Source organism: Eptatretus burgeri, chromosome 5 (assembly GCF_056783735.1).
Source record: "Eptatretus burgeri isolate ZD-2024b chromosome 5, Ebu_testis_v1, whole genome shotgun sequence".
In the NCBI taxonomy this organism is placed as follows: Eukaryota; Metazoa; Chordata; class Myxini; order Myxiniformes; family Myxinidae; genus Eptatretus; species Eptatretus burgeri.
Window position 1 is genome coordinate 34,107,910 of NC_140965.1, and position 72,089 is coordinate 34,179,998.

Here is a 72,089-nt window from a genome sequence, read left to right on the forward strand (position 1 = left end):
CTTATAGGGGAATCCATGCATTGCATTCCTCCAAGCCCGTCCCTCGGTGTACTGCAGTGAGAGCAAAAGGTGATGGGCTCTTGACAGAGGAGACCGAAGTGAAGGCCTGCTGGGCTGGTTACTTTGAGCAGCTGTACCAGGTTGATCCACCAGCTGTCAAATTGGATGTCAGGGGTGTTACTATCCTTATTGCTGACCCTCCAATCAACTGTGGACCACCTTCGTTTGTGGAGAAACATATTGCGGTGAACCGGTTTAAATGGGGTGAAGCTCCTGGGATCTGTGGCATCCATGCTGAACTTCTCAAGGCTGGTGGAAATGTTGAACTCATGTTGTTGCATGCAGTTATGTGCTCTGCATGGAACACAGGCATCATCCCAACTGAATGGAAGAGGGGCCTTGTTGTCCCCTCTCAAGAAAGGGAAGGGTGATCGCCAAGACCTTACCAACTACCGAGGGGTGACGCTGCTCTCAGTGCCGGACAAGGTTTTGGCTCAGATAATTATTGATATGGTTCACCACGATCTTCTTGAGCACCAGCATCCCCAGCAGTCAGGCTTTACACCAAGGAGGTCAACGATTAACCGTATCCTTGGTTTTTGGGTCCTCACCAAACGCAGATAAGAGTTTTGGCAGGTGCTGCTTGCAGCCCATGTCGATCTCTGTAAAGCATTTGATTCAGTGAATTGGGATGCCTTCTGGAGGATTCTTGGTCTTTGTGGGGTGCCACCAAAACTGATCAATCTGATGTCTGAACTATACTCTGGTGCTGAGAGTGCTGTGAGATGTGGTGATACCATCTCCGACTTATTTCCAGTTATTACTTGAGTTCTTCAGGGGTGTGTACTGACCCCCACACTTTTCAGCACTTGTATGGACTGGATTCTGGGGAGGATGTGGAAGAGATCAAGCTGCAGTGCATCATTTGGGAATGTTAAGATCTCTGACCTCAATTTCTTAGATGATGCAATTATCTTTGCAGAGACTCTAGATGTCCTTTTGGTGGCCCTCGAGATGCTGAATGAGGAGTCGGAGCCACTGGGATTATGGGTTTCCTGGGTCAAAACTAAGATCCAGGTTTTCAATGACATCTTGGATGCTGCTATCCTGTCTGTACCTGTTTGTGGCGAGGATGGTGAGGTCATGGAGAGATTTACTTACCTTGGCAGTGATATTCATGTCTCTGCTTGCTGTGAGCCAGAGGTCTACAGATGTCTGGGTCGGGCCTGGGGAGTCATGGATTCACTGGATCATGGGGTGTGGCGCTGCCGGTATCTGTGTGGGAGGATGAAATTCCAAGTCTTCAGGTCCTTGCTGCTTCGTCTTGCTCTATGGATTTGAGACTTGGACTCTGACCAGAAATCTGAGACAGAGATTTAATTTCTTTGCTTCCAGGGATCTGAGATGGAGATTTAATTCCTTTGGCTAAAATAAAGAGTAACCCCATACATATAGGTTTGTGGCATAAAATGAAAAAAATATTTATTACATGTGTCACGAAATGCTGTTCACAGTGGTCGCCATAGCATCTATAATAAGTATTTTAACGTTACTTCTTCAAATAACACTTGTCGAACACACTTTAAAGGATTTTACCACCTCTGCTGTCATGACTCCAGAAAGTGTCACCTAAAGAGGCTGGATGACTTAAATGAACCAGCTGCACACCTTAGAATATATTGTGGAACTTGGGGCTATGCTATAGTTTTGCTTTTGAAAATGTTTCCCATGGTTTTAAGTCCCTCAATGGATTCGCTTCTGCTTATATTCTTCAATTATTTTCTGAGAACGCTTCTTGAGCATGGCACGGCTCTTGTTAAATTTTGCAATTTCTTGGTTCACTGCAGGAAAGAATACATCACAATATGTAGTCAAGAATAACAGAGGCAGCAAAAAGACAGGTCAAATTTTTCATGATCACCAAACATACACACCATATAATGAATCCACTTGTTGTTTTGACGAGGCAGACTGAAATTGTGCATTGTTGAAAGGCTGCTTTCCTTCAAGAGTAGTATGGAACTAAAAGGAAAGTTGAGAAAAAAAAAAAGACATTCAAATTATGAATGTTATGGATTTCATCCAACTTTGTGCTTCAAAATTGGATTTATAAAGAAGTTTCTAAAGTGATAAATGTCTATATTTTGAATTCAAAATACAGTTGGCTTTGCTCATGTGATTGTGTGTGGGCACCTTGCTTCTTGAGATTTCTCAGGGGATAAAAGCGATATTACAATTAGCTGCAAATGTTCTCAGTAATGAGGGAGTTTCAATGAGATGCATAAATGTGTGTAAGTGCTCCAAAATCATGAAGCCATTTGCTTGGTTAGATCCAAGAGTTAGCAGAATATGATGCCATACAGAAGCTATCCTAGGGTGTTGCCAACTGAGGCCAAAGAAACATTTATCAGTTGTGCTATGGCAGGCAATCAATGGAAACACGAGTTGAATAGTATTCTCTGGTATCACACAAACCCTTCTATTGGAGTGTTAAGATAGAATAATTTTAGCTGCAAGAGACATCTTTTGCATCAAGGACAAATATCTGCTGAAGAGAGACTGAGAGACTATTGTATATAATTATTGACCAGCTATTAATATTATTCCTGCTATTATTTTCTACAGGGGCTTGGGTCAAGGAGAGAGCTGCAACACAAATCTGTCACACACATGTAGACAGATACATGAGACAACACTCGACTCGAATTCCGACAAACAGTCACTGAGCATGGGGTCAGTGACATCACTTCCCAGAAGTACTCTGGATACCAGCATACCAACTACATGATGTCACTTTTCTCTCCACACTCATTGCGTTATATTTATATATATATATTAGGTACACAAAAACTTTAAAAATCCCCATGAAAAGACCATATCAAGATTACCTCATCCTCCTCAATCAGCATTGATATTTCCTCAAAGTCCTTCTCTTGCACACCCTCCAGCAAACACTTGAGCTTGCTCTCGACCAAACTGAACAATTCCAACACAGATTCATCAGATGTGGAATCGAGGTTCTCCAGCAAATCTACGTCTTCACCCTGCAGTCACAGATAGGATAAAATACTTGTGAAGTTATCAATTGCAATTAATTTGGAAAGTTTGGAACACATGAGAGATTGGCAGAGATGTAACGCAAAAGGAAAATAATCTTCAAAGTAAAAGCATCTTAAAAATACCGTACAGTGTACAACGTGTGTACTTAAACGATATTCCAACAAACCAAAGCTATAAACTCAATAGGACAGGGAAAGAGCAGCAGTAAACCAAGAACGTGAAATCGACATGTGGCAAACATAAGGCAGTTAAAAAATCCCAAACATCTCATAAGTGGTGAAAAGCTGTTTTCCTGAATGCAGTTCAAAAGTGCTTATGAAAGGACAATAATGTAAGAACCTAAAACAAATATCTTAATAAAAAAAAAAACGACGAAGCATGAGGTTAGTTCAAAGTATGTGTGTTCCCCAATAAGCTCTGTGGGTTTGCATAAAATATCCTTCTTCTTTGTAATGACGTGTCCCATTGTTGATGGTGTTTTGTATGCAGCCTGTGGCTGCTGGTTGCATCATTTCTGGAAGTGCTGCTGTGCTGCTGATGCAGTGCCCCTGTTACCAGAAAGCTGGCACTTATTTTATGCCAACCACAGAAGGATGACAGGCTGAGTCAACCCACCTGGTGATATTTCAATGAAACGACAGGGGCTCAAACTCAAAATCCTAAGATCTTAAGCCAACCTCCTTAACCATTAAGCCAACACCAGGCTTCATGTCCCATTGAGATTGTGTTAGTAGCTCGTAAAGGATGTTTTGTTGTCCCAAGTCTTTTACAAAATAGCTGGCCAGGCCTGATGTTTAACTGGAGCTGACTAATCAGGAATTGTTTATGCTGCTGGCAATAACTCATATACTCTTCTTTGAAACACATGGTGGGATTTTTAACATCCACGAGCAATCAATGCAAACAGGTCAATCATCAAATGCAGACAAGACAACTCAAAAGTAGGTGCATGACCTCTGCACCATTTTATTTGACATTTGGCACAATCCTTTGCAGAGTCAAATTAAGAAAGAGTGGTAAATCTGTGCTAGTGACCTGTCGGCTTCTCAAATTCCTGCCCTGACAATCACTGGGGAGGTAATGGCATTAACTAGTATTCTTTACAATGAGACTACTTCAGAAGCATCTAACATCATGCCAAAGATGTTTTGTGTAAAAAAAAAAGCAATACTTTTGTAAAATGTGAGGATTAAATGTTTATTTCTACTTAATGAAAAAAATTCCACTTTGATGATAAAAATAAGGCCAATACCTCTGGGAGCTCATCTTGTGGTGGCTGGATAAGAAAACCAGGGAACCACTGGTAGGTGTAGACAATCCACAAAATATTTAATGGAGAAGAAAGTAAATACCAATGGATTTTTTTTAATGCAGTGAACAAACTTTGGTACAACAAGGGTGATGAAGGTTGTGGTCAAGTTTAATCAAAATTGTATGCATAGTTTCTGAAAAGAGAGAAAATACCTATTTTGGGGAGCAACCCCCACCAAAAACTCCTGAGACCCCACTTTTTCTAATGCTGTAAACAAACTTTAGTACATCATGGGTGATGAAGGTTGTGGTCAAATTTCATTGAAATTGTGTTTGTCGTTTCTGAGAAGAAAGCAGATACTTCTTTGGGGGGGGGGGGGCAACCTCCACTTAAACTCCCTCCATAGACCCTTTCAGACCCCAATTTTTGTAAGGCCATGAACAAACTATGGTACATCACGGGTGATGAAGGTTGTACTCAAGTTTCATCGGAAATGCATGTGTAGTTTCTGAAAAGAAAGTAATTACCTATTTTGGGGGGCAACTCCCCCCATACACCCCCCTTAAACCATGATTTTTTTTTAATGGTGTGAACAAACATTGGTACATCATGAGTGATGAAGGTTGTGGTCAAGATTCATCGAAATTGTGTGGGTGGTTTCGGAGAAGAAAGCAACTCCGTCTTTTTGGGGGGCATCCCCCACCCCCTAAACTCCCTCCTTGACCCCTTCAGACCCCAATTTTTTTAATGCAGTGAACAAACTTTTGTTCATTGTGGGTGTTGAAGGTTGTGGTAAAGTTTCATCGAAATCATGAGTGTAGTTCCAGAACAAGAAGTTGCAAATGTTTGTAAATGGATGGATGGACTGACGACGCACCATTCCATAAGCTCCGCGGATCTATGTTCCAGGTCAGCTAAAAAGCTGGTGATTAGTTAAAAGACCATTGTGTGTATCGTAGGAATAACATATAACGTTTCTTATTTATGACTAGCAAATACAACCAGTTGCTTCACTGACAGTGGGAATATTATGTGGGGGTGGGGGGGGAGAAAGAGGGAGAGAGAGTACAGAGAGGAGGGTGGGAAGGAGAGGAGGGTGATAATGAGAGGAGGGTGGAAAGGAGAGGAGGGTGATAATGAGAGGAGGAATGGAAGAGAGAGAGAGAGAGAGAGAGAGAGAGAGAGAGAGAGAGAGAGAGAGAGAGAGAGAGAGAGAGAGAGAGAGAGAGAGAGAGAGAGAGAGAGAGAGAGAGAGAGAGAGAGAGAGAGAGAGAGAGAGAGAGAGAGAGAGAGAGAGAGAGAGAGAGAGAGAGAGAGAGATAGATAGGAATAGGAGGGGGCAAGGAATGGGGGAGCTGGGCTTGGGGAAAGAGGGGGAGGGGGTGGGGAGAGCAATGACTCACCAAACGTCGTTATGCATTTCGGGAGGAGACGGTTCGAATGAGGAGGATGGAGGAGAGAGAGGAGGGGGGAAAGGGGATGGGGTTTTGGAGGAGTTAAGCATGAGGGGAGGGGGTTCTGGACTTGCATTTGGAAGGGGGACTTGTGAAGAAAGGTGTATGTGTGTGGGGGGAGGGGTGGTGGGGGGATGTGGGTGGGTAGTACACGATTGAACAAAATGGGGTATGTTAGGATGGCACGTTAATACAGCATGCGGAGGCCGCCCGGAAATGTCCGGGGTCTGGGAGGAGGTATGTATAAGGGGAAGATGAGGGAAGGCAGCGTGAAGGGAAGGGAAGGCAGCATGAGGGGAAGGGATAGCAGCGTGAGGGGAAGGGATGGCAGCATGAGGGGAAGGGAGGTGGCATAAGGGGAGGAGAAGGGGAAGGCAGCGTGAGGGAAGGGGAAGGCAGCGTGAGGGAAGGGGAAGGCAGCATGAGGGAAGGGGAAGGCAGCACGAGGTAAGGGGAAGGCAGTGTGAGGGTAAGCGATGGCAGTGTGAGGGGAAGGGAAGACAGCGTGAGCAGAAGGGAAGGCAGCGTGAGGGTAAGGGATGGCAGCATGAGGGGAAGGGATGGCAGCATGAGGGAAGGGGAAGGCAGCACGAGGTAAGGGGAAGGCAGTGTGAGGGTAAGGGATGGCAGTGTGAGGGGAAAGGAAGACAGCGTGAGCAGAAGGGAAGGCAGCGTGAGGGTAAGGGAAAGCAGCGTGAGGGGAAGGGATGGCAGCATGAGGGGAAGGGAAGGCAGCGTGAGGGGATGAGATGGCAGCGTGAGGGGAAAGCAGCGTGAGGGGAAGGGAAAGCAGCATGAGGGGAAGGGATGGCAGCGTGAGGGAAGAGGAAGGCAGCATGAGAGAAGGGGAAGGCAGCGTGAGGGAAGGGGAAGGCAGCATGAGGGAAGGGAAAGGCAGCGTGAGGGAAGGGGAAGGCAGCGTGAGGGACGGGGAAGGCAGCGTGAGGGACGGGGAAGGCAGCGTGAGGGAAGGGGAAGGCAGCGTGAGGGAAGGGGAAGGCAGCATGAGGGAAGGGGAAGGCAGCGTGAGGGAAGGGGAAGGCAGCGTGAGGGAAGGGGAAGGCAGCATGAGGGAAGAGGAGGGCAGCGTGAGGGAAGGGGAAGGCAGCGTGAGGGAAGAGGAGGGCAGCGTGAGGGAAGGTTCCGACACAACATAATGCGGTTTCTGAGAGATAGTTTTTTAAATTATTACTTGTTTCAGATAGTCCTCCCCTTTTGTTTAATGGGTTTTATGGGTCAATTGAATAAAGTGCCATAACCCAGTTTGAATTGCACACCAGAATCAATCTACCACAGTACTTTAACTTCCACCACACTCTTCCTACAAACACTACAATGATCACACCACATTAAGACACATTTATTATCACTCCACATTATTAGAACATTATACAAGCTCACTATACACATTCTTCATTGCTCTACAACCACACCACCTGAACCACAGCTCACTCACCACACCACCTTGACCACAATTACCACACAGTCACAACAGATGCCTGCTGCTATGCTAAGCAATGGTGAGCAGTGCGAGCAATGGTGCAATGCGCAGACAGCAGACACTTCAGATCAAGACGTTCAGAGGTTGATAGTACGTACAAAGTGAAAAAGTGTGCTAATAGCCCATTATCACCTAATAAATAGTTAAATGATGCTCCACTTGCTTGTAATGCCAATTAGGCTTCCAGCGCACGTTCGCACTCGGAGAGCGCAGCCAAAAACGCCAGATCCATGCTAAGTGCAGAACTCCGGTGCGGGTTGTCCGGGAGGTAATGCCGGCATCCTCATGAGACTGCAAACTTGCATGGGCAGTGCTGGCATTGGCGGAATAGGGTATGCACCAATGAACATGCCGCAAATAATGATCACCACGCCTTGCGACTCATTTGATCCACACCAAAGTTCCGCCCATGCCAAGTGGCTACTTAAGCTATGCGTTCCAGACGTGAGATCTCTTTTGCCTTGGTCGGCGGTACATCGCAAAAGGTGGGTCAGTGATGGTGGGTCAGAACTGGAGCTGGAACTGGTGGTATGGAGCTTATGGGATGGAGTGCTGGGTGAGCAAGCGATCCAGGTGCCATGCAAGGCGCATTCATTAAGGCCAGGCTAATTATCACCTCGCACATTAAGTTAACCTGTCTTCTCACATGTTCTTTCTCTTTTCTGTATCATCTACTGTGGATGCAAAAGGAACTCAGTGAGGGCAAGTCCCGAAGAACCATTCATCTCAGAGCAACCTCACTCATATGCACCTCTTTCCAGTGCCCTCCTCGCACCTGCACCCCCCATTCGCACCTCTTCAATACCCACCTGAGACACCAACCAGTATTCCTCCTTTTTACCACTCCCTCAGTGAATGGGCGGCGCAGGCTCCTTAGCCCATTCGGTGAGCCAAAGAAGTTGCAACCACCTCACACTGCTCTATTTTGCTATTCTACCCTTCTGCAAAATGATCCTGATGGCACCTGTATTGTTGGTGTAAGAGTGTTTAAGATAGATAGTATCAGTGTAGTTTTGCTCTTTGTCACTTTGCTTGAATGTATCACTGTATCTCTTTTGCCACACCACACAAATATTACATGTCCCTGCTGTACGTCTATTCCTTGTAAATAAACCCCTTGTCTTCACTGTGCCATATACCATTCCTCGTGCTTTCTATATAAATCAACCTTGTGTTAATTGAAGTTCAACCAGCTCATAGTGCATCCTTTCTTCCATTGGTCCAACATAGGCTGCATTAGTCGAGAAGTTTTCCCCCACTGATTGGCTCTACACGTTTGCCGGTACGTACTTGCCACATTCGATATTTGATAAGATAAGGCAAGTGCATGTTGAGGGAACGAGTACCCCCTTGATACTGCCAATCCACCGGAAAGCGGTACCAATCAACATTCATGGTTGACTAGCAACCTGCCAGACCACAGAATTATCCGAGGCTGGTGGCCTCAGGACTGGGCGTTCGAGATGAACCCGAGTGCTTCCCATCGTGGCGAACCTCAAACCCTCAAATGCAATACAGGCCCATAACAATGCAATACAGTAAACCCTCAAATGTAGCGGGGGTTATGTTCTGAAAAATGCCACGATAGTTAAAACCGCAACAGTGGAAACCAAGGGCCAATGGGAAAATGGAGATTTTGGTTCCTAGGCTTCGAGAAAATATTGAGGAAGGTGGGAAAATATTGAAGGAAAATATTGAAAATATTGAGGCTACTAAAAATATACACATTACAAGAAGCGCATTACAAATTAGAAGGGCAATCAGCAGAGCGCATACTTCCACCACGTAATGCCTGATCCACGACAAAATATCAGGCCCAATACATTTTTGAAATATCATGCTTTACAGTGCTATATAGTTTTTGGCCCTATCTCTCAATTAGACCATGTGGAGGTACTTGCTATTACCTTCAGAAAATGATTTTCGTTGTGCAGATCACCAATCTGGATGAAATTTGGCATACTTAAAGAATTTTAGACGGAGTCCAAATCCACTTGTTTCCACGTCGAGGATGTGACACAATTGGTCATTTTTGGCAATTAAAGATAAACCGATCATTAAAGCACGATTTTGATACAGAAATGAAGAATCAAGGTTAGACTGATATGTACGTCAAAGAAAACTCTTGTGAGGTCTTAAAATGATACAATATGTTTATTCAGAGCCCTATTCACTGTTATTAAAGATGTTTATAATTAAAGGTCGTAAACCGAAGCAGTTACATATTTTTACCGGCCGAAAACGTCTGGACCGACCAGACAGGCCTTCGAGTTGACCAAGGCAACTTTTTGCTTAAAAGGCAGCCACACTGGCTATTAAAGGTAGTTACATTGACTATTAAAGACAGTTACAGCGCCTATTAAAGACAGTTACATTGGCTCTTACGGATTAAATCAAAGACAAAGACACTGCGTGACTCAGCCTTATGAAAAGTAGAACCACCACAAGAAGATTACTGTCTTAGAACTCCAGTATTTCTTGCTCTGAAGCAGTTACTGAACTAGGCTCTTGATTGCTGCTATTACAAAACTCAAGTCCACTATTACATGCTAACCAACCTGAATACTACTGTGTAGTAGATTACCACAGCAAAAGCAGTGTGACATCCGCATTCACAGTTCGTCGTCGGAATCATCGTCAGTTCTGCTTTGATCATCCATAAGTTCCATTTCTGCACGGGTCTGTTCATCGTTGGCGCAGTTTTGACACCCACAGCACTCTGCGCAGGACAGTCCTTTTGACCGGCAAAAACACTGGTTGGTCTCGCATTTCGTCTTCTTGCAATTACATTTCGTCGCCTCTAACAGTTCCTTCGGTGTTGGTGGTTTGTTCAACCAGTGAACAATCAGTGCTCCGTTGCGTTCCATCCATCCATGAAATGTAGGAGAAGGGGCTTCTATAAACCTCTCAGTCACGCGGTGGTGGATCGCAGACTGATAGTTCACTCTTTTGCAATGCAGCATCAGAGCGTCGCTTGTAGGCGGCAACTTCTGTTCTCCCAGCAACTGGCTGCAGAATAGCTTGTAGCGAGCCTCATTCACACTCTTCATGGTCGGCTGATTGTACATGGCGCAGACGAATTGTTCCAGGTCGTGAATGATATTCTGATCTAGCGTGAATTCTCGACCAATGCTCCCGAAACAGGTGATGAGATGGGGACCCTTCATCATCAAGTCAAATGGCCTTGTTTTGCCCTTACCATGGAATGCACTGGTGGTATCACTTCCCATGAAATTGTGCAAACCTATCAATGCATCGCAGACAGAACTTTCCAGGGCATTACTCAGCTTCCTAATGTCAACGACGATAATGACCTTGGGACTTCCTGTGACCAGATGGAAATTTCACGCCTGAATCGACTTCGAGTGAGCCAATGCCAACACAAACACATCGGTGTCGAAACTCTCTATGCGCACTGACTCTCCATTCTGTTCTGTGTGAGCGGCATGTAGCGGGAGCTTTGTGTCAGCTTCCTCATGGTCACATTCAAGTTCAGGTACTGACGACACAGTCATGACACCATTCGACGCCTTGATTTTCTCACATTTGCCGGCATGACTGACGTACAACAGCATGTCACCCAGTTTTCATGGAGAGATGTTTCTCGTCCACGATTCGACGATGAACTCTATCAACGCCTCCTTGTTGGCTCCGCTCAGGAGATAATTGGCCCACTGTTTTGGAAGGGCTTGATCACATCTGTAGATGGTTCGTACCTGAAGATCGCCTGCCCTGCCCACTCGTCTGGCGTGCTCCAGGCACTTGATGCTGATACTTGGGTAAGTATCAAACACCACGTCCAGTCTCGAAGATTGGTTATGTCGTGCTTTGGCCACTACAATGTTCAGCTCCATCTCTTCCAGTTTGCCGAAAGTATTATGTAGTGAACCAGCCTTTATCGCCTGAATAACGGCCATTCCATCCACAATTGTTGCACCTTGGATAGGCCGAGCGTCCACACAGCAATCGGGCCACAGTTACAGTACATGGTTGGGGAGTTTGGCTTTGTCCGTCTTAGCAATCGAACCATCACCGGATGCCAGCGGGAAAGATATGTTCGCCAGTGGGTACGCGAGCAGATCGTGGAGTGTTACATTGCTTTACTCGCCAATCAACAGCAGTCGTGTGAAAAGACGACGTTCATTCGCAATTTCAACCTTCAGCGTCTGCTGGTGGGGAGTCGCCGACTTGCCTTGCGCCTTCGAGAAAGTTGCCAATTTGGCTTTCAAAATCTGAGTGAAGAATGGGACCTCACCCGAGAGAAGCCGATCACGCAAGAATTGTACGACAGCATTCTCTCCCTTGACATATGCGTTCATCAAGTCCGCAGAAGTGGCTGGCAGTGCGATGACACCTGAACTAATATTGACAAGTTCAAGGTGAGCGCCGGAGAAAGGGTTAATCATTTGAAGTACTGTGTCCATCATTTGTACCACCACTGCTTCGTTCTTCTTCGAGCTCGACACATCCAAATCCTTTCTCGTTCGGGGCTCATTGTGGATACCCGCCATGGACTCACATTTCCTTGCGATTTCCGCATGTGCTGGTTGGGACAGGATCCACTTCTTCACAGCTGTGCTTTTCTGAGTGTAACCAATGATGCCTCCACTGGTCTTGCTGTCCCTATTTAAAGTCTGCTCTATGATCTGATCACACGCAACACTACTAAATCCATAACGAGTATGCCGTAGGGCAGTCCATTTGCCATCCATGAACGCTTGATAGGTGTCTGGGTGGGAGTGCTCTAGCCCGGCCATTTCCAGCCAGGAAACGGGTAAGTACCTTGCATAGTTTAGGTGATCGTACGCAAAGTACCAGGGCATTGATGCTCTCGTGATCGCAAGGTGTTTCGGCCAGTTCGAAGTACGAGTTGCCCGTATAAGCTCTAGTGCTAGCTCCACCATTTCCAAGTAGGGCCATGTAATGTCCACACTATGGTGTTTGTTCAGGTCATCCCTCACCATGAGTGCTCCCGAGTATAGAACATGTAAATTGAGGTCTGAGTCACCCTGCTGTGGACCCTGGCTGGCTTCATCCTCTGTAGTTGACTCTGTTTCTGTTGTAGAGCTACTGTCTACAACAGCAGCCTGAGCAATGGAACCAATATCAATGTCCATGTACACCACTTCGCTCTCAGACATTTTTGGTGGACGATAGAAAATCATGTCTGGGTTCCGTTCCTGCAGTCTTTTCTTCAGTCTTGTTGTCTGGTAGTTGGCCTTATCCTGACCTTCGCAAACTCTGAGTAGGTCATTGAACATCTCACACAACTTCTTCATATGTATAGATTGCTTTCCATCAATGAGTCTTACCTGGATTACTTTATCATGGAAAATGTCAAATGTTGAGTCATAGTTCACTTTCTGAGTTTGGAGTTTACTTTCACTCTGTCTGTGGTATGTGTCATTCACATACTCATAATAATATTTATGGTGATAACAAACTGCCAGCGCCACACAGTCTTTATCCTTTATAGTTGTCATTATTCTCACATCACGTTCATCTCTCCTCTGCTCAGCAGTTTCCCTCAGCTTTCCTCCATCCTGTTTATGCCAGGGACAACTGTACACGTTGAGATTTTCCTTTGACACGGATGAATTTGTCTTTTTCTGGCATATCACACAAATTCTTGGCAGTACACCAGCTGATTTGCCAGCCACCATTTCTACAGAGGTTCTGAGGGATTTTCTACGTATTTTGTGATATGAGTGCCCCTCTTCTTCTAGTCCGCCCACCACCTCACTGGCTCTAGCAGAAACTGCAGTAGTGCTGGCTTCTGATTTCCTTTTCCTGGCTTCAGTACGTTTTATATGATCCTTGTTACAAAACGACGCATAGCAGAACCGGTGACAGCCTGCATCCGTAGGAGAATCAGTCATTGGCAGCAGTTTCATAATTTGATCAGCCAGCAAACGGCATTTGTTGATAGTTTCACTATCTGTGGCGTCGTACCAAGCCTTCACACACTCACATACCTTAAGCCAGCTCTTATCCGTGAATTGCGTCACTTTCTCATCTTCCTCCCCACCCAAGTGTGAAACAACGCATATTTGGTTGTTGAAAGACCAAAAATCACTCAATCACCAGACAACCATGGGCGCCGCCATCTTGATTTGTTGTTTCCTGGTCGTTTCCTCCACGATTATAAGCTCGCCACGCCCACTTCACGGCGGTAATTTCAAATGGTAATAACTGTCGGTGTGTCAACTTGTGCATATGGAAACAAGTAGGAATTTCAATGGTGTGTTCTCATGAATGCACAGGGTGAATTTCGTTTAGATTGGTGATCTGCACAACGAAACTGAACGAACCGACCCACCTCCACATGACCTAAATGGTGAAGAGTCACTTAAAAAAACAAATAATTCTCGCATCCAGATCGGGATCCGGATTCGGATCTTCACCAAAATTGAATCAATTCTTCCTTGTGATACACCCAACATGTCCACCAAGTTTCATCTGAATCCGTCCACAACCTTTTGAGATATCATGCTATATATCGTTTTTGGCCCGATCTCTCAATGGTGAAGAATCACTTAAAACATTATAGTAGCCGGATCCGGCTTCAGATCTTCACCAAAATCTAATCAGTTCGTCCTTGTTACACACCGAACCTGTCTACAAAATTTCATACGGATCTGTTCACAACTTTTTGAGATAACCTGCACACACACAAACAAGAAAAACAAAGCCAAACAGACAGAAAGGGGTGAAAATATAACCTCCTTCACCTTCGGTGGTGGAGGTAATAAACATTTAAAATAAATATAAAGTATGCCAACATTGTATTTATTTCTATTTACATGTTTATTTCAGTGTAAAACTAGAAGGGCACTCGATAGAGTGCATACCTCCACAAAATTGACTAATTTATGTTTTGTATACCACTGATAAGCCGGATCTGGATTCGAACCTGAACTAAAATTTAATTGGCTTGTTATTGTCACCTAACCACCAATGTGATAAGGTTGGTTAGAAAGTTGTGGGTGTAGAACTTGCGATGGCTGTTTGATCATCAGGAGCATGATGAAGTCGCCTGCTGCATTGCCACATCGAAGAAGGGTAAAACGATCATTAGCCACCTTGACCCACAGCAGATCTTTGCTGCTTGGATAGGAAGGTATCGGATGGCATCCTCTCTCAAAATAATCCCGTCTCGTCGGCATCCGCCATGGTTGAACTGGAGCCTTCGGCCCCGGGTGCCCCGTGGAAACATTGGTAAATCCGCAATCATTTCTCCCGTATTACCGGTCCACTCAAATAGGTAAATCTGCCATGGTTTCTCCCATATTACCGGTCCACTCCAAAAGGTATATCTGTAATGGTTTCTCTCGCATTACCGGTCCAATCAAATTGAGAAATCCACAATGATTTATCCCATATTACCGCATTTGACTCACATGCACTGCACAGTAGATTCATTGATTTCCGTAATGGCAGCCCACAGATGTCACACTTTGACCTCTTGCCAACGTATCTAACAACTCAATTCTTTTGCAAAATGTCATCACCTTTCTCTACCTTTTGGTACAACTAAATTTGTCCATAGTTTTACATTTGGGCACCACTATTTACTGTTGTGTGTTCACTATATCTTGGAGATCTCGTATTACCAGATCTCCACATGTCATTTCCTGCTTGATGATGATTCATTCTTAAATTTAGCTTCGTTTGTGTATGCTGGGTTGATAACTATAATTAACGGAGCATGAGAAACAACAAAAGACTCAAAATGGGAGGTAATCGTACACACTAACGTAAACAGCGATTCTTCTCAGCTCAAAAACCCTGATTGGTGGCCAAAATGGAAGACCACGGTAACTAAATCGGAACACAATAGGTTGCCCGCGATTGGTTGAAACCTGTAATATTAGAACCTGCAATATTTGAGGGTTTACTGTAGTCATAAAATGTATCGAACAGGTAAAATGTATCAAACAGGATAGCTCAATGGGATGTGCACTGTCTCACCAGGACTCGTTTCCCAAGCAAAGTACAAATTGCCAGATTGGTGCATTCCAAAGTGCACCCTTCTTCTGATGGACATTTAGCTGAATTGTACCATTGATAGCTCCAGTTTGGGGATGTTAAAGATCCCACGGTGTAATTTGCAAAGAAGAGGCGAGTTACTGCTGGCACTCTGAATTCATTATAAAATCACCTGCAGCCTAGCCAAACTGTTCGTGAAGATTTAAGTCAAAAACCTTTCGCTGGCCAACTCCACAAGAACGTGGGAATAATTGTGACTGTTGAATAATTAAAAGTAGTAGTAGATAATTAATATAAAGCATCATAACATTTCCAAAAAAGGGGTTTTCATCCTATACGTTTACATTAATGTTTTATGAAAAAGTCTCGTGGATTTTCAACACACGGATCATTATGTCTTACAAAGTGTCTCCTGAGCACCATGGTACAATCAGCAAAGGATGTTTCATCCGAATGCCATTGCGTCTCATGCCCATACCATTGTTTCCTATCCAAACTGCATGTTGTCTTATGCAAATCCCATGGGAATCCATCGAGATATTTCTCTTGGAATTGGTACAACAACATTTTATGATTTTTTATAGGTATTTGGATTCCATAATGAAGCACTGACCAAACTGATGCTGTTTAGCTTGTCCTTGAGATGTTCAATTCCAGTCTTGATGGAGTCCAGCAGAGTTCTAGATTTCGCCATGGCTTCTTTTCTGCAGACCAAACGTTTCTGTACATTTTCCAGCTGCGTCTTCATGTCACCAAGACTTTCATTGTCACTGGTCACAAATAATTTTTTTGCCACAAACCAAATGTAGTTACAGAAATATAACTTAAAAGCTAGACTGGTCATTCATCAAATTAAATGGCAATTCCATTGCAGTATATATTAGTAACAAAGGGAATGCAGCACCTTGTTGTAGATTTATGTGTTGAATGGTAGTTGCACTTTAAGCAATTGTAATATTTTGATGAGAAATTAGTTGGGAGAAGGACAAGCAACAAGGTGTGTTAGAAGCTCCCAATTGATAGTGGAGCATACAAAGATCAGAAAAGATACATTTTGACATTTTATGTGAAGAAGAACTTGTCACTGAAAATAGGACAGAAGTAAAAATTTACAAAAAAACACAATACTGTTGCAAAATTATTGAGCAATAGAGAATGATTAAGTTTAAAAAAAAAAAACTGAAGAGAAGCATTGAGGGTGAAATTTCTCTTTTTCAAATAACAATGCCAGTTGGTATTACAGCATCTGTAGTATCTCACATACTTCACTTCCCTTGAGTATTTCAGTTGATCAAATGTCTTCTGCAGATACTCTCTCTGTTGTATGACACACTGAAGCTCTTCATCATTTTTTTGCCTGATTTTCTCCAAATTTGAATTTGTTTCCTCTTGGATCAGGGTTCTCTGAAGTATATCCTGCAAATGAGTGAAATCATAAAAACTGTGTTAGGAAAGGTAATGAGTTGAGTCAGATAGGGAAACTCAGTGATAGAGGTGTGAGATAGGGGGAAGAGAGAAAGCTTTGCTTTGCATTGATTGATTCTCTCCTTTTGTCAGGTCAGGCTAGATCAGATCTCTGACTTGCCACAGGTACCATGTAAACCTGTACTAACCTGTTTCATGGTCGGATTGTCGGTGACTAACCCGTCTCCCCACTAGTTTTCCTGGTGAGGAGGGTGTATGGATATGAACACCCAGCAGGATTAAAAACAAAACTTGTCAAAGTGTGGAGAAGTTCCTTGTGAACCAAGGGCCATCCATATCTCACACCTAACTATGTCTGTGGACGTCATCCTGCAGTTGGGTTACCTTTTTCTTGGAGGTTAGTGGCAGGATTTGCACTCCAGCCACCACAAAACACGACATTCCACAAAATACACACAAAAAAACCCCCCCAAAAAACTGAAAACCTACTCAGTGGGAGTACATCCTGTGCTACCACACTTCACAGGGCAGCTCACCGGATGACAGTTTTGGGGAAAAGTCTTCGGGCCACCAATACTTTGATCGGAGGAAAAGCACAGGGTAACCTTTCTGGGTCGGGTTGCGGTGGTGTGTCAGGGTGGTGCAGAGGTGTTGTCCACCAGACAGTAATCTGCTCGGGTTAACTTGAGGCGGTCCCTTTGGGTGGGTGCCTGGAATGTCCTATCCCTAAGAGAGGATGATCACCTGTCTTTGCTGTCATCTGAGCTCCAGCAATGTAAAATTAGTATTGCTGCACTCTTTGAGGTTCAGAGACGGGATAGTGGTGACATCATGGCAGGTGGTCATACCTTCCACTGGTATGGTCGCTCTAATGGTTATCATGCCAAAGGATTTGCTGTAGCTGTGTCCAATAAACTGACTCGCAATATAATTGAGGTAACACTGGTCAAGGAGCGAATGATGAGACTGAGGATTCGTCACTCTTTGGGTGTCATTTCTCTGATCTTTGTATATGCTCTGAATGAGGCAAGTGATCTCACTGTGAAGGATGCATTCTATGCCACACTCGAGTCTGTGGTTGATCAGTGCCCCAGGCGAGATACTCTTCATGTCTTGGGAGATTTCAATGGATTGACTGGCACTGATGTGGATGGTTTTGAGACATGTGTTCATCCCCATGGGTCTGGCACTGTGAATCAGAATATCACTCAGTTCCTTGACTTTGCAAGAAGTCGTGGACTTCGGGTGGCTGATTCATGGTTTCAGCACCCACAGCCTCCTTGTTGGACTTGGTAATTCAACGCTGGTGGTGTGGCAAAGGAGATTGACTATGTGCTTGTTGATGGTCGCTGGAGGATGCCCCATAAGTGCAGGGTCTATCGGAGTGCTCAGTTCCTCAATACCGACCACAGGCTTGTTGTAGCAACTCTGAAGTTGCAGCTCAAATCCAGGAGAATGGTACCATCCCAGCCTAGGCTGGATGTTGGCAATCTCAAGGATGAGAGGTAGTTGGGGAGTATGCAAACAGGCTGAGTGGGGATTTGGGGGGCCTGGGTATTTTGGGGAATCCTGAAGAGCTGTGGAATGCCTTCAAGACCACCATCCTTGATGTTGTCGCTGGATGTCTTAAAACCCACCATCAGGTGAAGAAGAACTTTGCCTCCCAAAAAACACTGGATGCCATTGACCAGAGGCGCAGGGCCAGACTTAATGGCAGAGGTGAGCTTTTCAGGGAGCTGAGGAGGAAAACTGTACATGCGCTGAGGGTGGACAAGGGGTCATATGTGCCAGGAATCTGTGAAGGAGTAGAGTATCACCTATAGTCAAGTGATTCTCATCCTGCTTACAAAAGAATTTGTGCATTGTGTTCCTCCAAGCCCATCCCTGAGTGCACTGCAGTTAGAGTAGGGGAGGGGTGAGCTCTTGAAAGAGGAGTCCGAAGTGAAGGTCTGCTGGGCCGGTTACTTTAAAAGGCTGTACCAAACTGAGACAACAGCTGTTGAGTTGGATGTCAGGGGTGTTACTATCCCTATTGCTCACCCTCCAATCAACTGTGATCCACCTTCGTTTGTGGAAACAGGCTGCGGTGAACCGGTTGAAATGGGGTGAAGCTCCTGGGATCTGTAGCAACTATGCTGAACTTCTCAAGGCTGGTGGAAATGCTGTGCACATGTCGTTACACACAGTTCTGTGCTCTGCCTGGAACACAGGCATCATCCCAACTGACTGGAAGAGGGGCCTTGTTGTCCCTCTCTGGAAAGGGAAGGGTGATCGCCAAGACTGCAACAACTACTGAGGGGTGACGCTGCTCTCAGTGCCGGGCAAGGTCTTTACTCAGATAATTCTTGATAGAGCTCGCCACCATCTGCTTGAGCACCAGCGCCCAGAGCAGTCGGGCTTTACACCAAAAAGGTCAACGATTGACCGGGTTCTGGCTGTCAGGTCCTCAGTGAAAGCAGACGAGAGTTTCAGCAGGGGTTGCTCACAACTTTTGTTGATCTCCACAAAGCATTCATTTTTGTAAATCAGGATACCCTCTGGAGGATTGTCGGTCTTCATGGATTGCCACTAAAACTGATCAATCTGATTTCTGAACTATACTTTGGTGCTGAGAGTGCTGTGAGGATTGGTGGTTCCATCTCTGACTTATTTCCAGTTGTTATCGGAGTTTGACAGGGGTATGCACTGGCCCCCACACTTTTAAGTGCTTGTGTGGGCTGGATTCTGTGAGGGGTGGGGGGAGGGTATTCGATATATCAAGCTGCGGTGCATCGTTTGGGAATGTCTAGATCTCTGACCTTGATTTCGCAGATTATGCAGTCATCTTTATGGAGATGCTCAATATCCTTATGGGGCCCATCGAGGCGCTGAATGAGGAGTTGGAGCCACTGCCATTATGGGTTTCCTGGGACAAAACTGAGATCCAGGCTTTCAATGACATCTTGGATGCTGCTATATTGTCTGTACCTGTTTGTGGTGAGGATGTTGAGGTCACGGCGAGATTCACTTACTTTGGCAGTGATATTCATGTCGCCATATGTTGTGAGCCAGAGGTCGATAGACATCTGGGTAGAGCATGGGGAGCCAAGGATTCACTGAATCATGGGGTGTAGTATTGTCAGTACCTATGCAGGATGACGAAAGTTCAAGTCTAATTCCTTCCTTCCAGTCTTGCAGTCTTGGACTATTGGACAAAGGTCCTTCCAGTCTTGGACTCTGGCCAAGGATCTGAGATGGAAACTTAACTCTTTCAGTACCAGGTCTCTTCGGAGAATCCTTGACTATTGCTGGTCAGACTGTGTCCAACAAGCTGTTGCTGAGGGAGACTCAGATGAGATATGTTACCTGTATAATCTGTGAGCATCAGCTGCAGCTGTAGGGACGTGTGGCTCATTTTATTGACGCTGATCCTGCTCACCAGATTCTCTCAGCAAGGGAGCCTCGTGAGTGGAGCAGGACAACAGGCCGACCACATGCCTCGTGGTTGTAGCAGGTTGATTGGCATTTCAAGGAGATGAGGATGAGACTGGCATCTTCCTGGGGGATGGCCAGATGGAGGTGTCTGGAATACCGGCGTAAAGTGGACGTAGCGACATATCTCACATGGTAAAACTGCACAATCAACAAAGAACAACCATCCCTCTGCCACCCAGACGATTGTTCCCCCAAATGCAAACCATTTAACCAGAAGGCATGTGGTGCGATCGGCAAGTAAATCAACATATGTGGAGTGTGTCAAGCACTCCCCCAATCTCCAATGGACATAAAGTCCTTCACCAAAGTGTCACCTCCAATCCAGAGGTCTCAGCCCAGAGACTATCAGACAAAGATTACATAGTCAACATTAGTTAAACATCAAACGGAGATGCCTATCCTTATTTCGGGCTTATTTTCCTCTTTTGAAGGTGCCTTTTTATGCAAAAAAAAGGTAAAGAAAAAATCAAACCATTTAAATAACTTGGGATGTGCACCTTGTCCCCATGGCCAAAGTACAGTCCAGCAAGACTGTCCTGTTGGCATACACATGCCCCTCAGCCCAAAGGGTTAAGTATATGGTCAAACAAACACACATCCTAACCCCAAAGGGCCAGAATGTGTGGTCATACAATGAGACCACTCTATAGGAGTAAGTCCCCATAACTTCAACGGCATGCTGTCCTGAATTTGAGCTTGTTTGCCCTCATCAGGACAGTATACTGATAAATATATTACCATATTACCAATGATAGCCACATTCGTCATTCAAAAATCAATCATACCTCCTGGCTGTTATGGTGAGCATTGCCGTGGATTATGTCACGCACTTCTTCTTATTATTATTCTTGCGTATGGCAACTTAGCTGCTGGGGTAGCTATCATTTCTTGGAAGCGCGACTGTGTCGCTGATGCAGTGCCCCTCTGTCAGTACACATTGGTACTCATTTCGCTGACCTCGGAAGGATGACAGGCTGAGTCAACCCCCTGGTGTATTAGTTCAGTGGCCAACGAGGCTTGAACTCAGGACCCTAGGATCCCAAGCTGCCAACCTAACCACTAAGTCAACACCAGGCTCTATGTCTCGCACGGTAAAACCTCATAATCAGCAAAGAACAACCATCCGCTGCCACCCAGACAATTGTTCCCGCTAATGCAAACCATTCAACCAGAAGGCACGTGGTGCAATTTGCTAATATTGTCAAGTGCAGGACTTTATGTCCATTGCAGATCGGGGGAGTGCTCGTCACACTCCACACATTTCGATTTACCCACCGATCGCACCATGTGCCTTCTGGTAAAATAGTTTGCATTTGTGTGCACAATCGTCTGGGTGGCAGACTGATAGTTGTTCTTTGTGGATTATGTGGTTTTACAGTGTGAGAGTGAGACATAATCTGCGGCAATGCTCACCATAACAGCCAGGAGGTGCAATTGATTAATTATATATCGCACACACGCATACCCAACCCACCCACCACTACCCCCCCCCCACTTGATACTTTTACTTTTGATTCTTTTTTTTTTACAAAGATAAACCATAAAACTATATATACTGCTTCTTGTGATAATGTTTTTTACCTATTCTGGTATTTTTTGATTGGTTTATAAGTACAGGTACTTCCTTCAATGACCTCAATCTCGGCCTTCAGTATTATTCATTTGTGCCAGTGAGATAGTTCCCACCAGATACTAAATCAGTATTTTGGAATCAGTATTTTGAGCCAATATTAGTCCTAATCAACAATTATGGAGTGTAAACAATTCGCGCAGTTACATCAAAGGTGAATGAAGGATACTAGTCACAGTAACTGGGATAAAAAGATGTTCCCGATAACCAACATTTTACAAATGCACTGAGCTGATATATTATTTTGTTTCTCGTATTGAATTATATAATTCTGAATAATTACCTGTACATTGGAAACACCAGTGGCTTTCGTAATGCACCCAGTAGCCTCATCAAGAGTGCATTTCTTCTTCTCTTGCTCGACAGTGAAAGGACTTGATTGATAATCGTCTAACATTGCCAAGTTTCTCTGACTCTGCATTTCAATGCGTTGCAGGAACTGCGTGCAAAATGATTATGTCCTTTCATCTCTGTCCCCACCATAATTAATGTGCAGGATTTAAAGTACTACATTGTAAATTAAAGTATCAACATCGAGCTGACGATAATTCTGTCCAATTCCAATTCAAATACTGTTCAAGGAAGGATTAAAAATGTGTTAAACTTATGCAAAAATGAGAGTCCTCAACAACAACTCATCATTGGAAATCTCGGCCAAATCCTGCAAGTTTAACCATCACTAGATGTGAATTCCATCAAAATCATAAACTTTACCTGTTTGTCCAGATGCTCAAATATAATTCTCTCTTTCTTTATCTGGTCTCTGAAGGACATCTGGACCTTAACTCTCTCCTGTTTCGCTTTTCCCACTTTCTCCTGGAGATGTTGAAGCCGTGTCTGTTTTAAAACATATGATGGTTATCCATTTGAATGTGATAAGGTATCACTAAGATGCACATAAACATTAACAGGAGCTGATACTCTTCCCCCCCCCACCTTTTGAGTGGTATGAGGAATAGATAGATCTGTGTAATATGAAAACGAAATCTTAAAACTTTTTTGAAATATCGCACGCACGAGCCAAGTTATTGAGAAGGTTGCCGTGGCAACAAAATTCAGCCAATCACAGAAGTGGTCTATTCAGGTTGAGATAATGTCATGAGGAATAGATATCTGCGATATGAAAGCTAAATGCACAATCGTTTTTGAAATATCACGAACACAAAAGTTCATGGACGGATGATCGGTGGGTCGGTTGGTTGGAGGGAGCTCATCTATATGTCCCTCCCCCTCGCTCCCCCCCATCCCCCATCCAGTCTCTGACCTTGTTGGAGGGGCAGGGTACAAAAAGTAAATGACTAACTTGAAGCTGATTCAGGTAAAAGTTTCAGAGGTGAAACTTTTTTATATATTGGGGAGTCGATCCAGTCGAAAAAAAAAAAAAATTAAAATTTTTTTTGAAATTTATTCTACCCTTATTATCAGTTTTTCCGTCGATATGTTTGTCTATCTGTCTGTTGGGTAGTCGATCTTGTCGAAAAAAAATGTTTTAATTTTTTTTTTTTGAGATTTGTTCTACCCTTATTATCAGTATTTAAAATGGCGATTTCAGTTAATACAATGGCGATTTTGATGAAACTTGGTTGGTAGGTTCATACCATGACCTAGTTGTGTGCAAATGAGAACCGTTGCTATCGACACCACCGTTGCCTAGCAACGGGACTGAAATTTTTGAAAAAATCATAAAAAATGTATTTTTTTGAAAATCAAAAATCGGGCCACGAGCGACTGTGGGCAGTACATTCAGCCATATTGTCAAAAATTTCCAGCCGGATCCTATGACAACTGTTGGAGAAGATAGACTTTGAATGAACCCTGGTCGAAAAGAATTAAAAAACGAAGTTCGTTATATCTCAGAGACTATGGGTCAGATATACATGAAACTGGTATGGTAGGTTCATGGTATGTCCGAGTTATGTGTGAGAAAGAACCGTTGCTATGGACCTCTCCGTTGCCTAGCAACGGCCGAAAAACCTCTAAATGTGGGGGTATTTTAACGAAAAAACAATCTGCAGCATTAACCCTTGAAGCTAGAATCATGAATTTTCTTATGCTTAATCCTCGGGTCATTCCCCATCGAACGGGCCCATTGCGTTAGGATCTATTGGGTAGGCGACTACCCATGTCCGCCTACCGACTTGTCTGTCTGTCTGTCTGTTCGGTCCAGTGCTCCGTTAATACAATGGCGATTTCAATGAAATTTGGTGGGTAGGTTCATACCATGACATAGTTGTGTACGAATGAGAACCGTTGCTCTGGACACCACCGTTGCCTGGCAACGGGACTTTGAAATTTTTGAAAAATCATAAAAAAATTATTTTTTCGAAAATCAAAAATCGGGCCACGAGCGACTGTGGGCAGTACATTCAGCCATATTGTCAAAAATTTCCAGCCGAATCCTATGAAAACTGTCGGAGAAGATAGACTGAATGAACCCTGGTCGAAAACAATAAAAAAACGAAGTTTGTTATATCTCAGAGATTATGAGTCAGATATACATAAAACTAGTATGGTAGGTTCATGGTATGTCTTAGTTATGAGTGAGAAAGAACTGTTGCTATGCACCCCTCCGTTGCCCAGAAAGGGCCGAAAAACCTCTAAATGTGGGGGTATTTTAACGAAAAAACAATCTGCAGCATTAACCCTTGAAGCTAGAATCATGAATTTTCTTGTGCTTAATCCTCAGGTCATTCCCCATCGAACGGGCCCATCGCGTCAGGTTCTGTTGGGTAGGCGACTACCCATGTCCGCCTACCGGCTTGTTATCATTAGAAGTATGTATTGCATTATAGAGAAACAAAGCAAGTTTTATTGAGAATATGCGAAGCAAAATATATTTGCTGGGTTTCAAAGAGACAATTCTTCTATCGGATGCAGCACAAGGCTCCAGAGTAGCATCATTGGCTGAAGCATCATTGGCTGTGCCGCTGATGCATTGCCCTCTCGATGTTCAGACAGGAATTTGGGATTTGTTCAGGATGCTGGCGATAGCTTACCCACTCTTTGCATAGGAAACCATTGGATTTTTAACGTCCACCAGCTTATGCCAGCAGATGGGACACCCATTTTACGTCCATCCGACGGACGGCACACACAATGATGAATCATTCTGCCTGTGAAATACAGGTCAGGTCAGGTATGGGAGCATGTGCCAGAGCAGCGCATCGCTGCGTCCACTTTCCGCCGGTTCTCCAGGGGCCTCCGTCTGGCCATCCCCCAGGCAGATGCCTGGTCCATCCCCATCTCCTTGAGATGCCGATCAACCTGCTGCAACCACGAGGCACGTGGTCAGCCCATTGGCCTCCTCCACTCATGAGACTCCCTCGCTGAGAGAATCTGGTGAGCAGGATCAGCGTCAGAAAAATGAGCCACATGTCCATACAGCCGCAGCTGACGCTCACTGACTATGCAGGTAACAAATCTCATTTGAGTCTCTCTCAGCAACTGCTCGTTGGAGACAAAGTCTGACCAGTGATAGCCAAGGATTCCCCGAAGAGACCTGGTACCAAAGGAATATTTTTAAAATCCCATTTTGCAATGCATGTTCGTCTTCTATCAATCGTCCTTTTTTCCAACTTCAGTGCCAATTCACCCCACCAACTTAAATCTACTTCCTCCAAACTCCTTACCTGGTGTATGCTCTCCACCTCCTCCAATCTTCAACTGTCCTCTGCCCCCCTCTCTTATTACTCCGCAATGTACCTCAACCCATCACCACCGAGCCTTTTCTCCTCCTCATCCGGCCCTCTCCCCTAACTTTTCTGCAATCCCCCACACTCTTTCAACAACTCTCCTAACCTCCCCCTCCTCCTTCATCCTTCCCCCCTCCCCTCCCCTACACCCAAAGCCTCCTCCCCTCTCTTCCTCAACGGTGTGGACCTCAAGCATCTGGGGCCTTCGCTCAAACCTGACAGATCTTTCCATCCAAGTTGCCACTGACAAACCAGACATAATCTGCTTAACATAAACTTTCCTCCTTCAGGACGTTGAGACTCCCTAGTGTCTTTCTCTAGTTACTCCCTCCTCTGGTATGACAGATCTGAGTCTCGTACTGGCGGCAGAGTTGCTCTCTTCATTAAAGACAAGATTCCTCATTCTCCATGCACTGCCCTCACTCCCCCACACACCCAGGAATACCTTGGGCTATGGCTTCCCTCCACTCCACCTCATGTTTATACATGTGTTGTACTATCCACCAAACAGTGATGACTCCATTTACATATCACTCTCCGAAAACATGGACGAACTTCTATCCTCTCATTACAACTTTCTCTTACTCAAGTGGGGTGACTTCAATTGTCATCATGCCAGTTGGCTGGGTGTGGGTACCTCCCTCACCTGCCACGGCACTTCAGCAAAAGATTTCTGCAACTCATTAGCACTGACACAATCTGTCAACTTCATGACTAGGATCTCAACCAACAGTACTCCATTTCTTCTGGATCTGATTTGACCAATTTCCCTGAGAATATCCGCTGTTCTTCCTCTGCTTCAATCGGTTCATCTGACCATATGCTTGTCAAAATAGGCATCTCTCTGGCTGTTATTAGAGAACCACCTCATCACCGTCGAGTCTGGCATTTCACTTAGCCGACTGGCAGGGACTTCAGGCAGTCATCAAACATCTAGACTGGTCTCCCATCTATACTTTCTCTGACACAATTCATCCTGGGAATTCTTCCAAAGAAACTTGCTCTATCTCATGCACAGATTTATCCCATCTCGTCCTCAGTTGTCACACTCTTCCTCCCACCCTTGGTACACTGAAGCTGGTGGTGAAGCAGTTGTCCTGAAAGAACTTACCTTCGCCTCAAGGAAGGCTAATCAAACTGAAGGCAATCTCAGTTCCTTCCACAAAGCTCGGAGAAAGTGTGTGTCTACCCTCAGGAAAGCCAAAAAACAACATCTTTCTAATCTCAAGTCGGAGCTCGCAAACCTGCCTCCCTCCTCCAAATCTTGGTGGTATCTCATCAAGTCTGTTTCTGGTGTATGTTCCCCCTTCATCCCCTCCTTTACCTCAAACGGCCACACAGCTGACACTGCACATGAAAAGGCTAAATGCCGAAACTCCGTATTTGCTTCTAAATCTTGTGTCCCACACCCATCGCTTTCTGAACCCACCTTACCCAGGTGCACCCAGCTGTTCCTGGACTATGTGTCCTTTTCTCCTGACAAGGTGGAGAGCTTGCTGTCAAACCTCGACTCAGATTCTGCAACCGGTCCAGAGGGCATCAACCCACGTGTCCTAAAAACCTGCTCTGCTGCTCTTGTTCATCCTCTCTCTGTTGTTTTCACCCTCTCATTCACTCAAGGTCATCTGCCATCTGCTTGGAAATCAGCAAACATTACTGCCCTGCATAAAAAGGTGCAAAAACAGATCCTGCAATGACAGACAAATCAGCCTCCTCCGAATCATCAGCAAGGTAATGGAATCCATCATTGCTTCAGAGATTAAATCTTTCCTCTTCTCCAATGGTATAATTGCCAATCATCAATTCGGATTCAGAGCAGGTCACTCTACCTTGGACATGCTGCTTCTGCTCTCCCAACAATGAATAGAGATCCTCAATGTCAGACATGAAATCAGAGCCATCTCCCGAGATGTATCGCGTTCTTTTGATTCGGTCTGGTACCCTGCCCTGCTCACCAAATTCTCTTCCTGTGGTATCCAAGGCCATTTCCACTCATGTCTCACAGACTTCCTCTCCTGTCACAGCCAACTTGTGGCCCTTGATGGAGTTATCTCATTCCCCCTTCCTGTCCAGGCTGGAGTTCCTCAATGCAGTGTTCTGGACCGTGGTTTTCATCAATGATCTCTCGGACTCTGGAAAATCCTCTATCAGTTCGCTGATGACTCCACCTTCTGCCATACCATCCGTCATCTCTCATATTGGCAAGTAGCAGCCTCTTCACTTTCTGCAGATCTGGGTAAAATCACAAACTGGTCCAACACTTGGAACATGTCTTTCAATCCGAACAAATCTCACACTCTCACTTTGTCTCTCCGAAAGGACCGTCTGGAACCCCACCCCCCATCTACTTTCACAACAATCCTCTTGAAAAAGTCCTTTCATTCAAGCTTCTGGGTCTCACTATCTGTCATGACATTTCTCGGGAAAGCCGCATTTCCAGGCTGGCCTCCAAAGCCAGTCATCGACTGGACATCCTCCATCGTGCAAAGCCCTTCTTTGGTGCACCTGAGCTCTTGACCACATACAAAGCATTTGTCCACAGCCTGATGGAGTACTGCTCTCCCCTCTGGGCTGTTGCTCCCTCCTCTCTCTTTTCTCAGCTTCACGCTGTGGAAACCAAGGCATTTCGGATCATTGGTATCTCCCGTGATGAGGCTGAGTCTTTGGGTCTCTCACTCTCTCACGGCAGGCAGGTCGGTGGTCAATCTGTCTTCTACCGTCTCCTCTTCAGCCTCCCCCCCTGCTCTGTCTGAGATATGTCCCCCCCCTTATTTTGGCAGGGTGCTCAAGGTTCACCAGCAACCACCTTCTGGTAAAGCGACCAAAATCATGAATCACTGCTCACCTTCACTCTTTCATTCCTCTTTATTCCCACCTTTGGAACAAACTCTCACACTCTCTTCAATCCCACTCTTCCCCCCAGGCCTTCAAAACAGCTGTTCACCACCATTTCTTATCTTCCACCATCCAAATCCACGATCTTTTCCACCCCCATTAATCCACCTCAAACCCAAATCCTTCAAATTCCCTGCTTTCCTTCCTGAAAGTCCCTGTAGTGTCCATCTTGTTTACCCCATGTATCCCACCCCATCCTTCTCCCTTCCACAGATCTCCTCATTTATCTGTTCCCCACTGTTTTTTCCTTCCCTCTCCCACCCCTATTGTCTCCTGCTCCCCTTGTTGTCCATTCTGTGTGTTTGCTCTTGTATGAGTCTTGACATTGTATACAAAAAAATTTAAAAAGTTGAGAATCAAACCCAGACTCGAAAGCTCAAAGGTAAATGTGCTCCCTGTGCACTATGCTGTCAGACCTGCTCAATATCCTATTTCTTCAGTTAATAGAATTCTTCAAATATAAAACTAATGATTGAGTGAATGAATAAATTAATGCCACTGGTTGAAACCATATTGAATGATTGTTTGCTTGATAGGATGATTGTGTCACATGAGCCAAATGGCATGATGACACCACATTTTTCTTAAAGCATACTAGTACAAGTATATTGAGTTCCACAAGGAACTTAAATTCAGGAGGCCATTAGGCCATTAAAGACTGCATTCGTGTTCCCAACTTAGGTTTTTATCTATGGTTTATCCTTTTAAAAATTTCAGCAAAAAAACGAGGCTGCAGCACGTTCCATTTTTAAACTCCTTGGCATTAAATTGGACAGGGTTTGAAATGCTGACCTCCCAGATTAACTTTTATGCCAATGAGTCTGGTTACATTGTACTGACACCTGCTGGAATACTCTTCTCAGCAATGCAGTGTATGCAGATTGTTTTGCTGTCAGGGGTACTTGGGGTGCCGACCCATCGCTTTGACAGATTTAATCAAAAGACTGCATGATGTATTTCACAAACATATGCTGTCGACCTGTGAGTCTCATTGAGGATGTAAAATGAAGTGAAACATGTGAAAAAAAGGATCTTTTACAACACATAGTTGTTGATGTTGCTGCTGTCATGGTGGCTGTGGTTGTTTGTACTCCTTTTGTGGACTTTATAAGCCTGGTGTTGGCTTAGTGGTTAGGGTGAGTGGTTAGGGTGGCTGGCTTAGGATCCTAGGGTCCTGAGTTTGATCCCTGTTGGCTGCTGAATTAACACCATATGTGGTTGTCTCTGCCTGTCATCCTTCCGAGAATGGCAAAATGAGTGCCAGCTTGCTGATATCCTGTGTCGGAGTGGTGACACATCCAGGGTTGTGCCTATGAAGGTAAGCCGCATTTCCCGGGAAAGCCGCATTTCCAAGCTGGCCTCCAAAGCCAGTCGCCGACTGGACATCCTCCATCATGCAAAGTCCTTCGTTGGCGCACCTGAGCTCCTGACCACATACAAAGCATTTGTCCACAGCCACAATAGCCAAGGAGTGCAATGGTACAATAGCCAAGGGACTTCATGGTACAATAGCCAGGGAGACTGCTGAGGCAGCACCAATGCTCTGCACAGAGTATGGTCCTAATGGATGAATGGATCCATTGTTGGGAGAGTCGAAGCCACATGTTCAAGGTGAAGTGACCTGGTCTGAAACCAAATTGGTGATTTGAGATGAGATTGTTGGAGGAAAGTACTTAATATAATCTGCGATGATGGACTCCATGAGCTTGCTGATGATTGAAAGTAAGCTGATCGGTGTGTAATTGAGGGAATCAGTTTTTGCTTCTTTTTTATGTGGTGCAGTAATGTTGGTGGATTTCTAAGCAGATGGAAGATGACCTCATGCAAAAGGAGATTGGACATTGGGACCATACTCTGTGCAGAGCATTGGTGCTGCTAAAGCAGTCTCCTTGGCTATTGAGCACAATCCTGGAGGGGTCGCCACTTCGACACAGTATACCAGCATGGTGGCACTCATTTTGCCGACCTCGGAAGGATGACAGACCGAGTTAACGCCACCTGGTATTAATTCAACAGCTGAGCAGGATTTGAACTCAGGACGCTCGGATCCAAAGCCTGCCACCCTAACCATTAAGCCAACACCAGGCATAAAAGCGCAGAGAAAAGATGTGAAAGAGTAGCAGAGCAGGTGTTTAGGAAACCTTCTCTGCTGTTGAATTCATCCTTGTCATACATCCAACCTGTCCACCAAGTTTTGTCCGAATCCATCGATAACTTTTTAAGATATGTGATATATAGTTTTTCGCCCTATCACTAAGCCTGGTGTTGGCTTCATGGTTAAGGTAGCTGGCTTAAGATATTAGTGTCTTGAGTTTGAGCCCCTGTTCGCCATTGAAATAACACCAGGTGGGATGACTCTGCCTGTCATCGTTCCGAGATCAGCAAAATGAGTACCAGCTTACTGCTAACAGGGGCACTGCATCAGCAGCACAGCCGTGCTTCCAGAAAATGATACAACCAGCACCCACAGGCTGCATATGAAACAACAACAGCAGCAGCCCTATCACTCAATGGTGAAGAATTGCTGAAAAAAATTATCGGATCTGCTTCTGAATTTGGATCTTCATCAAAATCAAATCATTTCCTCCTTGTCACCCCCAAACTATCCACCAAATTTTGGCCGAATCCATCCACAATGTTTTGAGATATCCTGCTCACAGACAAACAAACAAAGAAGAAAGATGTGTATAGCACAATACTTGTGAAATCCAAATACACAATAGTTGCCATGGAAACAGCAATTTGGTAATTTGGAAAATTTTACCTATCAAGTGTTTTATATGATGGAATGTTGTGCATAACAAATTTGGTTGATACATTTCCTTTTCTAATAATCTACGATTTTGCAAGTAACAACAGACAGACAGGGGTGAAAACATAACCTCCGCCCACCTTAGGTGGAGGAGGTATTTAAGTGTGACACACACTTGGACAGACGATTTTCCTATTAGTAATAGATGCTTTGGGGCAAGAAAATTAGCAAATAGTTCCTTTAGTGATTCCAACAATAATGTTATTCCATCTCATGGATGAAATTTAGCTACAGTTTTACTGCTCACCTCGGCCAAATTGCGTTTCTGGATTGCATCGGCAGTCTGAGCCTGCAGTTGTACAAGCTCTGCATGCTGTTGGAGTAAATGAGCCTCAAGAGAGTTCAGCAGCACTGGAAATGTGAGTCTTTCTTTCTGCAGATGCACTCGCTTTTTCAAGTACAGCTTAGACATATGCTCTGCCTGTTGCCTTTTAATGCTGGACTTGTCCAAACGGTTTTCTAGTATCCGCAGCATCTGTGTGGCAGGGTGTTTAGGCACAAACAAAGAGAAAAATAGGAAGTGGAATCATATCATACTCAGATCCCCTGTTATAAGCACACTCAGAGAAGCTGAAGCGTTGTGCTAGTACAAGTCAAGATAGTCAATCCTACATTCATGCAAATCATATATTTGGCCACATAGAAGTTGAATTTGGCCTTAGGGTTACTCTTATGAAATAATACACATGCACACACACACAGTGCAACTACCATGACAGTGTGTTGTGCTTTTGCACTAGTGTAACCAACTTTGGTTATTTGTCCAAGCTCTGTCCTTCATAAATGCTTTGCTTTAAGCAAGGAAGCCACGTATACTATTTTAAAGGTCTTTGGCATGAACTCGATCAGGATGCGAACTGCCAATCACCCAGACTCAGAACGTATGCTCGAACTATTATACCATTGAGTCTGGTTACAAGGATTGTACTGACACCTACTCGGACATTGATCTCAGTAATTCAGTGCATGCAGCTTGTTTTTAAGTTTTGTTTTCAGAGTTACTAACCATACCTACAAGCTGACCCAGACTACAAATTTCTGACCCAAACTAAAAGGAGCACTACATCATTGGTTGAGTCTCAGGGTTTCCAACTTGGGAGTAATTATCCCCAAAGGGTAATTTGGCTTCTCCCTGGGGATAATGAGCATTCCTGACAATCATATTTAAAAAATCAGTCATTTCCATTACCATGCATAATCTTGGGAAGGATAAACCTCCAAACACTTCACAAGTCATTTTTCACCCTTGTCTCCAGTGTTTCTGGGGACAGGACTGGTGTTTCGATCACAGTTCTCAGAATCAGAAGCAGCTAGTTTCCCGGAAAATGACGCAATCGTCAGGTGCACACGTGACATAAGACACGCCCCATGACAACCTTGGCCCTAGGATATCACCGCAGGGGGATACCCTGGTACGAGGTGATTGAAATCCGCATTTAGCGCAGATTCTCACAGCCATGAGATTTGACAACGAGATCATATTTAGAGGCCTGAAATTTCACAGAAAACGGTAGGAACTTGTTGCATTTTTGATTTACATGCTAATTGGTGATTGCTATGAAAGAAATTTGGCCTTTGTGAAAATTAGGTGTAATTTTCAGGGCTCTTCTGGGTTTGAATTCCAATAGACGGGCAGCTTCTATCGGTCAATCAGAGCCGTGTTTTCAACACATGGGACCAGGGCCTACGCGGAGCGCATGGCCTGGGATTGAGGGTACGCCCCATGACTACAAGCCAACATCACAGTTAATGACTACAAGCCACAGTGCTAAGACGATCCAGGAATGGCAAGTGGGGGGGGGGGGGACGTGGATTTCTTGACAGTTACGTTGACTATGGATTCACGAATATTGCAGAGAAGGGAATTAGGAAACCACAATGTTTGATCTGTTTGAAAGTCTTAACTGCTGAGTTGTTAAAGCCGAGTAAATTGAAACAATATCTCAAGTCTCAGCACTCAGACTACGTTGGTCGGGACTGATCATTTTTCGAAAGGCAGCAAGAAAGGTTGAAGCGCCAACGCCTTGATTCAGGTGGATCATTCCAGCAACAAAATGCAGCCACTGTCGAAGCATCCTACCTCGTATCCCTCGAGATTGCATGGAAAAAGAAGCCACATACCATCGGTGAAGTATTGATACTGCCATGTGCGAAGACAATGGTGAGACTGATGCTCGGTGAGAAGAGTGTCGAGGTCCAATATCGTTGTCTAGAAACACAGTGAAGCGTGGGATATGTGATATGTTGACTGACATTAAAGATCAAGTAGAAGAGGAGATGAATAACGCCAGGGTTTTTCAGCATCCAGCTTGATGAGTTGACTGAAGTTTCGTCCTGCTCGCAGCTCATGGTTTTTGTTAGTTATGTTAAGGGTCAAGGTTTGAAAGAAGTTTATTTTCAGCCATAAACTGGAAGAGACAATAAAAGGTGAAGATGTCATAGAAAAAGTGTTGTGCTTTCTTGAAGAGGAAGGATTGAGCTGGGCAGGAGTGTGTGGCATGTGTACGGATGGTGTGCCTGCCATGCTCGGCTCAAAGTTAAGGATTTCACATCTTAGTGAAGGCAAAAGCTCCCGATGCAATGTTTGTACATTGTGCGATTCACCAACAGGCTTTAGCTTCAAAAACTCTTCCCCAGCCACTGCTTGAGACGATGAATACAATCATCAAAATGGTCAACTATGTCAAGGCGAGTGCTTTGAACACTCGGTTGTTCAAGAAACTATGTCAAGATATGGACTCTGAACACGAAAGTCTACTGTTCTAAACACAGGTTGACTGGCTGTCCCGAAGTAATGTTGCTCGCCAAGTCTTTGAGCTCAGAGATGAGATCCAGCTATTCCTTGACATTCAAGGGAAATAGGATTTGCTGTCTGAATGGAATCAGCTTCAGCCAGAATGGAATGTGAAACGAGCCTACCTAGTTGATATGTTTGGGCAGTTGAACGAACTGATCACCACACTACACGGCAAGGATAAGTTGGCGATTTACTTCGCCGATAAGCTCCGGGCATTTGTTGGAAAGCTGAAGAACTGGCATCGTATAATTGAGGCGGGAAACACGGAAATGCTGTAGCATATGACTGGTGTCGATGAAGTGTGTACTGAAAACATGAGACACTTAATTTCTCAGCATCTGGCAGCCCTACAAACTGAATTTGAAAGATACTTCCCGGATATGGATACGGACATTGCAGGCATCGTGCGGGGTCCTTTCTGATCGCCAGTAACGGCAATACCCGATGACGACGACCAGATGCAGATTGAACTTGTAACTCTGAAAGAAGATTTGGGTGCAAAGCTCAAATTCCAGACAGAATCACTACCAGTGTTTTGGGTAGCAATGACTGAATCGTACCCAAGACTTTTCGACATCGCTATTTGTAATATATTACCATTTGGATCCACATACAGGTGTGAGAGCACATTTTCAGTGCTAGTGCATAAGAAAATGAAGTCAAGAAACCGACTGGACGGAGAAGACGAACTGCGATGCGCACTCAGTGTGACAGCCCAGAATTCATAAATTGGTATCATATGTTCAGCATCAACCTTCTCATTTAACTTTTTGAACGCATTGCCAGATTTATTTGGCTGGGGATTTTATGCTCTGCAATGAATGTGTATATGATATAAATATGCAATAATCTGCAATAAATATGCAATGATTTGGAAAAAAATCCTTCTCTTGGGAGGGTCAAGGGGGTAATAGGTGAATTTTGATGTCTAAAATGGGTAATGAGCCAAAAAGGTTGGGAACCACTGGTACAGTTACAAACCCAGAAACAATGCAAACCATCAGCCAGGTACTGCTGGTAACACAACAAAGCAAAGGATGTTGCTTTGTCATGGCTGATTCCATTCATAAAATCTGCCTCATTTCACCATGAACTATGAATAGATCATACCCGGCCTTTCAATGTATCTGTTTGTATCTCCTTAAAACACTCTGTCCTTCTCAGCCTTTCAAACTTTTTCTGCAGATTCTGCATGCTGTAAGCTGTGTGGGGGTAAGATTAATACCTTCATATTTTGCTGCAGAAATCACTGTGAAAATAAAATAACTCCCAAATACTACTTGAGGAATCAGCATGAGGCATTTGAATTATTTCTGAGCCTCACGTTGCAATTTCATGGCAACACTGCTGACGTGACATGCAAGGAGTAGTGAAAGACTATTAAAAGTGATACTTTTTTCATATAATGTAATTTTAACTATATTTAGTAAATAAATGCAAGTGCATCGAGATAAAAGAAGCTGTTTGGCCCCGCATCCCACTACTCTTCACAAAATCCTATTCATAATCTTCATCAACAAACTCTCTGACTCTCTGGAAAATCCCCTTTATGTATTTGTTGATGACTCCACCCTCTGCCATGACATTCCTCATCTTTCAGAGAGGCAAGTAGAAGCTTCTTCTCTCTCTTCAGACCTTGACAAAATCAAATGCTGGTCAAACACTTGGAATATGTCTTTCAAGAGAGACAAATGTCACAGTCTCACTCTCTCCGAAAGGACCTTCTGGTAAACCCTCCAATCTACTTTCTTAACAATCCACTTGAGGAAGTTCACTCAATCAAACTCATGGGTCTCACTGTCAGCCATGATCTCTCTTGGGCAAACCATATTTCAAAGTTGGCCTCCAAAGCCAGTTGCCAACTGGGCATCCTCCATCATAGAAAGTCCTTCCTTGGAACACCTCCACTCCTACCACCTAGAAGGCCTACATTCGCATAATGATGGAGTACTGCTCCCCTGCCTCACACCTTGCTCAGGTTGATGCCAAGGAAGCCAAGGCTTTCAAGATCATTGTAATCTCCCACGATTAATCTGACTCCATGGGCCTATCACTTTCCCATTGCAGACAGGTCTATCTGTCTTCTGCCGACTCCTTTATGGTCTTGCATCCTCTGCTCTTTCTATGATTTGTCCCCTACCCCCTCAGGTATCGGCAGGGTGCATGCAGTCCATTATCAACCCCCTTCTGATGAAACTCCCAAAATCCAGAATCACTGCTCACGTACAATCATTCATTCCACTCTTTTTTTCCCTGACTGTGAAATCAACCTCCAGATTCTCTTTAATGTCATACTTCTCTCCAGGTCAAGGCAGCTGTTCACCAACATCTGAGATCATCCCCCAAAATCACGATCTTTTCTACCCCTATTATCCCCCCACACTCTTAGCCCACCTCCGTCCATATTTCCAGTTTTTCCTTCCTGAGAGTTTGCTTATGTATCCGTCTTGTCTACCCCATGCATCCTCCCCTACCCCTCTTTCCTCCCCACACCCCTTGTTTGTCCAAGTCTCCCTCTATTTTATGCTTCAACCCTGATGTTGGTGTCCCCCCCCCCTTTCTACTTTTCCTTTTGTTCTGTAGTGTCCGGACCATTCAGTGTTATAGCTTTTCCACCAGCCTTGATTTTGTAACCCACAAAAATATATAAATGCCAGTAGCACTGTTATACTGCTATACTAAAGCCTTTAGTAAAGGATAGAATTGCCACAAGTATGGCACACAATGGTATAAGCTTTTGAACAGTCTACTTTTTTTTAAAGATGAGATCTTTGACACCCATCTATCAGCTTGGCTGCCAGGTAACTTTCATTTTGTTGGGGCATGACTATGCCACTGATGCTGTGCCACTATACCAGTACACTGGTACTCATTTCACCAGCCTCAGAAGGATGACAGGCTGAGCCAACCCCACCTGGTGTTAATTCAGCATCCAACGGGGCTCAAACTCAGGACCCTAAGATCCCAAGCCAGCCACCCTAACCACAAAGTCAACAACACGCTGTTTTGACACCCATAATCTACTGTAAATGTGAATGGGGCAACTGGGCTTTATCATGGGCATGGATGAGTGGGGGGTGCGGGTCCAAATAAACCAAAAATGTGTACACTCACAAAGGATTACCAAAGCAGTTTTCTTATGAAAAGTTTGAATGAGCGATGAATTACTTAGCGAGTGGAATATTAATATATTCTATGCTTTTTGGGAACAAAATTAATTATATTGGACTACCACCACTCCATATTATGACTCGCAGAGTGGCACTAGAGAGCACTAGCTAGTTGACAACACTTGAGGGCTTGTCTAGTATCATAATCATCATCATTATATTAAAATATGCAATTTCCTGCCTGTTTTTAGTTGATGCATTTGGTCTTTAGTTATCTAATCTCAACCAAACTTGCTAGGGAACTAAGGGTCCATTATAACTCACTAGTACGTGCCCGTAACAAAAAAAAAGAATAAATAAATATCCCAACCGCGAGCAAGAAACAACAACCACATAGGCCGTTTCTTCGCTCTCGCGTGCCCGTACGTGCGTGGCCCGGAAGTTCACATATCACAGTTACAATATTCGCAATTTAGGTTTTAATGGCCAATTATTCAATTAGCGCCAACGTATTTCGCAATGTTGTAGCAAGGAAAAACAAAAAGAGAAGAGAAGAGAGAGAAAAAAATTACTTCCTGGTTCGGAGCATACCAGCACTCTGATGTTACCGAAATTTATGCACCGTCTAATATGAAAACGATCATAAATTGGGGCATTGTGTTTATCTATAAATGCGCATAAGAAATCGAGAAATTATTAGAATACACGAAGTCATCACTATCCGGAAGTCCGTACGTTGTAACCCGTAATGGGAAACGCGACTGAGGTTCCCTTCCCCCATCGGCCACGCCCACGCAATAACGTGTCTTGTCATTGGTTTGGTAAATAAATGGCCATAACTTGGGAAGCACTTGTCCGATTAATATCAAACCTTGAAAAGGCACATTATCAGGTCCCCAGCAATATATCTGGCAAGTTTCAATTAGATCGGACCAGTGGTTGTCGAGAAACAGCGGTCACAGACACACACACACACACACACACACACACACACACACACACACACACACACACACACACACACACACACACACACACACACACACACACACATTGCTGGAATTATACATAGATAAGAAAAGGGTTGTTGCGTTTTGGTTTAACCTCGTCCCTGAGAGTTCTGAACGGGAGGAGGGCCGATGCAAATTCTCTATGTAAATGTGTACCTTGTAGTGCCGCTCCCGCTGGGAGAGCGTATGGTTACAGGCCTTCTATCTCAATCATTTTCACCTTAATTTTACATTTTCAGACATTATTTTCACAGGCTATTTTGTTGCTTTAGACTAGATTGCAAAAGATCTGTAGGAATTCCAATGTTTTATTTACTTTTTCCATCTTGGAAAAACGTTAGCAGCTTGGAGTGTCACTTGCGACATCCAGCTGCTGTTTTCACCACACTCACTCAATTGGATTTTAGATCAATGTTCCTGTTGTTCTGTTCTCAATCCTTTCTTGTCTACTTCGATTTTTTGTTCCTATTTCTGAATTTTTTTTGGACTGTACAGTATATCGAAAAAAAATTGACCCCCACACCCCACTACCATGAAAATAATTTTCCCATAAAAGGCAGCACAAGTGGCAATAAAATGCTCAGAATGAAAAAAACATTCCACACCATATTGGCTTCACGTTTTGCAGTTGCATGTCCCTCCACTTTTCAAAAGCAATTGATGCCCATTGGGCTTGACTTTCACATCCAAAAGAGAATGTGCTCAGATATGCAGCACTCTTATGGGACTGGATCAGAATGACAATCTTTGGTATAGTTCAACAATATTGGGTTTAATTGTTATTGGGGATCCAACCTGAACAAGGCAACCCAAATGAAGCACATTGCAGATGATTGAGCTTTCCATATTACTTTTAAAGACATACCTTTTCCTCTTCACACTTTTCTCCATCAGTGGTATCATTTCTCCTCTTTTCAAGCAAAACACTGCCATACATGCTCTTAAGGTACTGCAACTTCTTTTGCTTTTGTTGCTTCTGGTAGTGTAGAACATCAAGACGTTTTATCTTATCGCACACTTTCTGGTCCATTATTTGAAGAACCTCCTGCAAGTATAAAAATGTTTCCTTTTGCCAAGCAAAACAGAGACACAAGGACACATAATGACATTGTTCTTTTTTTACGATTTCCCTATGTATTTGAAACTCATCAGATTGTTTTCTTAATTCATTAATTAATCAAATGAAAGACCAAATACTGCATTAGAGTCAACAGGAGGAATCTGGATAGAATTTGGGTTTCAGCTGCTACTCCTCCACCCTCAAACCCATCCAGGTGCAGCCAAGTGAGCCTACAATTTTTTGTTTTGTAAGAATTAACTTCACCCGAGAAAGATCGATAAAGAAAGAAAAAATTCGAGTAAAAGGGAGATAAAGTAGAAGAAAATTAACAAAAAGAAAAGAAAAAGCAAGAACTAGAACGACAAGATAATATTGTCTAAAAATAAGATAAAACATAGCATGGTCTAAAAAAAAATTTCACCAAAGTTTGCATTTTGTGTACTTCGATTAAATTCTATTTTGGGTCTACTCAATAATGGTTATACCGATTAAATTAATAACACGTTCCACCTTACTTAGAGAGGTTTGTAATGAGGAAAGTCCTCCAGGAGTCTATATTAATCCCATTCTTCCTTAAAATGAAAAAGTTTCCAACTGAATGATGCCAGAGGATAAATAAATTATTGGTCAGTTTATTGAATTTGTATAAGGCTGTATTGGACATTTTTGTTAAGGATTTTAAAAGACATTATAATGCCTGTAATGCTCATGATGCAAAGAGGAGCGACAGGAAAGAAGAATACAAAGAAGAGGGAGTGGAAAGAAAAAAAATAAGGAGGAGGAGGAGAAGCATAGAAGGAGGAATAACAAAAAGAAAAAGGAGAGAAGAACAAGGAGGTGAAAAAATAGCCTTACCTCTTTACTTTTGTGCTTCAATGTTGCCTTTTCTACTGGTCTTCCTTGTATAATTCTCTCAAAGGCATTCTCATCTGCATGCTGAAAAACAGTTTCATTTTGAATCATAATTACTTCAGACGAACACCACTCTTACTGAGCATAATAAAAGAGAGAAAGTTGTTTTTATGACAATCATCAATACATGTTTTCATTGAATACGAGTCTGCATGGAGGCTCGTGTCGGTCTATGCTGTCAGACAAGATCATGGATTTTATCAACTGTAAACCAATAAGAATATGTGAATTGGTGTGGGAAATGAGGTACGGCTGACATTCCAAGTGTTAGCCCTTCATCAGAGTGAAAGAGCAAGAATGTCCGAGAAAATTGTCATTTTTTGCTACGACAAAGTGCAAATGCTCAAAATGTCAGTCGCGCCTCAAAAATCCCACCGAAGGCAACCTCAGAACATTCCACAAAGCCTGCAACAAGTGTGTGTCCACTCTCAGGAGAGCCAGAAAAGAACATCTGTCCAACTTCAAGCTTGACCTTTCAAAGTTGTCTCCTTATAAAACCTGATGGCACCTTATTAAGTCTGTCTCCGAAATATGTTCCCCCTCCATCCCTTCCCTTTCCTCAAATGGCACCACTGCCGACTCTGCTCGAGAGAAGGCCAAATGTCTCAATTCTGTGTTTTCTTCCAAATCGAGTGTCCTATATATATATATATATATATATATATATATATATATATATATATATATATATATATATATATATATATATATATATATATATATATATATATATATATATATATATATAAATATATATATATGTATATATATATATATATATATATATATATATATATATATATATATATATATATATATATATATATATATATATATATATATCTCCCTACCCCTCAGAATTACACCCAACTGCTCCTGGCTCTGTCTTTTGTACCTGAGAAGGGGAAAAAAGTTATTTCCACCCTCGACACTGATTCTGCAACTGGACTGGATGACATCAGCTCACATTTCCTAAAAAACTGCTCTGCTGCTTTTGCACTTCCTCTCTCTGCCATTTTCAACCTATCATTTACCCGAGGCCATATTCCATCTCCTTGGAAGTCAGCTAACACCACTTCATTACATAACAAGAAAAAAAGCAATCAGAGATTGCAGACCCTTGCCAGGACTTGTTTTGTGTATTGTTTGTGTCCTGTATTTTTTGTCAATTCAAAGCTATATCTTGTGGTAAATTTAAGCATGAGTAAATGCCTGTAAATGAATGATTAAAATTGATGGTTACATGTTATAAGTTTCGTTTAGCATGGATCGGTAAATTGTAATGCAAACTGCTTCATGTAATGAGTTAATTTTGACTGTAGATGGCAGAATTGTACTGTTGACCGCCTGGTGAGATCAGTGAAGGTGCTGGAATGTTCTCAGACAAAACTTCCAGTACAGGCTAGAATCGCATTTGCTGGAAGGCATGGGATTGTTCTGTGATACTATATAAACCCGCGAGAGAGAGAGGTGCAGAGAAACGGTGATGTGTGGCAAGCTCGAGAATGGAATTTAGCAGCCGTTCCGACTCCGAAAAAAGTGTTCATTTGTCATATTCGGACATATTTTGGACATTTGGACATAGCTATCGCTTGCCAAGCCAGCTGTCCTTATCAACCATTTCATTCGAGTGCTTGCCTGAGTAGTTAAGCCACTTTCCAAGCACCCGACAGTTGACGGCGGTACAGTTATTGTCCGAATCAGGGTGTACAGTCAGCAGTCACTACAAGGTAGAACATGTTCTGATGATGCGGTTTCGCTACAGTGTGGATTTCATTCAACAACAACAAAAACAACAACAACAACAACAACAACAACCAAGTTACGTCATTCTGAGCGAATCAATCATTCACTCACTCCAGATGCTTTTGCCGTGATTCGTCATCCTGAGCGAGTGGTTCGTGCTCCGTCATCCTGAGCGAGTGGTTCGTGCTCCGTCATCCTGAGCGAGTGGTTTGTGCTCCGTCATCCTGAGCGAGTGGTTCGTGCTCCGTCATCATGAGCGAGTGGTTCGTGCTCTGTCATCCTGAGCGAGTGGTTCATGCTCTGTCATCATGAGTGAGTGGTTCGTGCTCCGTCATCCTAAGCGAGTGGTTCGAGCTCCGTCATCCTGAGCGAGTGGTTCGTGCTCTGTCATCATGAGTGAGTAGTTCGTGCTCCGTCATTCTGAGCGAGTGGTTCGAGCTCCGTCATCATGAGCGAGTGGTTCGTGCTCCGTCATGCTGAGCGAGTGGTTCATCCTCCGTCATCCTGAGCGAGTGGTTCGTGCTCCGTCATATTGAGCTAGTGGTTCGTGCTCCGTCATCCTGAGCGAGTGGTTTGTGCTCCGTCATCCTGAGCGAGTGGTTCATGCACCGTCATCCTGAGCGAGTGGTTCGTGCTCCGTCATCCTGAGCGAGTGGTTCGTGCTCCATCATCCTGAGCGAGTGGTTCGTGCTCCGTCATTCTGAGTGAGTGGTTTGTTCTGAGTCATTATGAGTGAGTCGTTCATGCCCCGTCATTCTGAGGACGTTGTTCGTGTTCTGACATTCTCAGCAAGTCATTTGTGATGAGCACAATCCTGACTGCATGAGAAGTTCAAAGGTGCAGAGGGAGATGGGGAATGTCCTGAAATGTTACAAGGAGGTCTACGAACAGAAAATCAAAGCAGCCACTCAAGTCTTCATTATGAAGTTCTTCAAAAAAAATTCCAAGTGAATCAACCTTCACTTCATATTCTGAGCCTTCAACCTCAACTGGACAGCCTGCAACACCTGAATAAGCTTGCCAAAAGCAATATTTACTGTATCCAACCCCAATCATGACAACACTAATACAAAGTAATTCATTTTAATGTTTATATTTGTTTTACGTTACACATAGTTTACTGCTTTTTTGCCCCTCTTCGCTTCCTCACCCATTCTCGCCCTCCTACCCCTCCTCGGTCTCCCACCCCTCCTCACTCCTCCACCCTCCCCCCTTCGTATACCTGTCGTCCAGACTGTGGTGATCTCCAGACATGTCCGGATGGTCGTTATGTCCAGACAGACCCTCCCCTCACACTGCCTTTCCTTGTCTTCCCCTCACACTGCCTTCCATTTCCGCACCCCTCTTCGCTCTCCTCGTAACTCCCCCCTCCTCAGGTCTTTCTTTATTTTTATATGTGTGTGTGATATATATATATATATATATATATATATATATATATATATATATATATATATATATATATATATATATATCTTCTTCTTCTTCTTCTTCTTCTTCTTCTTCTTCTTCTTCTTTCGGCTGCTCCCGTTCGGGGTCGCCACAGCGGATCATCCGTATGATCCGCATAGTGATTTGGCACATGTTTTACGCCAGATGCCCTTCCTGACGCCAACCTGGTCGCCTCTTACAACGCAGGGATATGGTACACCTATTTTAACGGGGGTATACACCGGCCCAGTACACTGGTACTCATTTCGCCGACCTCGGAAGGATGACAGGCTGAGTCAACCCCCTGGTGTATTAATTCAGTGGCCCAACGGGGCTTGAACTCAGGACCTTTTGGATCCCAAGCCGCTGCCCTAACCACTGCGCCAACACCAGGCTTTATATATGTATATATATATATATATATATATATATATATATATATATACATATATATATACATATATACATATATATATATATATACATATATAATATATATATATACATATATAATATATATATATATATACATATATAATATATATATATATATATATATATATATATATATATATATATATATATATATATATATATATATATATATATACATATATAATATATATAATATATATATATATATATATACATATATAATATATATATATATATATATACATATATAAAGCCTGGTGTTGGCTTAGTGGTTAGGGTGGTGGCTTGGGATCCCAGGGTCCTGAGTTCAAGCCCCGTTGGCTGCTGAATTAACACCAGGGGGTTGACTCAGCCTGTCATCCTTCTGAGGTCGTCGAAATGAGTACCAGTGTACTGGTCCCGGTGTATGCCCCGGTTAGAATAGGTGTACCATATCCCTGTGTGTCGTAAGAGGCGACCAGGGTTGGCGTCAGGAAGGGCATCCGACCATAAAAAACATTGCTTCAAGAAAAAGCCCAACCCCTGCACAGCAGGGAAAAATGGCTGTAAAAACGGTCATTTTATACATATTGTTGTGGTTGACGAAATTCGCAAACCACCATTCAGGTCCCATAGGTGAGATATCTCTGTAAGTATATGTGTAGTTAGGCCCAAACCCGTTGTTTAGAGGGAATAAATGTCATTCATTCGGGCTGCGACCCTTTTAGATAGCCGTTTTTCTTTTACTATCTTTATTTTGGACCAGCCGCCATTACTACCACCACAACCACCACCAACCACGTCTCAACAGCCATCACACAACAACCACCAACCGCAACGCCGCTTCACAACAACAGCCACGACCCTTGCCGTCACGTCTCGCTCTCGCAACCATCGCATCACCGCCATTCCCGCGCCGCTTGTGGGCACCGATCCTGGACTCATACAGGGCGCGCACCGAGCAGCGGGTGCAAAAACACCAGCCTTTCCGAGAAATCGGATCAAGAATCATTCATGCCCACTTTTCCTCTGTCCAATGGGGAGCCAGCCAGAGGTGAAGGGTCGAAGGTGAAGGAGCGAAGCCCCGGGGGCTATAAAGGGCCGCGTTCGCTCGCCGAAAAGGCAGTTGTTGAGGGAGTTTCTGAATCGGGAGAGAAAAAGAGTTTCTGAATCGCAGTTGGACGGAGTTGAGAAGAGTGGAGAGTTGGAGAGTTGTGGCGGCGGCGAAGGCAGTCGAGAGGGCGCTCGTGTCAGAGTCGGAGAGCTGCGGAGAGGGGAGGCCGGTAACGCGACCGAGGTCGCGGTGGAGTCGCTCGTCGCGGGACCCAAGCCAGCGAGATATCCTCATTCCCCCGAGCATCAACAACCCCCTCCTGTTTCCCCCCGCGCTGAGATAGTGTGAGAAGGGGGCCCCGTTCCCACCCCATTCCAGGCAGTGCCAGCGAGGCCCGCGGAGTCGGGGCGCCGCCGCCATCTTGCGGCTCATCACCAGACGGGTAGGCTCGACGCGGTCTCGGCCCCAGGCCCGTCTGCCCCCTTGTAGTTGAGGGTGGTCCCTTTTTCTTTTGCTTTGAGTATATGTGTTGTCGGCGCCGTCTGTGAAGTAAAACTGTATAAGTGTTGCCGTGTGCTCGGTAGTCGGTAGTAGATCTGCATTGTTGCATTTGCTTTTTGTGCAGAATTGTTGTGTTTCTTCAACTTTTGCATTTGCTTTTGGTGTATAATTGTATATGTGTGCTTTCCGTTTGCCACGGAATAAATGTGCTTTATGTTGAACTGTTTTTCCCGTTTCGCTTCGTCTTTTCTTCAATTGAATCTCCATCTTACTTCACGTAAAGGGTTGGTCGTGGGCTAAATACGCCCAATAATTAATCGAACCGTCGAGGTTGACGATAACACCGCTCGGTTATCCCGATAGTACGGAACGGGTCGCTTAAAGTGGCCCGTGTCTGAAGTCGACCTGCGGCGAGGTGCAATCGCCTGGTCTACCCTCCGTGTGGGTACTTAGGTAGGTCGAATTTGGCGAGCAACCCTATCCCACGCGGGGGGCCGATTGGCACGATCGTGGTGAGGCCGAAAGGCCCACCCGTGACTAGTTCCCGGCGTTAGTCCGAGAGGGTCACGACGGGATTGTCCGTCCAGTGGGCGACGTGCCGCGATTCGAGTTACGTGGCCGCTCGCACGCCGGCGGGCGCGAATCCGCAACAATATTTACATATATATATATATATATATATATATATATATATATATATATATATATATATATATGTATATATATATATATATATATATATATATATATATATATATATGTATATGCACAATATTGTTATTGTGTGCAATGTTATTATCTAAATGGAGAGTGAGTTAAGTAGAACTTCTTGCCGTTATATTAGCCTCTTTGATATATAAGTGATTTGATCTTAAAGTTTTTTTTGTTTGTTTTGGTGGAATTTAGAAAGCTCTTCCTTTCCACCCCTTTCACACCAAGCAACACCCCTTCTCAGCATTCACTACTACAAATGACAAATTCATTCTGCTGATTGCCTAATTGTGAGGGATGGATCTGCCACTGTTGCAGTGCAGCTGTTGCAGTCCCCTTGTAAATCAGACCAATAATGACGTTTTGGTAGTGTACTGGTAGACTATGGCCTACTCTTTTTAAAGGTCACATTTAGAAACTTTAATATTCATCAGCAAATACTCGCAGATTATGAAGATGGCTTAACACCCCATCTGAATGATAGCGTACTCATTGATGAAATGATGCGCGCGCGCGCGCACACACACACACACACACACACACACACACACACACACACACACACACACACACACACACACACACACACACACACACACACACACACACACACACACACACACAGTGGTGCAGAGTTCATACAAAACCTCCATACTTTCAAGGTGTATTATAACATTCATGAAATTACTTTAGGACTCAGCAAAAATGTACGTATGTGCTAGTAACAGAAACCAAGGGTCTTCCCAGGAAAGTTATCAAACGGAGTGATGTGACCTCTAATCACAGTTTGTCTGCTGCATGCATCTAAAGGATTGGCCTGTTGATTTTTATAATTTGAATACCTATTACCCCAGTTTGGAACCCCACCAGAGCCAGATTTGATTATCCTAACAGCTGAACTCAGAATCAGTTGCTGAAAGGTGAGCAGTGGATGAAGTGGGATATCATTTTGGTCCTTTGTAGGGTTGAGAAATATTTTTACAAGTTAAAGTAACTTGGACGCGAGTTTGCTTCGACAGACTCGGTCAATCAACGTTATATATCGATAAATGGTGTCACCATACCATAAGAATGTCACCAGGGGATGCCATTGAAAGCCTGTCAGCAGAGGGTGCCATCTAACCATGAGGGAGTCATTGAGCATCCTACCTGCAATGTGGTGACGAGGGCACGGCGTACTCGCTGGTTGTCCTTGCGCAGAAAACAGATCTTGTCGTGGTTCTTCTTGATAATATTCTGGGTGTCGTCATGGAAGGTCTTCTGCTCCTCCTCTAATAAACCACCCAATTAGCACAATTAGAGCACAGTAATTACAACTTTACAATGTCAGAGTTTTTGTTGTGAAAATTATATCATTATTATATGTACTTTATTTTATAACTCGCAAATACAACCATCGCTTCGCTGACAGGAATATTAAGGGTGGGGAGGGGCGGGATAAGAAGGAGGGCAGAGGGGAGGAAGGAGGTTAGGGTGAGGAGAGGGAGAGGAGAAAGGAGGGAGGGGAAGTGAGGAGGGAGGTGAGGAGGGAGGGAGCGAGAAGGATGTGGAAATGGAAGGCAGTGTGAGGGGAGGGCAAGGGAAGGCAGAGTGAGAGGGCAGGGGAAGGCAAGGAAAGGCAGTGTGAGGAGAGGGTCTATCCAGACATAACCACCATCGAGATACCTCAAGGGAAGGTAGAGTGAGGGGAGGGCAAGTGAAGGCAGTGTGAGAGGAGTGTCTGTCCGCACATAATCACCGTTCGGACATGTCTAGAGATAAACACAGTCCGGACAATGGGGATACTAATGGGAGGAAAGAGAGGGGTGGAGGACTGAGGATGTGTGGGGGAGCGAGAAGAGGTGGGGGGGTGAGGAGGGGCAAAAAAGCAGTAAACTATGTGTAAATAAAACGTATAACAAATAAAAACATTGAAATGAATTACTTTTTAGGTCATCTCTACCGAGATGACCTAATAAAGCCGGAACAAATGTCCGTACGTCCGTCCGTACGTCCGTCAACAATTTTTCTTTCCGATCTTGATGAAACTTAGTATGTGGGTAGAGGTCGATGAGTGTTGCACAAGGATATAACTTTTGTCTGGGTTCAAGGTCAAGGACGAGGTCACGTAAGTTATAAAAAAATCGCCATTTTCAAAACCTATCTCGTCTGCCATTTTACAAGATATTCGGCAACTGTTTATTGATTATGATAGTAAAAAATATTATCTTGTATCTAACCGGACAGATTTTTGAATTTCCTTCCCGTTGGATCGTCACGTGATCTGGAAGATGGCCAAAAAACGCTGATGCGATTCGCAAAGAAGGAAGGAAGGAGAAATGAAATATAAATATGAAACACATTTTCCGCCGAAGGTGCAAAAGTTTCAAAACCCGAATGTAAACGTCGGCATTTAATTTCAAAATATAATAATTTCGTGCGCGCACGTCAAAATGCCGTGTCATCTTTAACCAAACTGCGTAGTAGAACTGCGCAGTAGTCCGGTCATGGTGTCTGAGCAGTGGCCAGCGTGGTTCAGATTGACTGTGGTTTCTGGAGCGAAGGTGATTGTTAAGAAGTATGTCGGCGGTATAAATTCGAGTGACTGTATTGGTGATTTAATCACGCAACATCTTGACAACGAATATTCTGGCCGAACGATTGCATCAATTCAGTGCATCAGCAGGGATGATTCGCAGGCTTCTCTCGATCGTGCCGATATCTAACATAATCACCGGCGGACATAGGGCTGCGGGCTGTGGGGCGAGGCCACGGATCCCGGATGAGGGGATAAGTGATAAATTTTGCTACATGCTTCGGGCTTTATGATTAATATATCAATGAGTACATGCCATAATTAATGAATTAATAATTAATGAATCTGGCATACAAAATGTTTTTTCATACCTGACATGTTACTTTGTGCAGTGTCACAAAACTTCTGTGGAATTAATAATTAATGAATTTGCGAGCTCTAACGATTACCTGAGCTTCAAACCTCAATATCTCCATAAATACTTGACCAATTTTCATTCTGAAAGTTGCATTATAATCAGTGAAGAATAATCTACAGGTTTATCATAATCTCCGAGAGCTAAGCCTAAGTTTTCATTTAATTTTCTACAACCGGAAGTGAAATGTCCCCAGAGAGTGGACGGACCGGAAAACCACGTATTGCACTTACTGGTGATTCTGATGTGTTAATTCGGGTACTAAATGAACAATACATATTTATTAATTATGTCATTAGTAGTATTATCCTAGTGTATCTCTGTGAACTATTTCAATCTAAACGGGTAGTTTGGACTTTAGCGGTTACCTGAACTGAACATTGAGAACTTGTGGTATTATATAGATGACCGTCACCCCCACACAGGGGTAATTTTTTTATAAGTGTTGTCATGATTGGGGTTGGATACATTACATATTGCTTGTGGCAGGATTATTCAGGTGTGGCAGGCTGTCCAGTTGAGGTTGAAGGCTCAGAAGATGAAATGGAGGCTGATTCACTTGGGATTTTTATGAAGAACTTCATAATGAAGACTTGAGTTCGTAGACCCAAGTCTACAAACTCAAGTCTTCATTTGTCGACCTCCTTGTGACATTTCAAGACATTCTCCATCTCCCTCTGCACCTTGGAAATTCTCATGCAGTCGGGATTATGCTCATCACAAACGACTTGATAAGAATGTCGGAGCATGAACAACTTGCTCAGAATGACAGAGCATGAACAATTTGCTCAGAAAGAGAGCACATGAACCACTTGGTCAAGATGACGGAGCACGAACCATTCGCTTCGAATGATGTGGTGTAGCAAAAGCGTCCGGAGTGAGTGAACGATTGATTTGCTCAGAATGATGTAGCACGGTTGTTGTTATTGTTGTTGTTGTTGTTGAATTAAATCCGCACTGTAGCGAAACTGCATTATCAGAACACGCTCTACCTTGTAGAAACTGACTGTACATCCCGATCTGGACAATAACTGTACCGCCGTCAACTATAGGGTGCTCAGCAAGCAGCTTAAGCACTCAGGCAAGCACTCCAATGAAATGGTTGATAAGCACAGCTGGCTTGGCAAGCGATAGCTATGTCCAAGTATCCAAACTATGTCCGAATTAGACAAATGAACACTTTTTTTTAGGAGTCAGTCGGAACTGCTGCTAAATTCAATTCTAGAGCTTAAATTTTGTAATTAAGCTTAGTTTAAGAGATTCCTGAGGTTATGGCATGTGTAGAAATGAAACAAAGCCAAGAACACTGGCATCTCATGGCGTTTATAAGCATTGCAATGTACCCAGCAATTCGTAGCTTTGATGAACAGGCATTCGATAATATGAGTGAGGAAAGTGAAAACAACTTCATCATTAAGAAATCGTTGCGGCCTGTTCTAAGTCAAGGTAAGGTTGAGTAGGCTTAAAAACATGGTGGCTTCAGACCCCAGCGAGGTAACCCAGGATACGTTTTAAGACCCCAGAAAGCGAGGTGACTGAGGATACACCTGATAAAGGATATAATTAAATATAGCCATTAATTCTCTTCAAAATTTATATAAGGTGTTTCTTTTAATCAACTCAAACACCCAATTTTCACTCATGCACTTCCATGGAGTTCCCACAGAATGTATGCAAAGTTTGAGGCTACTAGGTTTCATGGTTTTGGAGTTATGGAGGAGAGACACTGATACACACACATACACACACACTTATTTGTAGAGAAGATAGACAAGGACCTTCAACGCAGGAGACGATCATCAGGCCCATTAAGCCTCTGTAATATTGCCTGCACAATCTAAGTACCCCAGATCCCCACAATTTATTGATAGGTATCCATTGGTGGATTTAAGGAGGATCCTGGGGGTCTAGACCCCACCTTTTGAGAGGAGTGAGAAAAAAATCACGACCAAATACCCAAAAGGCAAATATGTGTGTATACAGTATGTATGTGTGTGTGTGTGTGTGTGTGTGTGTGTGTGTGTGTGTGTGTGTGTGTGTGTGTGTGTGTGTGTGTGTGTGTGTGCGTGTGTGTGTATATATACATATATATATATATATATATATATATATATATATATATATATATATATATATATATTTCTTCTTCTTTCGGCTGCTCCCGTTAGGGGTCACCACAGCAGATCAACCGTCTCCATTTCGCTCTAACCTCCACATCTTCCATTGACACTCCAACCACCCGCATGTCCGCCCTCACCGCATCCATGAACCTCTTCTTTGGCCTTCCTCTTCTCCTCCTGCCTCAGCATCCGGCTCCATCCTCAGCATCCTTCTCCTGATATACTCCGCTTCCCTCCTGTGCACATGTCCAAACCATCTCAATCTCGCCTCTCCCACTTTGTCTCCAAACCGTCCTACCTGCGCTGTCTGTCTAATATACTCATTCCTTATCCTGTCCATCCTCGTCACTCCCAACGAGAATTGCAGCATCTTTAACTCTGCCACCTACAGCTCCGCTTCCTGTCTTTTTGTTAGCACCACTGCCTCCAAACCATACAACATAGCTGGTCTCACTACTGTTTTATATACTTTCCCCTTCACTCTTGCAGCTACGCTTCTGTCACAAATCACTCCTGCAACTCTTCTCCACCCACTCCATCCTGCCTGCACTCTCTTTTTCACTTCTTTACCACACTCTCTGTTACTTTGGACAGTTGATCCCAAGTATTTAAACCCATCCACCTTTCTCACCTCAACTCCTTGCAACCGCACCATACCACCAGCCTCACTCTCATTTATGCATATGTACTCCGTCTTACTCCTACTGACTATCATTCCCCTTTTCTCCAGAGCGTACCTCCACCTCTCGAGGCTCGCCTCAGCCTGCTCCCTACTCTCTCTACAGATCATGATGTCATCCACGAACATCATAGTCCATGGAGACTCCAGTCTGATCTTGTGCGTCAACCTGTCCATCACCATTGCAAACAGGAAAGGGCTCAGAGTTGTTCCTTGGTGCAATCCCACTTTAACCTTAAACCGGTCCGTCATTCCTACCGCACACCTCACCGTTGTCACACTTTCCTCATACATATCCTGCACGATCCTCACATACTTCTCCACCACTCCCGACTTCCTCATACAATGCCACAACTCCTCTCTTGGCACCCTATCATAAGCTTTCTCTAAATCCACAAACACACAATGTAACTCCTTCTGGCCTTCCCTATACTTCTCCATCAACATTCTCAAAGCAAACATCGCATCAGTGGTGCTCTTTCCTGGCATAAACCCATATTGCTGCTCACAAATCGTCATCTCTCCTCTCAACCTAACTTCCACTACTCTTTCCCACAACTTCATGGTGTGGCTAAAGAACTTTATCCCTCTGTAATTTCCACAGCTCTGCACATCACCCTTGTTCTTGAAAATCGGAACCAGTACACTTGATCTCCACTCCTCCAGCATTCTCTCACTTTCCAAGATTTTATTAAACAATCTGGTTAACAACCCCACTGCCATCTCTCCGAAGTACTTCCATGCTTCCACTGGTATATCATCTGGGCCAACCGCCTTTCCATTTTTCATCCTCTTCATAGCAGTCCTCACTTCATCCTTACTGATCCACCCCACTTCCTGATTCACTATCTCCACCTCTTCCAACCTCTTCCAACCTCTCTCATTTTCTTCATTCATCAGCTCCTCAAAGTACTCCATCCACCTTCTCAACACACTCTCCTCGCTCGTCAGCACATTCCCATTTGCGTCCTTTATCACCCTAACCTGCAGCACATCCTTCCCAGTTCGGTCCCTCTGTATTGCCAATCGGTATAAATCCTTTTCCCCTTCCTTTGTATCCAACTTCTCATACAGCTCGTCATATGCCTTTTTCTTAGCCTTTGCCACCTCTCTTTTTGCTTTTCGCCGCCACTCCTTGTACTCCTGCCGACTTTCTTCATCTCTCTGACTGTCCCACTTCTTTTCAACAACTCCTTCTTCCTTATACTTTCCTGTACTTCCTCGTTCCACCACCAAGTCTCCTTATCTTCCTTCCTCTGTCCAGATGTCACACCAAGTACCTTCCTAGCTGTCTCCCTCACCACTTCTGCTGTAGTTGGCCAATCATCCCACCCATCTTTACCACCATCCAACACCTGTCTCGCCTCCTCCCGAAATTCCACGCAACAGTCTTCCTCCTTCAGCTTCCACCATCTGGTCCTTGGTTCAGCCCTCACTCTCTTCCTCAACCTCACCTCCAAAATCATCCTACAGACCACCAATCGATGCCGTCGGGCTACACTCTCCCCTGCCATCACCTTACAGTCTCTAATCTCTTTCAGGTTGCATCTCCTGCTTAAGATGTAATCCACCTGTGTGCACTTTCCTCCACTCTTGTATGTCACCCTGTGTTCCTCCTTCATCTTGAAATACGTATTTACCACTGCCATTTCCATTATTTTTGAAAACTCTACCACCATTTGCCCTTCCACATTCTCTTGTTGAGACCGTACCCATCCATCACCTCCTCATCCTCTTTATTCCCTTCCCCAACATGCCCATTGAAATCTTCTCCAACCAATACTCTTTCATCCTTGGATACACTCTCTACCACTTCATCTAACTCACTTCAGAAATCTTCTTTATACTCCATCTCACACCCCATATGCGGGGCATATGCACTGATGACATTCATAATCACCCCTTCAATTTCCAACTTCACACTCATCACTCGGTCAGACACTCTCCTTACCTCCAATACCCTCTTGACGTAATCTTCCTTCAGGATTACCCCGACACCATTTCTCCTCCCATCCACACCATGGTAGATCAGTTTGAAACCACCTCCAATGCTCCTAGCCTTGCTCCCCATCCACTTGGTCTCTTGTACACCCAGTATGTCCACTTTTCTTCTCTCCATCATATCAGCCAACTCTCGCCCTTTGCTAGTCATCCTCCCAACATTCAGAGTTCCAACTCTCACCTCCACACTTCTACTCTTCCCCCTCTCCCACTGCCTCCGGACTCACCTTCCCCATCTCCTTCTCCTCCTTCGCCCAGCAGTAGCACAATTTCCATTGGTACCCTGCTGACCACCGGTACCGGTGACCACCGGTGTGTGTGTGTGTATATATATATATATATATATATATATATATATATATATATATATATATATATATATATATATATATATATATATACATATATATATATACATATACATATATATACATATATATATATATATATATACATATATATATATATATATATATATATATATATATATATATATATATATATATATATATATATATATATATATATATATATATATATACATATATATATATATATAAATACATGTATACATATATACACACACATACATGCATATACATATAGATAAAGAGAAAAACACACACACACACACACACACACACAATTGAGGTTCGTGGAAGAGCCGGAGCAGAATGGAAGGGAACAAAATGGCAAGGGGAAAACACCAACAGCAGAATAGAAGTGAAAGTGAGATCCAGGAGAGAGGGAGAAGGCCACATGGGGGTGAACAAGCTGCACTAGAATGGCATTTGATGGAATGCATACCTCCACCAAGCTGAACAGTTTACATTTTGTATCCTATTGATAGGCCAGATCTGCATCCGGAATGAACCAAACTCGAATCGGCTTATTCTTGTGACCTAATCAACTCACCCACCAAGTTTTGCCATAACTCATCTAAAGTGACTTTTTGAAATACCATGCTATGTATGGTTTTTGGCCCCATTTCTCAATGGTGAAGAAGCACTTGAAATGTTTTTAAAATTCCACATGTGCAAATACGGATATTCACCAAAATCGAACTGATTGGTCTGTATCATAAACCCAACCTTGTCCATCAAGTTTTGTCCTAATCTGTCCACAACTTTTTGAGATATTGCGCTATACTACTATATCATTTTTGGCCCTATCTCTCAATGGTGAAGCATCACTTAAAAAATTATTGGATCTGGATCAAGATTCAGATTTTCACCAAAATTTAACCAATTCGTCTGTGTTACACACCAAATCTGTCCAACAAATTTCGTCCAAATCTGTCCATAACTTGTTGAGATACCCTCCTCACAGACAAACAGACAGACAGTGGTGAAAACATAACCTCTGTCCACCTTCGGTAGTGGAGGTAACAAACCAACCGACAACTAACAAACAAAAAGAGGTGAGGAAGAAAAAAAAGAGGGGAAATCATAATAAACTGGAAAAAGGGAGTGCTTGGGAATGGGGTCATTTGGGGTAGATGAGATCATAAGTATGGATGGAAGATGAACAGCTGTCTTGGAGCCCTGGGGGGAAGAATGCAACTGAACAGGATGGGGAAGTTGGTTACACAGGCGAGAGAAAAGAGGAATAAATGAGTGGAGGTGAGCAATGAGCCTGGATTTTGGGAGTTCAACAAGAAAAGGATTACTGGCAGATCATGTGCACCCTGAAGAAACCTGGAAGGGACAGAATCAAGAGAGGTTGGAGTGTGCAAGACCAAAAAGGAGGTAGAATACAGAGAGGAGAGGTCACTGACCTTTCTGCAATGTGAAAGCAACAGGCCTAGATACTCAGCTTTGTTGAGAGAGATCCCAATTATTTTGAGAGTCTTGCATTTCATGGCATCAAGAAGGGTAAGACATGAGGCAGGGTGCAAAGGGGAGAGCAGTATTCCTTTAAGCTGTGAATGAAGGCCTTGTAGGTTGTCAAAAATTTAAGTTGGCCAAGGAAAGACCTTGTATGACGTAGGATGCCCAGTTGGTGGCCATCTTTGAAAAGTGGTTTTCTTAAGAAAGATCGTGGCTAATAGCGAGACCTAGGCATTTGAGTGACTGAATATCTTCAAGAGGATTCTTAAGAAAGCATGGATGGTGTGCCCATGCGGTGCAATCAGAGAGGAGAGTGAGAATGTGAGATTTGTCTGTATTGAAAGACATATTCAAAGCGTTTGACCAGCTTGTGATTTTGTCAAGGTCTGAAGAGAGGGCAGAGGCTGTAGCCTGCCTGTCTGAAAGATGAGGGATGTCATGGCAGAGGGTGGAGTCATCAGCAAATAGATAAAGGGAATTTTCCAGAGAATCAGAGAGGTCATTGATGAAGATCAGGAATAGGACTGGGCCCAGAACACGGCCTTGGGGCACTGAAGTCTTGACCAGAGAGGAGATGAAAGGATTCCTTTGAGCGCAACACATTGACTATGAGAGTAGAGGAAGTCAGTAAGCCATGTGTGTATTTGGCTTTGGATGCCACAGGCAGATAGTTTGGAGAGAAAGGTGGGAAACCAGGCTATTGACAGCTCGGGATATGCCTGGAGAGATGGCAATGAACTCATGACTGACATTGTGGGTCTCCATCCATTGTTGGGAGAGTGAAAGCAGCAGATTCAAGGTTGAGTAACCTGGACTGAATATGAATGGGTGATCTGAGATGAGGCCAGTGGAGAAAAGGAAGGATTTTGTATCAACTGCGATGATGGATTCCATGACCTTGCTGATGATTGGAAGTATGCTGATAGGTCTGTCATTATGGGGATCTGTTTTTCACCTTTTATGTAATACCGTGATGTTGGCTCCTTTCCAAGCAGGTGGAGGATGACCTAGGACAAATTATAAGGTGAAAAGGTGTGCAAGAGCAGCAGAACAGATTTTTAGGACACGTGAGATGATGCCGTCCAGTCCATTTGCCGAATCGGAGTCGAGGGTTGCCAGAAACTACTTCACCTTCTCAGGTACAAAAGACACAGAGTCCTGGAGCAGTTGGGTGAGACTGGGTATGATGGGTACAGAGAGTGTGGGGTTGGGGACACATTTGGAATCAAACACAGAATTGAGGCATTCAGCCTTCTCAAGAGCAGTCTGCTGTGTTGCCATTTGAAAAGAGGGGAGACATGGAAGGGGGCATTCTCCGAAGACAAACTTAACAAGGTGTGGCCACGTTTTAGAGTAGGGAAACAAGGTTGAGAATTCAGCCTTGAATTTGGCCAGATGTTGTTTTCTAGCTCTTTTCAGAGTGGACACACTTCTTCTCAGCTTCGTGGAATGAATGTTCCAGGCTTCCTTATATGTGGTGACCAAAACTGAACACAATATTCTAGATGGGGCTTTCCTAAATTATTATACAGTCTTAAATGACCTCTTCTGATTTGTCATTTATCCCCCCACCCCCACGAATAAAACCCGATTAGCTTTAACTATGGTTGCCTGGCACAGTGGTGATTACTACCCCCCCCAACCCTCCCCTTTACACAACCATTGAATCCCCCCTCCTCATGTACTACCACCCCCAGATCCTTCTCCTTTATGCCATGCTGCAAGACTGCCCCTTGCATCACGTCATGCCTATTTTCATTATTTTTTTTACCAAACGCAAGCAACTTGCATTTACTTATGTTTAACTGCCATTTGTTAAGAGCACATATGCTCTTGCCCTGAAAGCAACCACACTCTCAGATGGTAAGCAATGTACTGTGTTGTCAGAAGCCTGCCAAGAAAGGAAGTACGGACGCTCGCCTCTGTGCTTTTTAGCCTTAGTTTAAATCCCGACCCAGCTATAAAAACTGTTATCGCGGTGGTTCACAGGCAGGGTGATTCATCAATGTGTTTTCCGTCCCTTGGATGGACGTTAAACGGGACCCCATCCGCTAACATTAGTTGGTGGACGTCAAAGATCCCACGGTGTCCTCCACGAAAAGAAGTGGAGCTATCGGCGGCACCATGGACAAATTCTCGCTCAAGCTTGTTGGGGGGGGGGGGGAGGGGCGGGGTGCAGTGACCTCACTCCTTCCAAAGTTAGCGACGGACATGTAGTCTGCATCTGCCGACCCAACCGATACAAGACAAGACCACATGTTACCCATCCATGCAGGAATTAGGAACTTAGCCTTCACGAATGATACCACGAGATGATATAATGGTTGCCCCTAGAAAATACTGTGTGTGTGTGTGTGTGTGTGTGTGTGTGTGTGTGTGTGTGTGTGTGTGTGTGTGTGTGTGTGTGTGTGTGTGTGTGTCAGGTAGCTGCCGGGGTAGCTATCATTTCTTGAGGCGCGACTGTGTCGCTGATGCAGTGCCCCTCTACCAGTACACTCACTGGAGCTGGTACTCATTTCGCCGACCTCGGAAGGATGACAGGCTGAGTCAACCCCCTGGTGTATTAATTCAGCGGCCGACGGGGCTTGAACTCAGGACCAGAGGATCCCAAGCCACCACTCTAACCACTGAGCCAACACCAGGGTGTGTGTGTGTGTGTGTGTGTGTGTGTGTGTATGTGTGTATGTGTGTATGTGTGTATGTGTGTATGTGTGTATGTGTGTATGTGTGCGTGTGCGTGTGCGTGTGCGTGTGCGTGTGCGTGTGCGTGTGCGTGTGCGTGTGCGTGTGCGTGTGCGTGTGCGTGTGTGTGTGTGTGTGTGTGTGTGTGTGAGAGAGATATAAATTTGTCTTTTCCAAGGATAACCATTATATTCAAAGAAAGATGTCGGGATGGTTTCACATGATTATTTCTTGTCACCAACCCTACCTTGCTTACATACTTTTGAGAGTAACATCCCGACATCGTGTTTTGTAATATACCACTCAGAGGCTCCACCTTCCAGGCAAGTTTCATCACAGCTCACAACACGCACACTTCAGGATCACAGCCATTGTCACAGCTGCGTGACGTCATCCCCGCGCCCCTGGCCCGAACAACCGATGACGACAGGTGGCGTCCGTTTACCACAGTTTTGAAAAATGTTTTTATTACTCGTCCATCAAACAACCGGTGACATTGGGGGTTTATCCTTCCAGGTACTGTATATAGATAAGCCCGTACAGAGCACATACGTGTGAAACGCCACAACATGTGGTGGATGTATGATTGAGAACGGAATGTTGAATGCGGGTGAAGCCTTACCCAACATGTGTACCGTTTTACTGAGCTTCCTGAGCTTTTCTTGCATCGTCGGGCAGGCGGCGTCACTTCCCTGCATTGTTGTGAACCTTGCGCTCGAACGAGCACTGTTCGCCATGACGTTTTCAACAAAATCTGCGTCAGCGACCGGTCTCGTCGAACATCAAGCACCAAAATTCGTCTTTTATTACCTCTGTCTTGTTGTGCCAAATTCTGACGGACCGCGCGTACAACAACAACACCTGAGAGAGCCGCGCCGACCGATCGGACTTGTGCGTCGTCATGGAAACGCGAGGGCAAGAGGGCAACGTTCTGCGCATGCGCACTGCGGAGCATCAAGCAGAAAATTACGAGCGAAAGTTCACGACTGTACTTCGCAATATACAATGTTTTCAAAAATAGTCTAGTTATGTGACATGAGATAACTCAATCATCCATTTACAACCTGTTTGTCGAGCCACGTGAACAGACCTGATCGAAATGATCGTCTGGTGGACGTCGTTCAGGCTGTGCGAAAGAGCAATTTGCCGGCACTCGTCGTCGGTGCACTTTAAATATCCCACGATGTTTGTCACAAGGAGTAGGCGAGGAATTGTCGTGGCTCGACTCGCCACCTTGAACAAATGAAAAAAAATTCTTCCACCTTCAGACGAACGTTAATCCTGGCCAGCCAGTTCGTGAAAGACTTTGGTCAAAAAATAAAAGCTTCCAGCCGAACTCAGAGGAAAGGGGGGGGGGGGAATAATTATGGCCATTAAAAGAAATAGTCGTATATTATATAATGAACAATAGTACAAAAATGTCAAAAAACCCTACAACTTGGAAATGCAAAAAGTTAATGAGTAGAAAAGGCGATAAAATATTAATGGTTATTTATTTATTTATTACATACGCAAATGTGATGACGTTTAACACCACTTCCCCCTCCTCTTTTTCCCTGGTGAACTTCTTCATGCTCTTCCCTTTACTCTTGTCTCTTCCACTTTTCTCCCACTCCTCCAGCCTATTGTCTCTTCCCACTTTTCTCCCACTCCTCCAGTCTATTGTCTCTTCCACTTTTCTCCCACTCCTCCAGTCTATTGTCTCTTCCACTTTTCTCCCACTCCTCCAGCCTATTGTCTCTTCCACTTTTCTCCCACTCCTCCAGCCTATTGTCTCTTCCACTTTTCTCCCACTCCTCCAGCCTATTGTCTCTTCCACTTTTCTCCCACTCCTCCAGCCGATTGTCTCTTCCCACTTTTCTCCCACTCCTCCAGCCTATTGTCTCTTCCCACTTTTCTCCCACTCCTCCAGTCTATTGTCTCTTCCACTTTTCTCCCACTCCTCCAGCCTATTGTCTCTTCCACTTTTCTCCCACTCCTCCAGCCTATTGTCCCTTCCCACTTTTCTCCCACTCCTCCAGCCTATTGTCCCTTCCCACTTTTCTCCCACTCCTCCAGCCTATCTCCCATCATCCTTCCTTCTCTTGACTTCCCTGGTGTGTAGGTATCAACAGTCTTAAGGGTTTTTTTACAGGCATAAAAGTTTGTATGTTTAAGGTTACATCGTTTGCATATGAGTCTTTGCTCAATGGTAACATAACTTTCTGAAAAGCCAATCTTTTCTCCCAGTGATTCCAGTTTAAAAGGGAACTAATGGTTATTTTTGCAGTACAAACTTACTGATTGGTAGATTTACGATTAACATTGAATCGGAAATAATTTTGCATCAACCAGTTTCTGCACAACCAACCAAGGATCATTTTTTTTATCATTCTTGGCAAGCCAAGATGTGAGTGATGGTTCCACTGCTGACTATAAAGGGAAAACTACAACGGCACACAGTGGAGCGCTTTCCTCCACCAGGCTGAACAGTTTACAGTTTGTATCCCACTGATAGGCTGGATCGGCATCCGGACCGAAACTTCTTAATTGTGAAGAATCACTTAAAAAATTTTAAAAAAAACTATCATATCCGAATCCAGATTGAGATCTTCACCAAAATCAAATGACTTCATCCTTGTCCCACACCCAACTTGTCTACAAAATTTTGTCCAAATCCGTTGTTAACATTTTCAGATATTGTGCTATATATCGTTGTTGGCCCTATCTCTAAATGGTGAAGAATCACTTAAAACTAGAAGGGCACTCGGTAGAGCGCATACCTTCAACTCGCAATGTCTGATCCACGAGAACATATCGGGCCCGATACATTTTTGAAATATCATGCAGTACACTATATCGGTTTTGGCCCCATCTCTCAATGGTGAAGAATCACTCAAAAAATTTAATAATTCTCGAATCCGGATCCGGATTCAGATCTTCACCAAAGTTGAAGCAATTCTTGTCACACACCCAACATGTCCACCAAGTTTCGTCCGAATCCGTCCACAACTTTTTGAGATATCGTGCTATATATTAGTTCAGCCCTATCTCTCAATGGTGAAGAATCACGAAAAAAAATTTGAGTAGTCTGATCCGAATCCAGATCTTCACCAAAATCTAAGCAGTTCGTCCTTGTCACACACCCAACTTGTCTACAAAATTTCATCCAGATCCATCCACAACTTTTTGAGATATCCTGCACAAAAAACAAATGAAATTGCTCGTTGAGCAAGGAATTTCCGGAATAACTTTGTCATATCTCCATGATCTCTGAAAAAACAAAAACCTGGAAATCAATTTGGTTCTTATAAGTCGATAATGCTACTGTTTAATGAGTTATAGGACTTAGTTTGGTCATGATCATAACTTGGAAGTCAATCAGACTTGAAATGGCATTTTTATCGCAATTTGAAATTTTTGACCTGACCCCCCTGACATTCGACCCCCGACCGCTAAGAAGGGTGTTGGTGTAACACCCCAATGAGACATATGGTTGGATGCAGTATTGGAAGATGCACATTTTGGATTGGTTTGAAGTCGATACGACCATTTTAGCAGACGTTATTGCGAAAATAAGAATTTCGGTTTTTCGGTGACCTTGACCTTTGACCGAGATTCACCAAAAATGACATGTGTCTAAGTTGGACCATGGCCGACGTCTGTACCCAGCTTGGTCATGATCGCTGAAACGGTGTGGCTGCTACAGGGTAAACAAACACACAAACAAACAGACAGACAGACAAACACACAGACTGACACACAACCGACCAACATAATTGCCGAAATCCGAAGGATTCCGGAAATTAACAAACAGACAAACAGACAGAAAGAAGTGAAAACATGACCTCCTTCACCTTCGGTGGCGGAGGTAATTTTCGTATCCTGATCCGGATGCAATCCAGATCTTCACCAAAATTGAATCAATTCATCCTTGTCACACACGCAACTTGTTCACCAAGTTTTATAAAAATCCGTCCCCAACCTGTTGAGATATCGTACTCACAGACAGATAAACAGGTTGGAAAACATAACCTCCGTCCACATTCGGTGGTGGAGGTAATAAAATTGTTTCAATATGCAAACTGTCAACACTCTCAGAAGACTGTTGCACATAACAGGTGTTTTAAAAATTCGGAGATAAAACAATTGACTATTATTCAGTTCAATATAATATACTTGCCCCCAAAAAATCATTTTTCAGGTCCCGTTTCATATTTAATGAAAGTTACGATTTGTGTCTGTTAACTTTTTAACTATTCATTGGATTAAAGACCTCACCAGTTTAAAGCAGAACTGAGCCTGCTTTTGGGCTGCTGAGCAACTTCTCAGCAAAACTGCATGAGGAAGGTTTAACAGCTAGCCAAAACAAATTTAGTAAAGAATCAGCACAAACAAAGCGATCCAACAAAATTTGCATGCCAATCTATCGGTTTCGCCCTTATTGGGGCATCATCAGGATCATTGTAGCCCTGCAAGCTCAGCCAGGCTAAAGGCCTTTGGTGATGCGTTGGAGAATTCAAATTGAGGAAAGTTGTGAGGTTGATGTCTTGAGACGAGTAAAATATTTGATATTTATGTTCCAAATTACAAAACAATTGTGATTAATTAAAACAGTTGAAATTAATTATGTTAGGCTGCAGTTGCAGCTGCAGCTGCCTTCATGGGTGGGAGACATAAATGGTGTTGAGTTTATGAACTACAGTAAGTTTAGAAAGATATTGGAAAAATTAGGTCCGACGAGCAGTTCACATGAGCAAATGCTGATAAAATTCTCATTAAAAAATGTTTTTGTGTGTCACATCGTCTAACATGATGTAAGAACAAGAGGAGTTGAAATGTTTTATTGCCCATAAAAGGTTGTTTGTGGACAGTGGGAGACACACCTTTGCTAAAAATAAAAAAATACCTGCGTGACACTTGCATGCCCCCAGGAAATTCCTTTGGTCTTCTCACCAAAGATAGGTTTTGACATGCAGTTCCTTTTGACTTGTGCTTTGAAGATGCGGAATACATTAAAATGTGAAATAAATAAATACATTTTAGAGAACGTAACCCATTGTTATGATATTTATCTGAAATATTTTGATTTTTATAACGATCAATGCTGCTGCCAATAGTTTTTGGATACATCGGATTGGTCCACATAGTGGTTCACAAGTTTGTTACTAAATACACTTGGTGCTTTTGATTGATAATTATTATTATACTCACACTGTCATTATTTCATGCACACATCAAAGTTTATTGATTCTCCCACAATTCCAAGTTATTTATTGAAACCTCTCCCTGCTCCCTTTACCTGCCCAAAGTTCCACAGGACGTACAAGACCCTCTCTCTCATATGAAGTCCAATGGGATTTGCGTCGCCACTGTGGGCTGAGGCTGTTGAAATCTAAGCAGCATTATGATACTTTTATCTATTTTGCAAAAAGTATTGAATATTACATCAGGAAGTCCAGGATCTATTACTTTCAAGCAGCAGGGGGGGGGGTGGTGAGATAACCTACCAGTCTTACACCACCCCTCATTCAGCTCACCTGCTACCTCACTGCTCTATGTGGTCTCGGAAATATTTGGCAGAACAAGAAGTAAGAGGCGATAGTGTGGGTAGGCTAAGTTTATATGAATAACACAATACATTGAGACAATGGACAACAAATCTGTGATTTTTTTTTTAATTATCACGTGATTTTTTTTAACCATTAAATAATGAAGCTCACCTCAAGTCACACCATATCCGGCATGATCAAATGAAATATTTATCGATGTTTTCATTCCCACCACCTGTTTGCAGAATCTTCAAGTGAGTGAGCATGAGGCAGTTTATTTAAAACACAATGTGGCTCGATTTGTAATTATAACACAAGTCCCACACTGAGGTATATCATAAGAACTGATAACTTTCAGCAACCTTGTGAAATTAAGGTTTATCAATGTAACGTCTCTGAGAAAGGGTGTCACCAATATATGGTGTAGTCATGATATCATTAATAGTAATTTTAAAAAACAATACCCGATTCGGATTCTGTCCAAAGGAAAGTTCAGTACTGCCAAAGCAGTTTCTTGGTAAAAATTATACTGGGTGGGTTTGCCATTGTCTTCCCAGCAATAGTTAGGCAATAATTTGTAATTTGTTCAGGGTACTGGCAATAGTTCTCCGACTCTTCACAAAGGACACCTTGGGATATTTAACGACATTGAATGTACAAATAATTTTATTGTGGGGGATGGGGGGGGTAATTTTGGGGAGGATTTTTTGGTGCCCTTAACTTGAACCTGGGTAGCCCCAGCACTTCTGCAAGATCAGTTGGAGATTGACCCAGCCGTTTTTTTCTATGATTTTCAGAACTAAACAAACAAATTTCCTTGAAGGGGTGGTGGGGGTGCAAGGGGTGAGGTAGCTTAAAACCTTGCCCAGATTCTGAAGTTCTTATGCCCAAATTTTTGGGCCTCGAGGTGTTACAGTTCAGTCGTGAAAGAATAACTTACAAAAGCATAAACACACAAAACAAACCCGGAAACGCACAAACACAATATAATTATTAATATATACATCCATGTAATATATATATGTATTTATAAATGTGTGTTTGTATACACGTGTGTTTATACATTAATAAATATATTTTGTGTTTGTATGTACATACACGTGTTTACACATGCGGTACAAACACGCTTACACGTGTGTGTGTGTGTGTGTGTGTGTGTGTGTATGTATATATATATATATATATATATATATATATATATATATATATATATATATATTTATATATATATATATATATACAAATGATGCATCATTAAACTGTGATTGCTGAAGCCAGATTGTAGTTGGAACCCACAAGTGTTATCTGCCACATGGACGCATTGTGTTTCACACACCAATCACAACCAGAAAGCATCATTGGTATTAAGCAGTCGGGAGATGTACAAATGGAAATATTGAAGTGCTCCAAACTTGGACCAACTCCATGATGATGTCAGCACCAGGATTTGTCATGACTGCAAACCCAGAAGGGCCTCCAGCAGTTCAAAATGGAAAAGTCAAAAGCTGTCACCAAGCACATGAAAAGCCAAGCTACTATTAGGTTTGGCCCTCATTTGGGCTTGTCAGGGCAACACATCGCTGTTTCATCCACTTTGTGACTTTGAAGCCTTTCGGCCAATGCCATGATGATGTTATATATATATATATATATATATATATATATATATATATATATATATATATATATATATATATATATATATATATATATATATATATATATATATATATATATATATATATATATATACATTCACACCTGATTGCATAAGGAATATAATATGCGGTGGGCTTTCTTGTCATCTTTCTATAAATAAAAAATATGCTTGTAATTAATTTGAAAATTCTCTTTGATCATCAACTTTACACTTCCGATAAACTTCTACGCATTTTCTTTCACTCTGCATTGTTTGGTATTTTCACTCTGAATATATTTTGTGTAAGATTACCTTTTTGTCTGCTTTCTTCTTTGTTAATCAGTATATCTGGATTGGTGTATTACATATCAAACAAAATATATACATAAACATATGCAAGCATCAATATACATATCCTCCTTAGGACTATATTTTTAAGTCCCAACTATTCCCACCTTCTTGTAGTATCATCTGTGGAAAGTCTTTGCCATAAGTCTTTCTTCAACTGACTTGCCAGGCCTGAAGTTTAACTGGAGCTGATTTGGCCAGGAATTTGTAATTTATAGAGGGTGCCATGATAACTCTCTTATCCTCCATGAAAGACACCGTGGGATCTTTAACATCCACCAAGTAATCCTTGAAGTTGGGACACGCAGCTTTACGTCCATCCAGTGATAACGCTGTTTCTGATGCAATATGCTGTCTGTGGAACACTGTTCCAACAATTTATAGTCTGGTGGGGAATCAAACACAGATTAGACAGCTCAAAGGTAAGGGTACCTGAGTATCTCTGCACCTTACTGTCGGACTGTAGAGGGTGGCCACAAAGTGTGGGATAAATGCAATAACATTCAATTATATTTGACTATGATCACTGCCGTTATCCAAACACACTTGAATGTCTTCTTTCATTACTTTATGCGTAGTGCTTTTGAGGATGCCCAGTTCCGCCAAGCGCTTACGGGTTGACTTCTTTGGAGATCAATCATTGGAGGCCTGAAGAACCTGAACATGTTCCAAGTAGGATACAGATTGACCACTTTGTGGCATATCAATAACAAAACATGTTGTTGTAAAGGCTTTATCCTCCCATTCTCGCAAAATCCTATGCGTTGGTGCATTCTTTCTAAAATGTTCAAGAAACACACGCCTGATGTCTTGGACTTACTGTTTGGGCCATGTTCCTTTGTGCATCCACATTGAAGCTACAAGCCACTCTTCAATACTGTGTGGACTTTGATCATACATCCTGAAAAAGAAAAAAAAGAGATATTAATTGGACATATATAAGAATGAAGCCTGGCGTTGGCTTAGTGGTTAGGGTGGCTGGCTTAGGATCCCAGGGTTCTGAGTTTGAGCCCTGCTGGCTGCTGAATTAACACTAGGTGGGGTTGACTCAGCCTGTCATCCTTCTGAGGTAGGCGAAATGAGCACCAGTGTACTGGTACTTCGGGCACTGCATCAATGGCATAGCTGTGTCCCTAACCAATGATGCAACCAGCAGCCACAGATCATCATTGACAAAGAAGAATTGAAAAGAATATTGAAAAGAAGAACTAAAAAGAACATTCATATACACAGATCTCCCACTTTGTGGCTGCTCTGTATGTGTAGATTTTAGTATAGACATACAAGTATATATGCTGTACATGTTCATATAAATGTGATATAAAATACGTGTGTGTGTGTGTGTGTGTGTGTGTGTGTGTGTGTGTGTGTGTGTGTGTGTGTGTGTGTGTGTGTGTGTGTGTGTGTGTGTGTGTGTGTGTGTGTGCACGCACATGTATGAGGACTGTCATATGTTGTACCAACTCCTTAAATGGTGCTTGCAACTTTGTACATGTATTGCTATACCTCCGATGGCCTGTGCATGTGTATATCTTACATCAATAGATTTTGGTCTATTGCGGGCAACGCTAACGTGATAAAATGGTTACACATATCAGCGACCATCAGGAATCCAATATTTAAATATTGAGTTGCTGTTAATTACTGCTTCTGTTTTGTTGATCTCTTAAGGATAGTTATCATTAGGATAATAAAATAAGTCATGACAAGGCAGAAATAAGTCACAAAAGGCTCCATATGTCACCAGAGCACATTCGAAACACGATAAATTATTCTATTTTTAATTATGAAAGTTCTAAAGGAAGTTTCAAAAGAATTGTGGTTAAACCGATGCTCTGATCTACAAATGATGCTTGGTAATGCATCGTTGTCTCTTTTGGCAACGCAAATGTAAAATAGATTTTTCCCACAACCCAAAACTTTGAGCACATCATTGTTAATAACCCACCACTTTAAAATAGACTTCATTTACTGCTTACATCACTGTAACTGCTTATCTGTCAACCATGAATCCACAGAGTTCTGAAACATTTTGTATTTATATCACTCTTTAAAAGTTCAAAATGTAAATGCACTCCATTGAAAAGTTATTCCTTTAAAGAATTATATGTTAAGATGCCTTGTTTATGGAGATATGTTTATGTTCGTCTTTTGTGAATAAAATAGGTTAACAGTCTGTCTTTAAATAATACTTCTTCTTCCCAATATTAACATCATTATAAATATTCTACTATGACCTACTACGACAACTACTACTACTACTACTCCTACTACTTCTGTAATGGCCCAATTGTTCCCACCTGTGGTGTTGGCCAGGGAACGCTTTTGGCCCAAGTCCACCCTGCTAATGGCGTTTCCCATTTCTCCTGCTGTTCTCTTTGTTTTGTTGTGTCCTGGTCAGTTCTGTGTCCTTTCTCTTCCACAAGCCTAGACCATGTACATATTTGAAAAAAATTAAAGTCTCATGAACCGGCTGGCTATGCCAGCCATTTGACTCAAGGTGATTTTGGCAGGAATTTCAATTTTGTTCAGTGTGCCAGCAATAACCCACTAACTCTTTTTGAAAGATGTGAAAGACGAATATCCAGTGCTCGCAGACAGGCTCTTCAACCTTATGTCCTACCAATGGATGGTGCACACATTGATGAATCACCCTGGATGTGAATCACCAGGATGGACAGTTTAAAGCGAGTTTGAGATTTGAACCCAGGCAAGACAACTCAAAAGTGATTGTGAATACATTTAGGCCATCCTGCCCGCTCGTTTAACTGGAGAATCATTATTAACTTATTTCTCTACTCCAATGCAAGACAAACATCACGTTTGTTTTGCAATGGCAAGTCTTTTGGGGGGGAAAAGTGTCTTTTCTATGGGCTTCTATATCTATCACACATGACTGTGTTTTCTTATCTTCTTACTGGCCTTGTACACCAATATATCTTTCTGAGCAATCGTTCTGACCACATGAGCCTGTATTCGTCATCCAGCAGTAATTCACTCATAAAGGGTACATTCGGAGAGATGGGTCTGCACAAACAAATTTTCAAGCAATGGTCCATTAACATCATACCAAAGGCTCGATAGAAGACTTGAAAGATGTCAGATAATTGGAAATGAATTATTCAGGGAAAGTGGAAAAAAAACAACAAAACAAAACCCAATCTAAGGTGTAAAACATTCCAAAGAAACTTCCTTTTGTTTTTCCAGGTAATGGTCAATGCAGAATGACGTATTTTGATGAAATGAACCATAGCTCCACCAAGATGGTTTATTCATTCATTATCAAACATTCCAACTAAATTCGATCATGTTTTAACCCGTGACAGTTCACATTACCTTGGGCATTAATTATTTCATGAAAGTATATTAAATATGTATGTAATGATATGATATATACAAATATATATGTATATTTGTATATGTATATATATATATATATATATATATATATATATATATATATATATATATATATATATATATATATATATATATATATATATATATATATATATATATATATATATATATATATATATATATATATATATATATATATATTCACATATATATATACATATATATATACATATACAGTCATATATATATATATATATATATATATATATATACATACATATACATATATATATATATATATATATATATATATATATATATATATACACACATATATATGTACAAATATATATTATATATTTACATATATATATATATGTACAAATATATATTATATATATATATATATATATATATATATATATATATATATATATATATATATATATATATATATATATATATATATATATATATATATACATATATGTATATACACATATATAATACAAATACATTTAGGCAATCTACCTGTGTGTATATATATATATATATATATATATATATATATATATATATATATATATATATATATATATATATATATATATATATATATATATTTTGTTGTCGATATCCGCCACTCCGGGGTGCGGACGACCGCCTTGAGCTCAATTGCGGCCGTGCGCGCCCACCGAACATGGCAATCTAGTCGCAGCTTCCGGATCAACGCCGGAACCCAGCTACGGGTGTTTTTAACACACCATAAACCAGCCAATTCTTCTGTCCACGCGCTACAGGGTCAATCGCCGAATTGTCGATGTACCTAATTATTCGCGCGGACAAAAATGCTGGGAGTTTATACCTCAACGGGACCTGCACGAAAACGAGCCGTTTTAGCAGCTCATTCCATATGCGATTGCCGAGCGGTTTTATATCGCCAAGTCCCGTCGGACCAGATGTACGTTTTATCGGCTTATAATCAGCCAGCTAATATCCAGAACGCAATTATGGCAGTCAATGGAGGAAGGGACGCAACGAGCAGGTGAACATTCAAAAAATGGGGGTGTTTATTTGTACACGTATGCAGTCAATGAAGCAATGGGGCTCAGGGACAAGACACGAGCAAAGACCTACAGCCGATGTCTATTTATTATGTACATGCACTTAATCAGTTTGTTATTTATGGACAAGGCGCCACAGACTTTCATGCAAAATCCCAGAAAGAAAGGAAGAACCGGGCTCGTGAGCCTTTATAATTGCTCGGAGCCAGGATGACCGAAGGGGCTCCGAGAGACCGAGCGGGCTACCTGCCACCCTCTTGATGACTCGCTGGGCGACCTTCGATGTCTCTGCCCGCACTCCAACCTCCGAACTCTCCAGCTCTCTTCCCAACTCCACCACACCAGCGCAGCGCGAGCTTGAACGCTCTCTCCCAGCGCTCTTCTCCAAGCTCTCTTCCCGACTCCACCACATCAGCGCAGCGCAAACTTGAACGCTCTCTCCCAGCGCTCTTCTCCAAGCTCTCTTCGTTCTTTGTCGATGACTCGGCGTCTCTTCAACCGCTCAACTGGACTCCAGGCTCTAAACTCAAGTCGACTCACCAACTCGACTCACCAACTCGTTCTCCAACTCCACTGGACTCCAGGCTCCAAACGCAACTCTCCGGACTCCAACACTCCACTCGCTTCTTGGTGTTTCAGCGCGGCTTTTTATCGGGTTCGGGGGGGGGGTGCTTGCTCTTTCACCTTCGACCCTTCACCCCCGACTGGCTCCGCCCCTTTCGCCATTTTGATCCGATCTTGCCGTCAAACGCGGTCGTGTTAGGAATCACCGTCTTCACGCGGAGGTGTTTGGAATCACCGGATTCACGCGGTTGTGGTGAAGATGGTGAGGAGATGATGGCGGTTGTGGAGAAGATGGTGAGGAGATGATGGCAGTTGTGGAGAAGATGGTGAGGAGATGTTTGTGGTTTGTGGAGAAGATGGTGAGGAGATGATGGCGGTTGTGGAGAAGATGGTGAGGAGATGATGGCAGTTGTGGAGAAGATGGTGAGGAGATGTTTGTGGTTTGTGGAGAAGATGGTGAGGAGATGATGGCGGTTGTGGAGAAGATGGTGAGGAGATGATGGCGGTTTGTGGAGAAGATGGTGAGTAGATGTTTGTGGTTTGTGGAGAAGATGGTGAGGAGATGTTTGTTTAAAATAAAAGACAGAAAAGAATAACACTACCTCAAAGGTTCACAGCCTGTTATACATCGGTGGGGAAATCTAACCTGGAACACCCACTTATCGACATAACTGATCTTCGGGGAACCTGAATGGTGATCTGTGAATTTCCACAACCGTAACAATATGATGGCACTTTATAGCTGGGCTGAGATTCTTGGTCAACTTGCAGTCATCTCACAGGGATCTTAAGCTGCCATTTTGTTTTCGGCCTGTTCAAATATGCCTTGACTTGGAACAGGCCACAGCGGTTTCTGTATGATAAAGCACTCAATTTTTTTTTTGTTTGCTTTCCTCACTCATATCATCGAATGCCTGATCTTCATACCTACAAATCGCTGTGTGCATTGCTTTTGTAGGTGCTATAGTTTTCAAATTAGGAGCTTGGAGCAATGTTATCTTCTATATAAAAGTGAATGAGACATTGTTTGTTTGTTTGTGATGCTTCTCCTCTGAGCTCCCAAGGTTAATCAGGACGAAACTTTATCGGATAATTGTTTTCCCATGATTTTCCTTACTAGGGCTTTTAAAGTCATTTTTTTCAGAATTTATAACTTCTAAACACATGAGTGACCACCTGTTGCCATCTCTGATCCATTTGTACAATGCTTTGTAAAAAACCCAATTTTTTTCAGATTTCAGATTTCCGATACTGATATAATTGGTGAGAAGGTGAGCCCCGATTATCAAATATATTGTCAGATGTGAAAAATAGCTGTTAATTTATACGTTACAATGATCTGAAAGATGGACAAAAAAGGAGTCACACGACCTCTCAAATGCGCAAATCACTAATTATTCAAAAACCAAAAA

At 43.1% G+C, this 72,089-nt stretch overlaps 1 protein-coding gene across 5 annotated transcripts; it reads right to left on the bottom strand.

The window, feature by feature from the left end:
* Nucleotides 1-1,452: 1,452 nt before the first annotated feature.
* LOC147026199 (outer dynein arm-docking complex subunit 3-like) lies at nt 1,453-59,099 on the bottom strand. Of its 5 annotated transcripts, none has more exons than XM_085881360.1 (12): nt 58,794-59,099; nt 47,080-47,201; nt 40,017-40,097; nt 38,967-39,146; nt 31,432-31,659; nt 22,500-22,622; nt 22,069-22,224; nt 16,521-16,672; nt 15,870-15,960; nt 2,889-3,044; nt 1,935-2,022; nt 1,453-1,841 (listed from the first exon to the last, which is right to left on the bottom strand). In XM_085881360.1, the coding sequence occupies exons 1-12, from the start codon at nt 58,906-58,908 to the stop codon at nt 1,744-1,746; spliced, it is 1,590 nt and encodes a 529-aa protein (XP_085737486.1). In that variant the 5' UTR covers nt 58,909-59,099; the 3' UTR covers nt 1,453-1,743. The 5 variants fall into 5 exon arrangements, with proteins under 5 accessions (XP_085737486.1, XP_085737485.1, XP_085737488.1 ...); XM_085881359.1 differs by having other exon boundaries at nt 15,870-16,026; XM_085881362.1 differs by lacking the exon at nt 38,967-39,146 and having other exon boundaries at nt 15,870-16,026.
* Nucleotides 59,100-72,089: the final 12,990 nt, after the last annotated feature.

What these genes read in the sequence shown, in the direction of transcription:
- LOC147026199 (XM_085881359.1), bottom strand. Translation starts at nt 58,908, where the DNA reads ATGGCGAACAGTGCTCGTTCGAGCGCAAGGTTCACAACAATGCAGGGA. An exon ending in TGAAGCACAAAAGTAAAGAG is followed by an intron (nt 39,147 to 40,016) that starts GTAAGGCTATTT and finishes TTATACTTGCAG; the next exon opens with GAGGTTCTTCAAATAATGGA. An exon ending in CTGGTGTTTCCAATGTACAG is followed by an intron (nt 16,673 to 22,068) that starts GTAATTATTCAG and finishes ACTCATTTGCAG; the next exon opens with GATATACTTCAGAGAACCCT.